This window comes from Pangasianodon hypophthalmus, chromosome 8, assembly GCF_027358585.1.
Source record: "Pangasianodon hypophthalmus isolate fPanHyp1 chromosome 8, fPanHyp1.pri, whole genome shotgun sequence".
NCBI lineage: Eukaryota > Metazoa > Chordata > Actinopteri > Siluriformes > Pangasiidae > Pangasianodon > Pangasianodon hypophthalmus.
Genome location: NC_069717.1, coordinates 28,386,977 through 28,459,065, shown reverse-complemented (window position 1 = coordinate 28,459,065; position 72,089 = coordinate 28,386,977). Strand labels below are relative to the sequence as shown.

General features: G+C 39.7%; 3 protein-coding genes across 4 annotated transcripts in view; 2 read left to right on the top strand and 1 right to left on the bottom strand.

Annotated features, from left to right (window-relative positions):
• Window positions 1-33,643: 33,643 nt before the first annotated feature.
• LOC113546093 (H-2 class II histocompatibility antigen, I-E alpha chain-like) lies at window positions 33,644-36,721 on the top strand. The gene is made up of 5 exons (XM_053236316.1): window positions 33,644-33,801; window positions 34,059-34,304; window positions 35,828-36,109; window positions 36,200-36,329; window positions 36,411-36,721. Exons 1-4 carry the CDS (start codon window positions 33,744-33,746, stop codon window positions 36,319-36,321), a joined length of 708 nt encoding a protein of 235 aa, XP_053092291.1. The 5' UTR covers window positions 33,644-33,743; the 3' UTR covers window positions 36,322-36,329; window positions 36,411-36,721.
• Window positions 36,722-38,749: 2,028 nt separating this feature from the next.
• On the top strand, window positions 38,750-47,259 carry LOC117597806 (HLA class II histocompatibility antigen, DR beta 4 chain). 2 transcript variants are annotated; one of them, XM_053236314.1, is made up of 7 exons: window positions 38,750-38,885; window positions 44,352-44,512; window positions 44,834-45,106; window positions 45,388-45,669; window positions 46,038-46,151; window positions 46,284-46,312; window positions 46,453-47,259. In XM_053236314.1, the coding sequence occupies exons 2-6, from the start codon at window positions 44,455-44,457 to the stop codon at window positions 46,304-46,306; spliced, it is 750 nt and encodes a 249-aa protein (XP_053092289.1). In that variant the 5' UTR covers window positions 38,750-38,885; window positions 44,352-44,454; the 3' UTR covers window positions 46,307-46,312; window positions 46,453-47,259. The 2 variants fall into 2 exon arrangements, with proteins under 2 accessions (XP_053092289.1, XP_053092290.1); XM_053236315.1 differs by lacking the exon at window positions 38,750-38,885 and having other exon boundaries at window positions 44,419-44,512; window positions 44,803-45,106.
• Window positions 47,260-64,763: 17,504 nt separating this feature from the next.
• glt1d1 (glycosyltransferase 1 domain containing 1) overlaps window positions 64,764-72,089 on the bottom strand; it is a 26,887-nt gene continuing 19,561 nt past the window's right edge. The window contains exons 9-12 of the mRNA XM_026945691.3: window positions 71,365-71,408; window positions 70,800-70,920; window positions 69,092-69,190; window positions 64,764-66,622 (exon numbers count right to left, since the gene is read on the bottom strand). Of these exons, the coding sequence (XP_026801492.3) occupies window positions 66,476-66,622; window positions 69,092-69,190; window positions 70,800-70,920; window positions 71,365-71,408 (411 nt within the window). The 3' untranslated portion in view covers window positions 64,764-66,475. The remainder of the gene's footprint in view (window positions 66,623-69,091; window positions 69,191-70,799; window positions 70,921-71,364; window positions 71,409-72,089) is intronic.

Genomic DNA, 72,089 nt, shown 5'->3' with positions numbered 1-72,089 from the left:
CATTTACCATTTAGGAATTACAGCCATTTTCAGCAAAGTACTTACAAAAACTCTGTCATTGTCCAAATACTTCTGGACCTAACTGTGTATATATATATATATATATATATATATATATATATACACACCTTCAGTGCTTGGCCACCTAATTATATATTATTTATTTATTTATTTGTTATTATTCTATGTTTTCTTCTTCTTCTGGCTAGGGTGTCTTTGGAAGCCCATAGAACCATCTGGTAAAAGGTTCTGTAATTTGACACACTGATTGGGGAGGGACTAAGGAACATTCTGACCAAATTTGGGCCAAGTATTGCCAATGCTCTAGCGCCACCATCGGGTGAAATTTGGGCCTAATTTGGAAGTACATTTATGGTCATAACTTTTGAACCATGTATCCTGGGTTGAGAATAGTTCAATGACGTCAATGACATCAATTGAAGTCACCCTATGACATCAATTTCTGCCTAATTAGATTTTCCGCCATCTTGGATTTTGTCAAAAACAGTTTTTTTCACTACTCCTCCTACAATTTTTGTCGAATCATCACCAAATTTGGCATATGTCTTCTGCAGAATAAGCCTCACAAAAGTTATCAAAAGAATTTTGAATAGTCCAAAGGGTTTGCCCATAATTGGCCAACAAATCTGATGGTGAAGCCACCAAACAGGAAGCGAAGCTGTATCTCAGCAACGACTTTGCGCACTGACATAAAACTTGGTAGACATCTTCAGGACCAGAACCTGAGGCTATGCAACACATTTCGTGATACCGCCACCTACTGGTCAAAAGTCACAATAACATGCCAAAAATGCTTACATCTAACTGCCATTTTTGCTACTGTGATGAATGTAAAATCAGCCTTATTATATTCACTCAAAATCATCCTTTGTCTTATGATTGTGTTGTATTAAAAACTATTGTGATTCTTTTATTTTGAATATATTAATTGTTAATTGCTCGATTTCACTGTATTGTCTTTTGATTTAATTATAATGACATGCATAGGTTTGGAGTTCATATTACACATGATTGGTGATGAAGCATACTGTTGCTTTACGAGACCCTTAACTCCCTTCTCTCAGTTCATGCCAAGCTGAGCTGGGATGAGGTTGTCTCGTGGCTCACAGAGCCAAAGGTAATAATGTTTCAAACTTTTATTTGATGTTTATGTTTAAAAAGTGGTCTTAGATGTGTCTTAACATAAGCTGCAATGTGGGATTACACCGATGTTCTGGTAATTTATTTTTTTATCAGAGTTTATATTACATGTGTGCTCGAGTGGCTCATTTACTGTTTATTCACAGACAGATACTGAAGTTAATGGGAGAAGCCACAAAATACATGTTTATAAACAGAAATTTCCCATTTGTGCAAGTATGTTGTGTAATCTTGATTACTGTCATTGTTCATATTATTTAAGCTGTCTTTCACAATAAGATATATGATTGCATACAAAATGCAGTTTGCACCAAGCTGAGCTGGGATGAGGTTGTCTCGTGGCCAAAGATACTGAAGTTAATGGAAGAAGCCACAAAATACATGTTTATAAACAGAAATTTCCCATTTGTGCAGAGAATAAAGAGCCGTTGACCAGCTACAGAAGTTTGGTGTGCATTTGTCCTTCACACACACACACACACACACACACACACACACACCTGACGTCCCATCACGTGGGACCCGTTACACTACTCCTCAAATTTTGTCCAGTCGTCACCACAGTTGGCTCAAATCATCTTGAGACCTGTGTGAACAAAAGTTATCAAAAGGAATTTTGATATTCAAACCCATTCTCCTGTAACGCTCTGGCAAATGTAAAAAAACAGGATGTGAGGGTGTATCTCAGCAATGCATCTATGTATCATAACAAAGCTTAATAAGTATCATCAGGACCATGCCCTGAATGTACCTGTGGTGGTACTGCAGCACAGGTTTTAACACACAAGCCCAAGTTCATGCATTTGTCGAAAATTCGAGTACGCCACCTGGGAGATTTTCACCCAAGAAATAGAGATAAATCCCAAAGTTTATTATTAGGTCACACAGGTTCGCTTCTCTTATATATATTAAAAAAAAAAAAAAAAGTAGTAGGCAGGAAATGTAGGTATCGTATAAAAATACAAAATTTATTCACAATGAATTCAACAAAATAGAAAAATTGCTTAAAATAGCCACAATCATAAAGTGCCACTCCTAGCAGCTCGCTCTCAAATGGCAGTTCAATAAACAAAAATAGACCAACCTACAGGGCTGAGGTTACCCACAGGAGTGATCACCAGCCCTATTTATCCAAAAACACACTTCCACACACCCCACCGTGCACTCACATCACACACCCAAACACTTCAAAAGTGTCCCACCGCAAACGTTGAAGCAGCCACCACCAAAGATCCTTCACCCATGGGACCCCAGCTCCTGAAAGAAAATCAAAAACAAAATAGATAAATCTTATAACAGAAACCAGTCAAATGAAATTACAGTATACAAATATTCAAAAGAAAAGGAAGAAAGAAAAAAAAACTCAATTCAAACTACGAGGAAGACAGGACTCGTAGGGAGCGACCGCGTAGTCTGTACGCCAGCTCCGATAATCAAATAGATGATCCTCCACCCCGAGATAAAACAAATAAATGAAAAACTAAAAATAAAAAGAAACCAGACAGCAGCAGCAATCCCCTTTTATTAGTTGCGAGGTAACAGCGTTCTTGCAGCGCCGCAGCAAAAGAACGACCGAGCTGCAACAATAATCGCCCAGAACGGAAGGGAGAATCCTGCGGCAAATACGAATAACAAAACACAAAACAGTGTTACTAATAATTACATGATCACCCGCTAAAATTCTCCACTCGTAACCACATGCAAGACACTTACCAACGAGGACAAATGTGCTTTATGATCCGTTCACAGGCCAGGATACACAGCCTTCATGTAACCCGCTGCTAAACTGAAGTACAGGGAACTGCACATTACTCAAACCGACCGCCAAACTGTCAAGCCCCAAGCGAAGCTAGATCTGTTTGCTACAAAACAGCTTTAACTCACATACCTGAAGGGAGGGCAGTCGTCAAATCCACTACTGAAGCAACCGAAGGAGACACGCACAGATGAAAAGACAAGCTAGGATGCAACAAACGAATCGTTAGTGCCACATGAACAGTAATTACAAAAAGGTCAGCGAGCTGCTATGTGCTAACAGCACATACCTGAAACCACCTTCAATAAACAGAAAGGGGAGGATCCGGACGTGACGCATAACAGGTTGCAACCAACCCGCTCTAAAATAGGAAGCACTCGTCACTGATTGGTGGTCGCAAGTGTCAATCACCACCACTTACCTCATTCATACTGTCACATACCCAAGAGGTTTTGTGACTGCGCCACCTTGTGGTCAAGAACTGTAACAACTTTTATTTTTTTCCTTATATCATTTGAAGGGTTTGTGATAAATTCACAGTTCATTTTTCCTATAATTCCCTGGAACTAAGAAGTGAATTGAAGACACACAAACATCTGAAATTCAAGTGTATTTCCTGTCAACCATCTTGGATTTTCTTAAAAGCTGTTTTTTTCACTACTCTTCCTAAAAACTTTTCTCCAATCATCACCAAGTTTAGCACACATCATCTTCAGAGTAAGCCTCACGAAAGTGATCAAAAGAATTTTGAATATTTCAAATGTTTTGTCCGTAATGAGCCAGTGAATCTGACGGTGAAGCTGCCAAACAGGAATTGAGGCTGTATCTCAGCAACGACTTTGCGCACTGACAAACAAGTTGGTAGGCATCTTTAGGACCATTACTGAGGCCATGCAACAAATTTCGTGCCAGAGCCACCTACTGGTCAAAAGTAATAATAACATGATAAAAAATGCTTATACCTAACTACCATTTTTGCTAATCCTCCTCCAATTTTGTCCAGTCTTCACCAAATTTGGCTCACATCATCTTGACAGCTATCTAAACAATGCTGCAGCAATGCCACCCTGCTGCCCATTTGTTCATCTAGACTCTTCCTCCTACAGACAGAGAATTCCACCACTGTCTGTGGTCAAAACATATACATCATGAGTGAAAAATGCTGCCTGCAGCTTTAATTCTTCTTCTTCTTCTTCTTCTGGCTAGGGTGTCTATGGGAGCCCATAGAACCGTCTGGTAAAAAGTTGTGAAATTTGGCACACTGATTGGGGAGGGTCTAAGGAACATTCTGACCCCATTTGGGCCAAGTGTTGCCAACGCTGTAGCGCCCACCATAGGGTCAATTTTGGAAGTATATTTATGGTCATAACTTTTGAACCGTGTGCCCAAAATTTAAAAGCCAGGCCTGTCTAGATTCCCTGGGTCACAAAACTTGGTAGGCATCTTCAGGACCATGACCTGAGGCTATGCAACACATTTTTTGCCAGTACCACCTACTGGTCAAAAGTAACAATAACATGCTAAAAAAATGCTTACATCTAACTGCCATTTTTGCTACTCCTTCTATAAATTTTGTCCAATCTTCACTAAATTTGGCTCACATCATGCCACCCTGCTGCCCATTTGGTCATCTAGACTTTTCCTTCTACAATCAGAGAATTCCACCATTGGTCAAAACATACACATCATGAGTGAAACTACAAATCACTCTTGAATCCTTTTGCCTAAAGTTATGGCTCTGCTTTCCTGTGATTGCTTAGGCAACAATTGTAGCATGTCTGTGAATGTGTGACTCACCAAGTCTGGGTGCGTGACCCCCGAAAATGCTGCTTGCAGCTTTAATGTTGTTTTTTTTTTTGTAATAAAAAATTACAAATGTGAATTCTTTATATATGATAGGATTATCTGATACACTTACAGCTCACTTCAAGTACTTATAGTTTATAAATTTACTTAACAAAATGGCATAATTATATAGAATATTGGCTTCCATAGATGTTTGACCAAAACATTAATGTCAGTAAAAAAAAGTTGATATTGTGCAATGAAAGCTCTAATTTCACATTTCTATTAAAATGTAAATTTACATTAATTTTAAGTGACTTTACATTGATGAGCCAAAACATTATGATTAATCACAGATGAAGAGAATAACACTGATTATCTCGTAACAACGACACACGTCAAGGTCTGGGACATATTAGACAGTAAGCAAATGCTCAGTTCTCGTAGCTGACATGTTGGATGTGAGAGAAACGGGCAGATGTGAAAACCTGAGTGACTTTGACAAGAGCTAAAACCTTATGGTCAGATGACTGGGTTGGAGTATCTCTGAAACGGCAAGGCTTGTGTGTTGCTCCCGCTCAGCGGTGGTGAGGTCTACTGACAGTGGTCTGACGAGGGACAAACCACAAACTGGCAACAGGGAGTTGTGTGCCTGAGGCTCATTGATGGAGAGAGCAACGAAGCCCATCCCGTCTGATCCAAACCAACAGGAGGGTTATTGTGGCACAGAAACCATTAATGATTGTTACAGGAGGAATGTGTCACAACACACAGTGCATCTCACCCTGCTGTGTATGGGTCTGTGTAGCTGCAGACCAGTCAGAGAGCCCATGCTAAACCCTGTCCACCATCACCTCCACTGGGCACGTGAGCATCGGAACTGAACCATAGAGAAATGAAAGAAGGTCATCTGGTTAGATCATCATGTTGTTATATCTTAGCATAATGCTAAAATGGTGCACAACTCATTTAAAACCAATGGGACTGATTTCAGCTTTTCAGCTGTCTAAAGCACATTATCTTACAGCATCGTCATTGTCATGCTCCTCTGGGATTTAATCAGTTTTTTCTTCCATCTTCCTCAAACCCACATTATAGACATCCCCATAGTGTACTTAAAGGAGAAGTGTTTCCTCACTCTTTAGACTGTGGTTGTGTTGCTCTCGAACTGCTTTGGGCCAGGTTTTTCAACATCATTTTCTCCTAGAAACCAATTATGTAATAATATCCCTGCCCTGTGATTGGCTCACATGTGGAAATGGTTTCAGTAAAGTAGTTTAGTGCTTACGGAAAACTGTAAAGGTACACTATTTCAGCGCATGTAAATAATCTTGAATTGGACGTAAAGTGTTCTGTTGCTGGAAATTTTAAATATAAAAACTTCATGCACCAACAAATAGCCACAATGTCATTTAAATAATCATTTAAATAATGAGCCTAATATTTCAATAGTTTGAATAGGATTATGTTAAGGGAACAAGAAATATTGTACTTTGTGATCCTCCTCCCATTAATATCTATGGAGAAAAGGGCAATAAGCCTTTATCAACTTTATGCAACCTTTACATGAGCTAATTTAGTAATCAGAGGTTCATATTTTCTACGTTTGTGATTCCCTCTGTCTTCATCTGACCTCATGTACATGAACACCTACAGCACGAACACAGCGACATCTAGTGGAGATACTGCAGCATCAGATACTGCAGCAAGCCTAAATCTACAGAATAGAAAATAGTAAAACCTCTTGTGTGGTCATTCCAAGTTGCCACAAATATTATATAAGAACAAAAGTGTGGAAATATACACTCTCCATCCACTTTATTAGGAAATATAAAGGTGTACACCTGCATATTCATGCAGTTATCTAATCAGCCAATCATGTGGAAGTCTATAGTAACTCAAATAATCACAAATAATCAATTGCTCACTGTGGTGAGCAGACAATCATCTCAGAACACACAACACATCGAACCTTGAGGTGGATGGGCTACAACAGCAGAAGACCACATCATGTTCCACTCCTGTCAGCCAAGAACAAGAATCTGAGTCGGGATCCTGAAAGAGATCCTGACTGATCAGGGCACATCTTTTATGTCATGAACACCATGCACCAGCATTTATCATCCGCAGACGGATGGGCTGGTGGAACGATTCAATCAAACGTTGAAAAACATGATTCCTAAGTTTGTTCTTGACAATGCGCAAAATTGGGATAAGTAGCTATAGCCCCTGTTATTTGCAGTGAGAGTGGTCCCGCAAGTCTCCACAGGGTTTTCCCCGTTCGAGTTATTGAATGGGTGGAAGCCTCACAGCGTGGTCAATATCATTCCGGGAAACCCGGGAGTAGGGACCTTCTAACAGTAAAAACGAAATTCAGTACGTTCTTGACCTGAGAGCAAACTTCCACACTTTAAAAGCCACATAACCCAGGAGAATTTGCTACAGGCACAAGAATGTCAATTCTGGCTGTATAACAGGGGTACTCAGCTACAAGAGTTTGCACCAGGAGATAAAGTGCTCATTTTACTACCCACGTCGAGATCTAATTTACATGCCAAGTGGCAAGGGCCGTTTGAGGTCAGACAACAGGTTGGGGACATCGACTATGAGGTAAGGCGAATGGATAGAGGCGGGACACAGCAGGTGTACCACCTTGACCTCCTTAAACTGTGGAGGGAGGTGGTTCCCGTGGCTTTGGTGATGGTTGTTCTGGAGAGGGAGGATTTAGGACTGGAGGTAAATCTAAAAATAGCGGCTCAATCCACCTTGGTCCCTTATGGAAACTACCACTCCCCGTCCCAAATCACGGATGTGGCTAAATTGCAAGCAGAGTTTTCCGACATGTTCTCGCCTCTCCCCGGTCACACTGATCTCATACAGCACCACATAGAGACAACCCCAGGGGTGGTAGTACGCAGCTGCCCCTATCGTCTGTCCGAACATAAAAAAAATTGGTCCGGGATGAACTCAAGGCTATGCTCAACATGGGCGTAATCGAGGAGTCCCACAGTGACTGGAGCAGCCCAGTGGTTTTGGTGCCCAAGGCTGATGGGACTGTCTGTTTTTATGTGGACTTTAGAAAAGTCAACACGGTGTCTAAATTTGACCCATCCCCAATGCCTCGCATTGACGAGCTGCTCGATTTTATTTTACACTGGATTTAACAAAGGGATATTGGCAGAACCCCTTGACTCCAATGTCTCATTGAAAAAAATGGCCTTTTCCACTCCATTTGGGTTACACCAATTCGAAACCCATCCTTTTGGGTTGTTCAAGGCCCCCGTGATGTTCCAGCGACTCATGGACTGATGTCACTAAAAAGGGGGCACCAGATCTGGTCCAGTGGATGGAGCTGTGCCAGCAGGCTTTCACTCAGGTAAAAGCTGCACTCTGTGGCGGACCACTCTTGCATTCTCCTAACTTCTCTCTCCCCTTTATTTTGCAGACTGATGCATCGGACAGGGGCTGGGAGTCGTGTTGTCCTAGGTGGTGGAGGGGGAGGAGCACCCTGTGCTGTACATCAGCCGCAAGCTCTCTGTGCGAGAGATGAAGTACTTCCTGTTGGGACGAGCCTTCACCCTCTGTTCTGTGCAGTAAAAGACCTTGGTGTGATTATTGACTCCAGTCTTTCTTTTGAAGCTCATGTAGATAATATAACTAGGATTGCTTTCTTTCATCTCAGAAATATTGCTAAAATAAGAAATATATTGTCACTACACGATGCAGAAAAATTAGTTCATGCTTTTGTTACCTCTAGGTTGGATTATTGTAATGCCTTACTGTCTGGATGTTCCAGTAGATGCATAAACAAGCTCCAGTTAGTCCAGAATGCAGCAGCGAGAGTCCTTACTAGAACCAGAAGATATGAGCACATCACCCCTATCTTATCCACACTGCACTGGCTCCCAATAAAATTTCGTATTGATTATAAAATACTACTATTGACCTATAAAGCACTAAATGGTTTCGCGCCACAGTATCTGAGCGAACTTTTGGTCTTTTATGATCCGTCACGCCTACTCAGATCAAAAGGTGCAGGCTATTTGTTGGTACCTCGAATAATGCGGGCTACAGCTGGGGGTAGAGCTTTCCCTTACAAAGCCCCACAGTTATGGAACAGCCTTCCACTTAGTGTTCGGGGCTCAGACACAGTCTCAGTGTTTAAGTCTAGGCTGAAAACATATTTGTTTAGTCAAGCCTTTTGTGAATAGTTTTCTTAGGTACAGGGGCAGGTCTGGAGGGTTTCACAGGCATAGAGTGTTGTGGTGAACTGGGATGTTTGGATGCTGTCGCCCCCCCACTCTCATACGTTCACTCAGGTTTGTCGACGGTGGAGTGGCTGGCTGCCTTATGTCCCAGGGTGCCCTCATGTCTGTGTTAGCTTTTGGCTCTCCCTTTTAGTTATGCTGTCATAGCTAGTCTTGCCGAAGACCCTGCTTGCACTCTGCATGCAAAGTACATCGTGCTTAACCATTAGAGGACAAAAGCTCAATTAACAATCTCTTCCTTTCTCTCCACCTCTCTCTCTCCCTCACTCTCTGTCGAGCTACACATGCTACTTCTGAGATGCCAGGGATGCCAGTGATCCTGACCCCTTCTGCTCCTCCTTGCTGCCTGACCCATCCTGATGCCCTACTTCTGGTTGGAGTTCTCATCGGTTGAGTTCGCTCGCTGCTGCTGGGGCCCCATATGGACTGCCTGAAGAACTGTTTGGATTGCTGGGGATGGTGCCACCTGGGGGCTGTGGAGATGGCTTGGGGATCACATATGGGGAGCTGTACTGTAATGGCTTGGGGCTGCGATTGCTGGAGTGGCTTTGGGGCTGCAGTTGCCACGAGCAGCTTCGTACTCAGGACTCCATCAGTGGACAGTGGATAGATTTTAACCAGCCGGACTTCTTGCAAAAACTGTGATGAATTTATTGGTTGCACAATTGCACTATTTGTCCATATAGTACACAATAGAAGGGATTTATTTATAATCGCACTATCCGTTGCACCCAGATGAGGATGGGTTCACTTTTGAGCCTGGTTCCTCTCAAGGTTTCTTCCTCATATCATCTCGGGGAGTTTTTCCTTGCCACCGTTGCCACTGGCTTGCTCATTAGGGATAAATTCACAGTGATAAATTCAAATATTTACAATATATTTTGTGAAGTTGTCACAGCATCTTTCAGTCTCTTTGGTTTTCCATCGGCTTTCCCTAGAAACTGATGATGTAATAAAATTCCTGCCCTGTAATTGGCTCACACATAGAAATGATTTTAGTAAAGTAGGGACTTCACTAAAGCACTGTGTTTAGTGGTTCTGGATTATTTTTAGTTCCCTAATGTCAGCCTTCTCTCTTAGCAAAAAAAGGGTACTATTCTGTACCTTTCCTTGGTGCTTATCTTTTGTAATTTGAATATATACTGTATCTTTCACCTGGTTGTAATTTGCTATATTAATGAGCAGTTAGATTTTTAATCTCTCATCCAAATGATATTGGTAATTATTTTGGAATCACTGATAAACCAGGGCACTGATAATTTAAATGAGGTAGAGTCAGATCTAATGCCATGCACACAGAAAGAACTGTAGACTAACAGTCACATTTTTCCTTGTTCATATTTTTGTCATGCTGAGCAAAAAGGTAAATTAATCCAAAAACCAAAAAGCACTTCTATCACAATATCTGCTTCAGTGGTATGGAGCAGTGTTTCTGTGATTTGTAAAACTTTGTTACTGTACAGAATATCTGAACCATTAAAAGGGATTTACACACTTAGATAAATTCATGATGGAAAAAAAAACATTACACTTTGCTGTAACGTCCAAGGAGAAAGAGTATCAGCGTTAGTCCATATGTATAACAGTACAATGCAGTACAGGCTTCAGACAGGTTTAGACATATTAGACTAAACCACACTGCTTCAGGAGCTAGAATTTAAGGAGAGCGCTGTCACGGAAAGTTTCTGTTCTTATTTTTTTATTTTTTGTTTCACATTGACAAATAATTCAGATCGCATTGTAATTGCAATACACAGCATAAAAGTATACAACAACATAAATACAGTTTAGACTAATATTGATGATATACGAATGCATCAAATTAATATAGTAGCCAAATATTGTGAATATATTGAGGCTAAATAGTCATAAATAAATAAATCCTAGTTGTGACTATCAAGTTAATATTTAATCATTCAAATTTTCATAAGTTAACAATATGTTTTTACCCACAAATTTTTAAATTATATTTTGTTTCCAGAGTACCAGAATGTGCACATGACAAAAAGATGTAGCCGTGATAAAACATCAAGGTCAAAAGTAATGTGTGGATTCAGTGTTCTGGGTTATTTTGTGCTCTCCACAAAAGAAAACATTCCCATGGTTAGAAGGATAAGCTGACCACACACTCATCTGGTACAGTTACAGCTCATTTTAAGGGGATGTAGTTCATAATTTTTATTACACTGAAATGTCATATTTATATATTGAATAGTGCCTATGAATGGCTTTCTATAGTTGCCCAAAACATAGTTTATACTTCTCTTCTATTGTTATACTGTGATAAAAAAGCAATAGTCACATGTAAATGGTCCCTTTCAAATGTAAGTATTGATCAATTTTAAGGGACTTAAAATTATTAACTCACTTATTACAGCACTTCATTAGACTGACTACGAATACACCCCTTTTATGTGGCTGGTTTGGATGCTGGTGAACATTCGCAATTGAGGCAAAATAACCTGACATTTAAGATTGCAGTAATCTAATACATGGGTGCCAAACTGATTATTGTGAAGTGAGCCAGACCAAAAAAATTTGTTTAAAGACCAATAACACATCAACACACGACAACTCTTCTTAAATGTGTTCATTTATCAGTATTTATCTGAAAGTTACATTTTGAGCACACAAGTGGACTGAACATATATCACCTACAATACACATGAACACACTTGAATTCATCATCAAAAAATATATACATTTTTACAAATTATGGTTTACCATACATACAGTGCTTGCATAGGTATTCATCCCCATTAACTCTTCCACAGTGTGTAGTGTTACAACCTGGAAATGAAATGGACTTAAATGGCATTTTATGTCACAAATTTACACAAAATAGGTCATAATATTGCAGTGTGGGGGAAAATTTATGTAGTCTGCAAAAGTATTTACAAATAAAAAAGTATACAAGGTGTGATTGCATACTGTAAGTATTCACTGCACATTGCTGTGAAACCTGGAAATTAGCTCTTTTAATGAGAGACATGTTTACAGTGTAAAATTTTTAGCTCGTTAATGAAGAATTATATCATTAGCGGTGTTTACAGCCCTGAGTTTATTGCTTTATTTTGCTCCTGAGTGGGACAACAGGGACTAGCTCTTTTTTTTCAGAATCTTTGAATTCAATTAAAATCCACAGGATAATTTTAATTTCAAACATGGCCTTCTCTCTCAGAAGAAGAGTACTAAACTATACCTTTCCTTGTTGCTGGAGTGGTACCTTTTGTACCTTTATTATATATCTTTCATATGGAAATGTGGATATAGTGTACCTTCATGAAAAGTACATAGTTAGACTGTAATTATCTTTAAAGCTTTAAGGGTACATTATATGCACTAAAAAAAAAAAAAAAAAAAAAACCTTTCATTATACACATTTAAATAACGTGCCTAATATTTCAATAGTTTGAATAAAATTATGTTTTTTTTATTTATTTTACACTTAAATGGCTTTCTGTCTACAAAAAGTTTGATAAATGCTGGTATAGAGAGTCTTAACCATTAAAAGGGAGTAAATGTTCCACTGCTTTACACACCTAGATGAACTCTACAGAGAAATAAATATTGTACTTTGTGATCCTATTCTCCCATTATGAGGCCAACAAAGATATGTTGTAATATCTGGAGAGAAAACATTCAACCAAGCAGCCTTTATCAAATTTATATAAGCTTTATATGAATAAAATTCATAGTCAGGAAGTCAGAGGTTCCTAGTTTCTCCATATTTTGTACATGTACATCACATACAGCACAAACACAGCAACATCTAGTGGCGATACTGAAGCATCAGTGTTCATTTCAAATGCATAACAGTACAGTACAGGCTTCAGACACAGTTTGAAAAAAAAAAAGCTCTCTCAGACTGTAAAATCAACAGCACGTACACTGCTGTTGTAATTTTAATTTATTAAGTGTTTTCTTGTATACATTTTGACATTTTTGAAAAAAACTCTTCTTTATCTGAAAATGAAGTTCATATATAACAAGCTACATATCATTAAACCAAGTACTCCTAAACGTTTTGCAGTCAGGGACACCTTTAACTATAAAATAAATACCACAAACCCACACCGAACATATTATTATTATTATTAATAATAATAATAATAATAATACGTTATAATTTCCAGTACTGTAACAAATAAAAAAACAACAACAACACAGACCCATTGGCTATGCTTCACAGACCGCTGGGCATACCTGTATCCCACTTTGAGTATTAAACTAATAAAGACCCTGAGCATGATGGCACAAAATTATTACAATTATGTAATGGAATAAAATACACTCAGGCTCCAGGGTTCCTGGTTGAATCCTTAACTTGGTTTACTGCCTGTGCAGAATTTTGAATGTTCTCCCAGTGTTCCCGGGATTCTCCCAGGATTCTCCTCAGATGAGTTTCTACATGGAGCACACCCATCGTCATGAAGTGACTCCAACATCTCAGCTGAGAAGATCATCGGGGTCTCTCTTCCCTCCATCAGAGACATTTACAACACACGCTGCATCCGCAAAGCCACCAGCATTGTGGATGACCCCACGCACCCCTTACACAATCTCTTTACCCTCCTGCCATCTGGCAAATGGTCTGCCATCAGACTCCTCAATACTCAGAGATTGGACTGACAACACACACACACACACACACTCAACTGAACATCATCCCACTCTCTTTGCAATTTTTGCACATTTATGTATTTACTACCTGTGCTTTTGCTGCTAAAATATTGTATATAATTTTTTGTCACTACTTACACTCTCTACCTGGCTGCTACCCCAATAACTGCTATGATAGTATTCAGCAGATATGCTTATACTATATATGTCATAGCATGTTATGATTACATTTACAGCAACTTATTATATTGTTACTCTTTTGCACTACTGTTATATCTGATACACTTTCTTACTAGAGCTGTTTACTAGTCGGCGCTGCACTGTCTCTTACTATGCCTATTGTCCTGTTTTGGTAGTCATTGTACTGTCTTGTGCTGTTTGCACATGTTTGCGCATGCACTTTATGTAAAAATGTGTAGTCTCTTGTAATTCTGTGTTGTTTTATGTAGCACCATGGTCCTGGAGGAACGTTGGTTCATTTTGCTGTGTACTAACTAGCTGTATTTGGTTGAAATGACAATAAAGCCACTTGACTTGACTTGCCGGTAATGCTGGCTCCAGTAGCTTGCCTGCTTCCGATTTTATGTCCAGTTTTATATCTTCATGTCCTCAGCTTGTGGTGCGGCTCAGATCATGTCAATGGTTGCAGCTGCGAGCTGCTAACGGTTTGACTATCCCATATGTTGTTTGCATAGAGCTTGATGTTGAGCTCTGTGACCAACTGATTCCTAAGTGTGGGGTGTTGGTCATCAAGGATCCTCCTGGTGGCTTGTGTGTCCAGGTTCCTGGAGTTCTAGGAATGAATGTCCTGAGTCGTTGTTACCGAGCTCAGGGCCAAGGGTTTGATGGTTAAGTTGGACAAATGTGCTTTCTTCCAGCAGGAAGTACACTATTTGGGTCATATAATCTCTGCTGATGGTGTCTCAACAGACCCAAGTAAGATCGAGGCGGTGGCACAGTGGACTTGTCCTACCAGTGTGCCAGAGTTGTGGACCTTTTTGGGCTTTGCAAGCTACTACCGCCGCTTCGTGGAGGGGTTCGCTAAGTTGGAGGCACCTCTGTATAGAGCGGTAGTGGAGTTGGCAGGCTCGAAAGGCAGGAAGCATGTGGAGCAAGATTTTGCCACTGCTTGGTCTGCACAGTGTGCCTTCGAGCAACTGAAGGGTAAACTTACCACAGCTCCAGTGCTTGCCTATGCGGATTTCTCCCTGCCTTTTGGAGGTGGATGGCAGCCATGGAGGGCTGGGGGCAGTCCTTTCTCAGGAACAAGAGGGTAAGGTGAGTCCTATTGCGTATGCTACCCGCAGCCTTAGACCCACTGAGCATAATATGTCCAACTATAGTTGCGTGAAGTTGGAATCTTTGGTGCTTAAGTGGGCTATGGCTGAGAAATTTAGGGAGTACTTATTGGGTCATAAATGTGTAGTATTCACAGATAATAATCCCCTTAGTTACTTGGCTATGGTGAAATCGGGGGCCATGGAACAGTGTTGGGCTGCCCAACTTGCAGGATTTGATTTTGAGTTCCGGTGTTGATCTGGCAGGAGTAATCGGGTCGAGCATGCTACCCATTTGGTGCAGCAGAGATGTTACTGGCCTGGTATGTCTGCCGACATTGCCTGTTGGTGCCAGGAGTGTGAGCGGTGTCAATGTGCTAAGGACACCCAACCCATTCCTCTTCGCTTGGTAGGAGGTCATCTGCCATCTGCAGTTGACTTCCACCAGGAAGGTCCGTCAGAGACAAGTGGAGGTATAGTTCGGAGAACAGGAAGAAGTACGGTTGGCAATCACTCTAATTTGCATCACGTACCATAAGCGGTGGGTGAGAGGTCCCAAGGGGTGGCCGCAGTTTCTAACCCAGTGTCGGGTACAGTATCTGTTTGGTTTCGGCCTCAGGACAGAGGAAGGTCATCGTCGGGGCACCGATGCAAAAGCTGGGGGTAGATTGTGGCAGAATGAGGTAATCCGTCATTGTGATATGAAATGGCAGTTGTGTCCAGCAATCAGTGGCAACTTTTGCCTATTTAAAGATGCTGGTGGATAACTAGGGTGCGTCATTTCTGCTGCCTGCGTACTTCTGGGTGTCCGACAGTATTTAAGGTACGGGTTGGCTTCATAGTCAGTAGCATTTTTAGCTAATAGTTTGTTTCATGCTAATTGTTCCCTAGCTTTGGGACTTTTTGTGCTTTTACCAGTGCATACATTCACCTTACTTCTCAGTAAGCCGGCGATTTGGGACACACACTGTGGATTGTACTGACTGAAAGGGGCATATTGTTGGGGTGAGGCCGTCCAATCGGCTGTTGGATGTGTTGATACGATTTGTGCAAGCTACATGGCTCTAACGGAGCGTGCACGAGGGTTACATGGGGCGGCGTGCTTCGCTGCTTCTTGCTGGGGTGGACGTGCTTCACTGCTTCTTGCTGGGACGGCATGCTTCTCTGCTTTTTGCTGGGGTGGACATGCTTTTCTGCTTCTTGCTGGGGTGGTGTGCTTCTCTGCTTCTTGCTGGGGCGGCATGCTTCGCTGCTTCTTGCTGGGGCGGTGTGCTTCTCTGCTTCTTGCTGAGGCGGCATGCTTTGCTGCTTCTTCCTGGGGCGGCGTGCTTCTCTGCTTCTTGCTGGGGCGGTATGCTTCTCTGCTTTTTGCTGGGGTGGACATGCTTACTTCTGCGGGTAAAATTTGCAGTTTCTGGGTTCTATCCGGAGGCTGCTTTCTGTTTCGTCTGGGTTTTGCACATCTTGTGCTCTGATTACTGTTTTGTGTGTGTGTGCTTCTTTTTTTCCTCTTATTATTTGTTTGGGGTGAGGCCATCTATTCAGAGGACGATGGCAGGAATATTTCTATCTCCTCTTGGTTGGTGGTGGTTTCTTCACTGAGTGCTTTGTTCATCACCATGTGTGTGTGTGGTGCTCAAGTGTATGGTGGGGAGTGTAGAGAGTGAGAGATCTTGCTCTGTCTTCCTTTCTGCCGGTAAGCCTCAGCTCTGAATGACTAATAGTTGATTGTTCTTACTTTATTCATATGTTTTTGTATGCAGTAACTGTGTGTACATCTTATTCACCTGTCATCTTTATCCCTTTTCTTAAAATTTTAAAGAGTAAGCCTTGGCATATGTTTTATGTGACTGGTATGTGAATGTATTGTTATTTTTAACACAAATTGTGCAATAAAATGTCTATTTTATTATTACCAAACCATACCTCTGGTTCTTCCTGCAGAATGGGTCTGTGTGCCTTGTTCAATATTTCTCTGGTTGAAATTCCCAGAGTGGCTTAGTCGGTATAACATAAATTATTCCTCCTTTCCCCCTTAGGGAAACATCTAGTTCACATTCACAGGTTTTCTATCGTTTTTTGGATTTTTTTTATTTGCTTTGTAATTTCTTTTTGTTTTTTCTCCTCCCCTATCTCGCCTTTCACCACATATTGTAATATCTTTATGCATTTTATTCCATACTAGAACTGTCCTTTATTGTTACTTAACTGTTGTACTGTCTTGCGCTGTTTGCACACGTTTGCAAATGTGCACTTTATGTAGCCCTGTGTAGGTCTTATTTAGTTCCATGTAGTCTCATGTAGCTCTGTGTTGTTTTATGTAGCACCATGGTCCTGGAAGAACGTTGTTTCATTTTACCGTACCAGCTGTATACGGTTGAAATGACAATAAAGCCACCTGACCTCCTGAAATGCACAGAGAAATATCTGACCCTAAGTGTGTGTAAATGATATGACTCATTCTGAATATATTTATATGTATTTCAGAAACTAAAGTGATGGAGATTTAGATGTTGTGTACCAATAATCCATATTAGTGAATATCAGTAAGTGTACGAAGTTAAATCTGGTTTTCAGTTTCACCAAATGCTATTTTTTACATTGAGCACTTTTCTGAATTTTCGGACACAAGCAATCAGGTGTTTAGTTCCTGTTGGTGTGAAATTCCTATTTCTGGCTTTAAAGTAACTTTTAGAGAAGGGTTTGTCTTTAAAAGTAACTTTTGGTCACCACCAGGTCACCTGCTATGCTCTGACCCAGATATGTGGCCATAAGGATTTGGCCCTTGTCAAAGGTCTTCACAAATGCATTCAACACTTCAACTATGACAACTAACTTTTCACTTACCATCTAATATATCCCAGACAGTGACATGTGCTGTTGTTATGAGATATTCAACATTATTTGCTTCCTCCGTGAGGGCCTTAATGCTCACTGGTGTAACTATGTATGTAAGAATTTTTACAAATTTGCTGTTATACTGTCTTAATCATGTAGGAGACCCAGTTTTGGAAAAAAAATTACATAAGTTTACATAAACATTAACATCTACCACAGTACAGCAGGTGATGTTGAGTGATCCAGTCTGGAAGCCACAGTGAAGAGAAATACGAGCAAGCATTGGAAGGCAAACAAAGCATTTTTTAAAATTAATCCAATATAATATACTCCACTGTATTTTGTCCTCTGCAGAATGTTCAAAGTTAAGGTCATATGTAAGGGACTATCTTGCATACATATTCATGTGGCTCTGAAAGTTGTCTTCCTTTTGCCTTTATCCTTTATTTATTCATGGTAGGACCTCTGAGTATTTTTTTTAACCATGTATGTACATATTTTGCTAAAGGCTGAGCTACCTGCTTGCTTTAAAGCCATATGGTGCACCTGTGTAATAACTTGTAGTGTCATCTTCATGTACTTTACCAATGATGTTGTAGCTCCACTGCAAAGAAGACATCCTAGCACATGAAAATATACTAAATATAGTCTAATCTATCAAGCATTTCCTATTATAAGATTACAAATATATAATTATTAAACCTATAATATAACCAAATATATAATTATTAAACCTATTTTTGGACATTTTTATTAATTTCAAGCTTGAAATAATCTGGTATATTGGCAGATTTATTGACATGTTTTTTAAGTCTCATCTCCTCTCTGTAGACTTCTTCACTGTTGTTTGTGATAAAGTAAGCAAAGTTTATAATGCTGTTTGAGCTGGGTCAAGCCACACAGTCATGTGTGAACAGGGAGTACAGCAAGGGGCTCAGCAACATGTGCTGAGAGTCACAGAGGAGGAGATGTTCTCACCTATCCACACATGTTGAGGTCTGCCAGTGAGTACGTCCAGAACCCAGCTGCATTGGGTGGACTTAGTCCTACATCCAGAAGCTTGTGTTTGGTTGCCAGTTTGGTTGGAATGGCCGTGTTAAACACTGAGCTGTAGTCCACAAATACATCCTCAGTAGATCTGTTTTGGTGGAAGGCAAACTGCAGTGGCTCCAGAGTTTCTGTGGGCTTGTTTTTAATGTGTCTCATCAGAACCAGCCTCATAAAGCACTTTGCTCCTATACAAATTGAGTTATATTTTAAGTAGATCTGTCATAGACATCTTTCTTTTTCTTTTTTTTTTTTTTAATTTTTTAAATTGAATTAAATTATTTAAAAGTTATTAAAGAGGTTGTAGGAGCCATTTTTTGTTTTTGGGTTCATGTAATCCTTTCACGCCACTAGAGGGCGCATAATATATTTAAGTAGTTCCAGTTTACACTGAAGTGAGGCAAAGAAAAGTCAAAAACTTTTTTGACCTTGACATGACGTGATTTGATTGTTTGGTAAGATGCGTTAAATGGACGATTTGTTTCTTTAGTTTGTTGGTTATTGGTTAATGAAATGGACAATAAATGGATTGGAATATCCAAGTTTATTGAAGCGTAAGGACGTTTCATTTTACCATTCATTCCATCTAACGAGTCAAAACCAAAGACCTAAAACAACATAATTGCGCCTACAGCTTCTTAGTCAAAAACGTTTGGCCGTAACGGGAGCTGGTTTTGCTTTTACATCAACGGACTGAATTGGATCAAATTGGAGGCTACAGGACAAGTCGTCTGATCTGCAGGAGGAAGTTCGATGGTTTGTAAATTGCGGCTGGATTTGAATTGCCGCCGTGGACGTGGATTTCACTGTGGATTATTGCTTTGAATTGCCGCTGTGGTCGTATTACAGAGGAGTTGCGTGAGAGCAGCGCACGTGGACGCCGCTGTTTCTTCATCCACGGACTTCACAAACGGTGCAACATTAAGGTATCAAACTGACCTGAAAGTTTACATGGCCATTTAAAAACAAGCTAAAAAAGTGTGCGCACACGGTTTAAACAAAGGGAGTGTTTATGGCTGATATTGTCCATGTTTACAATGTTTGCATTGATGTGTTAAACTTCTGTTTATGTATATGATGTGATCAAGCAGTAGGTGTTAATTAAGGCCTAAAATGACAGATGAAAGTGAAGCTTATGGTTCTAAATTGAATGACCATGACAAGGTTCATGCTCAAGATGCAGAGGGTGATGGTAAAGTTGACCAATCGGTTAAAAAACGTGAGGTTAAACGTACTAAAAAAGGGTCGTTGTTTAAACTTGATACGTTGCAAAAACTAAGAAAATCTAAGTTTGAAAGGGCAGCACAACTTAAAAGGATATTGAAAGAGCTTATGGTTACTAGCTACGTTTACATGGACACTAATAATCCAATCGTAATTGGACTAGAAGCACAGTCAGATCTATAAAGTCACATGTAAACACGTCAATCGGAATGAATTGGCCAAAACCGATTAAAATTTCATTCGGATCGTAAGGGGTGGTTTAAACCTTTTCTAATCCGATGGAGAGGACATGTAAACACTTCATCGGGTTGAAAATGAAACCAGATAGTTCTGCGCATGTGCAATGACGTACAAACACGTAATGACGTATGACGCACGGCTGTCAGCGGTATTGGGGCTCTGACCGTAGCCCTACCAGGTGCCATGTACCCCGCCACCACTGAGCATCGTGTCATAAATGACTGTCGTGTCATCCTAAAATTCTCCTTCCACTCCTCGTCTGTGAAGTGGTGCAAGACGACGTTGTCCCACCGGTCCTTGCTTCGGACCCTCATCCACAGACGCCTTGTTCTGGGCTCGGGAAGGGGCATTCTAATTGCTTGATAAATACACGCAGTACCGCACAAAACATCACGCGCTCGTCGTCTTCTAATTAGCAGCTGAAATAGGCAAATGTTAAGTCCGCTTTTTAAAATGAAAAAAAGAAGCAATGGCAAGAGAGTGGCTGCTAGTATCTGCGTGTTGGAACGGCTGGAAACGTGTAATCGTGCACTGTGCGCATGTCAGAAGATTGTGTCATGTAAACGTGCATATCAACCCGATTACTTTATTCAGCGTTCTTGTAAACACTGCGATCAGATTAATCAATCTGATTGATTTCATTCCGATTGAAACAAAAAGTGTCCATGTAAACGTGACTAATGTTGACTCTGAAAAGGAGGTTAAAAGTATGTTTGAAAAGTTTAAAACCCAATGCAAAGAGGCAACAGAAGCTCATGAGTCTTTACTTGTTTTATTACCCGACGAAGAGAGAGAGAAACATGAAACGTGGTTTAAAGCCAAATTGCTGTGGGTTGAGGAGGTGTCTGATATTGTCAAAAAGTGGCCGGTGCAACAACAAGAGGACAATCAGTGTGCTGCTGATAGCGAAATCAACCCTAAATTTGGGTGTGCAGTCGTACATCGAGCCGACACAGTAGGTCTGGCTCAACTAGATCCAAGTCATCTGTTCAACGAGTGCGCGTTCAGGTGGAGGCGGAAAGAGCCGCTACTGTCGCCCATGCTGAATCTTTGAAGGCAAAGCATGATATTGAGGATCAAGTGGAAAATTTGAGGAAACGGAAGGAACAAATGGATCTTGATGCTGAAATAGCAGCTTACACTGCCAAGTTAACTGTTCTCAAAGCGTTTGAGCAACAAACCACTGAGAGTATAATATCAGATGGGATGGAATCTTATGTCAACAAACGGGGAAAACCAAAATCAACCGATTCCTTTCTCAGTCCTGATTTAAATAAACTATCAAAGTTTACATCACACAGCTATGAAGGTTTACCTTTGCCACCAACCTTCCAGAGTGTGCAGCAGCAAGATGCCCAAGCTGGTATTCCAGTGCACAGAGAAACTGCAACACATAATATAGAGTCCAGTGGACCTGACATAGAAGCTCAGGTTTCTTCAACTGCAGGCGAGCATCCCATTTCAATGCTAAGTGTGCTTCAAAAGCAACAGCAAATAACTGAATTGCTAATACAACAACAAAAGGCTAGCCACCTACCACCACGTGAAATTCCAATATTTGGAGGAGATCCTTTGCAATTCAGTTCATTTATGAAAGCCTTTCAGTTTTGTGTGGAAGATAAGATAAACAACAAAGGAGACTGCTTATATTTTCTGGAAGGGTATACTGAAGGATACAATTTCCAAAAGAAATTGTTTGCAGCTGTATGAACATGACACTTGACAGAGAATACCTAACAGCTAAGGCTATGCTTAAGCATCATTTTGGAAATGATCATGTGATATCTGCTGTCTACATGGAAAAGATGTTTCAGTGGCCAGTGTTTAAGGGAGAAGACGTGACAGCTCTTCAAGATTATGCAGTCTTTCTGCAAGGTTGCTATAATGCGATGTCGGACAAAGAGTATTTACAAGAACTGGACATGCCAGCCAACATGAAACAGCGGTTTTAGAACTTCCATTTAAATTAAGCAAAAAGTAGAGAACTGCAGCGTGTGATCTGAAGTTAAAATCATTTCTGATCCAGTCTTTGGGTGCATTCAGAATGTAGAGATGGAAATGATCAATAAACAAAGTGACGTGGGCAAATGGAAACCACAACCTCAGTCAAAGCCCAAACTTAAACGAAACAGCTTTGCTGTTAGCATTTCTGGTGTTAACAGACCAACAGCTGACGAAGATAAGGCAAGAACTGAACATCCAAACTACCAATTTAAGAGTAATCCCAGTAACCCCATTACTTGTCTGTTTTGTTCACAAAGGCACTTTCTAGAACATTGTAAACAGTTTGAGCAGACAAAGCACAGAGAAAAGGTTAACTTTCTAAAGGGGAAAGCTATCTGCTTTGGTTGCCTACACATTGGACATCGAAGCAAAGAGTGTGAAAGGTGCTTGACTTGCAAAACCTGCAATCAAAAGCATCCCAGTGTTATGCACATACACTTCAAAGAGAAAGTTGATAAAGCTGTTAACACAAGCAGTAATCACCAGGTGGAACCAACTGTACCAACAGTAAACACACTCGTGTCAGCTCAGGCGTGTAATCATACAGGGGCCAGAAGTAACAGTGGCATTCTTCCTATCCTTCCAGTACGAGTTATGTCGGCAATGAGCAACAAAGTCATTCTGACTTATGCCTTTTTGGATACAGGCAGTACTTCTACATTCTGCACAGAGGGTTGATGAGGAAGTTGAATTTAAATGGACGAAAGACAAAAATCTCATTACTTACAATGAGTCCCAAATCAACAATCACAAGCTATGTTGTGAAGAATTTGGAGATTTCAGGCCTTACTGGCAAAGAATTCTATAGGCTACCAGAAGTCTACACACAAAGCAAGATGCCTGTGAGCCCAGCTAACATTACCAAAAAGGAGGACTTAGCTAAGTGGCCATATCTTGATGCTGTTCACATTCCATGCATTCAAGCGGATGTAGAGATATTGATTGGTACCAATGCCTCAAAATTGCTTGAGCCCTGGGAAGTTGTGAATAGTCATGGAGATGGACCTTATGCCATTCGAACCCTGTTGGGGTGGGTTATAAATGGTTCCATTGGCAACTGTGAAAGTAAATGCCATACTGCTACAGTAAACAGAATTGATGTAAAAAGATTGGAATTGCTATTGGAGAAGCAATATGAGCATCATTTCAATGAAAAGATGTCCGATGACAAGGAGGAAATGTCCAGAGAAGATGGAGTTCATGGAAATTATGGAAGAGTCCGTAAACATGAAGGACGGACACTACAGTTTGAAACTGCCTTTCAAAAGCAAAGATGCCTAACAAACACTGTATTGCCAAGCAGCGCCTCCTTGGAATACTGAAAAATTTGAAAAGAATGAAAAGTTTCAAGAAGAATACACAGACTTTATCAATAATATGATTGACCAGGGCTATGCTGAGAAAGTGCCAAAACAGCAACTTGAGCGACATGATGGTAAGGTTTGGTACATTCCCCACCATGGAGTGTACCACCCACACAAAGGCAAGCTGCGCATAGTTTTTGACTGTGGAGCAGAATTCAAGGGAACTTCTTTTAACAGTCGGTTACTACAAGGCCCTAACCTCACTAGCTCATTAATTGGAGTTCTTCTTAGGTTTAGACAGGAACCAGTTGCCTTTATGACTGATATTAAGGCAATGTTTTATTAGGTTAGAGTGACCGAAGAAGATAAAGACTTCCTTTGTTTCTTATGGTGGCCCAATGGTGACATAACGCAGGACGTCACTGAAGTCAGAATGACTGTTCACTTATTTGGAGCAGTTTTGTCACCAAGCTGCGCATGTTTTGCTGTAAGGAAAACTGCAGAAGACAATCGGCACAGTTTTGATTTATTGGTAATCAACACCGTCTACAAGAACTTTTATATGGATGATTGAAGAGCCTACCATCAGAGAAGGCTTTGTCATCAAGGTGGATTCCATCTAACACAGTGGGTCAGCAACAGCCGTGAGGTTTTGCAATCCATTCCAGAGCAGGACAGATCCAAAAATATCACTGAGCTTAACTTGGACCGGGATCAGCTGCCTTTAGAAAGGGCTCTAGGACTCCAATGGTGTGTTCAAATGGACACATTCAACTTCAAGGCTGTCTGTAAAGAACGAATGCACAGTAGACATGGGATTTTATCAGTAGTCAGCTCAGTCTATGATCCTCTAGGATACCTGTCACCACTGATACTACCCGTCAAGATCATTCTACAGGAATTATGCAGGACAAGTTATAATTGGGATGAAGAGATTCCCCCAGTTCTTGACCAACAATGGATCAAATGGGTTACTGATCTGGATCAGGTTTTGGACAGCCTGTGTCGAAAAGAGATATGGCTGTGTAACTTACCTCAGATTACAGAATAGTCATAACACTGTTCATGTCTCCTTTCTTCTTGGCAAATCCAGGGTGACACCTCTTAAACCCATTACCATTCCTCGGCTAGACCTAACTGCCGCTGCTCTAGCTGTTCGCATTGATAAAATGCTTAAAACAGAACTTCAGCTTGATTTGAAGGAATCATGTTTCTGGACTGATAGCACATCTGTCCTAAAATACATAAAGAATGAGAACAAAAGGTTTCTCACATTTGTGGCAAATAGGATATCTGTTATTAGAGAGGCTTTGGATGTGACACAATGGAAGTACATTCATATTTCTCAAAATCCAGCAAAAGGTGGTTGAATGGTCCAGAGTTTCTGTGGAAACCAGAAGAGGAGTGGTGAAACCACAGCATTGAGAGTATTTCTGATGAGGATCCAGAGGATAAAAGAGCTCACAACAAATATTATAGATGTGGAGAATGTCAATAATGCCACTCATAGACTAATCGTATACTTTTCTGAGTGGAAACGACTCAAAGTAGCAGTAGCGTGGTTACTGAAATTAAAGAGGGTCTTACTGGAACTGAGCCGCCAAAGAAAGCAGTTTATTGCTGCATCAGATGACCCAAACAAAGTAGAACAGAAGATGCAAGAAGTTAAAACTTCATTAGGAGGACAATTGTTGGTCTACTGATGACCTTCTTGAAGCAGAAAAGGCTATTATCCAGTTTTGTCAGCGAGAAAGGTTCAGTATGGAAATTGCTTCATTGCAATCTGGGAAATCAAAAATCAAAAGAGAGTGCTATTTATAAGCTAAACCCCATTTTTGAAAACTGGCTTTTGAGAGTTGGTGGGCGGCTATGCAAACTTGGAATGCCGGATGAAGTAAAACATCCTGTAATTCTCTCCAAAGATCAACATATTTCCAAGCTTGTCCTTAAGCACGTCCATGAACAGATTGGCCATGGTTTAAGAAACCATATTCTTTCCACATTAAGAAAAAGTACTGGATCACCCACACCAATGCAGCAGCCAGGAAAATCCTTTCACGTTGTGTCTTTTGCAGGAGACAGAAAGGGAAACTGGGTGAGCAAAGGATGGCTGAATTGCCTTTGGAAAGGTTAACTGTAGATCAACCTCTGTTTACCAACGTAGGTTTACTTCGGTCCAATTGAAGTAAAAAGAGGTCGCTCTCTCGTGAAGTGCTATGGTGTGATATTTACATGCATGGCCAGTAGAGCCGTCCATCTGGAGACTGCTTATTCCTTAGACACTGACACTTGCATCAATGCGTTGCGCAGATTCATATGCAGACGGGGACAAGTGTCTCATTTAAGATCTGACAATGGAACAAACTTCATTGGTGCAGAAAAATAATTGAGAAAAGCACTTGAGGAATTAAATCAAAGCAAGATCCAGAAAACCTTGGCGCACAAAGGCATCAAATGGAGCTTTAACCCACCTGTGGCTTCACACTATGGAGGTGCTAGGGAACGCATCATAAGAATAATAAGAAAAGTGTTATCCTCAGTTTTACATCAACAAACATTGGATGATGAAAGATTACATACTTTTTTGTGTGAAGTAGAGGCCATTCTAAATGATCAAACCATTACCAAGGTGTCTGAAGATCCAAACGATTTAAAGCCTCTCACTCCCAGCCATCTTCTTACTATGAAGACAAAACCATTCATGCCTTCTGGGCTGTTTAATGAAAAAGATCAGTATGTAAAAAGAAGATGGAGGCAGGTACAATACCTCTCAGTCCTCTTCTGGAAGAGGTTGATAAAATAGTACTTACCTCTACTACAAGAGAGACAAAAGTGGACTAAAGAAAGATGTAATTTACAACCAGGTGACATTGTTCTAATTGCAGACACTACAGCCCCTTGCAATTCTTGGATGCTTGGAAAGGTGCTACAAACCTTTTCAGATCAAAAGGGTTTAGTTAGATCTGCAAAAATCCAAACTAAAATGAGTGTCATAACAAGACCAATAACAAAACTTTGTCTTTTAGTAGAAATATAAAATGAGTTTTTGAAGAGTTCATAAAAGAGAACCACTTATGATTTATTTGTTGGGTTACTGTTCATGTAAAAAAAGAGGTGGAAAATATTGAATACTGAGGATAAATGAATTGGTATATGTATTTGATTATGACTCATGGCTCCTTATGTAAATGTGTTGATTGAATTTTTATTCCTTCCAGTCATATAACAATTAAGAGCCATTTTTTGTTTTTGGGTTCATGTAATCCTTTCACACCATTACAGGGCGCATAATGTATTTAAGTAGTCCAAGTTTACACTGAAGTGAGGCGAAGAAAGGTCAAACAAACTTTTTTGACCTTGACATGATGTGATTTGATTGTTTGGTAAGATGCGTTAAATGGACGATTTGTTTCTTTAGTTTGTTGGTTATTGGTTAATGAAATGGACAATAAATGGATTGGAATATCCAAGTTTATTGGAGCGTAAGGACGTTTCATTTTACCATTCATTCCATCTAACGAGTCAAAACCAAAGACCTAAAACAACATAATTGCACCTACAGAGGTTATAATTTTATACTGCCATAGACAGAGCGACATTAGCTGTAGTATATGTTGCAAAGAGAAGCACACAGAGATAATATCATTATTTTAATGTTTCACATGTTTTATTTATTTACCCAGTGTAAACTGATATTTACTTTGTTAGTGATATTTAGATATTACATGTCAGCACATCTTCACAGAGGAATAATTCATGTGGTGTGGCCATATTCACTATATGTGTGGGACGGTCTGTAAAAACTTGTTGAATGTTGATAAAATTTGAAATCTGGCTGAAATTGATTTTCCAGCAATGTACTTTCACATCTCTACTGTAAGAAACATTGAGTTAAAACATTAAAAAACTCTATTTTACCCAAATAATGTAGAAATGTTTTTATTTGTTATTTTCCAGCCGCGCTTGCAAAGTTACATGAGGTAAGGATCCAATTTAGTAAACACAAGAGAGTTGAACAGGCAAAGAAAGCAAAGAAGCCATAAAACTAGGAATCCTGCTCCCAGACTTTGCAGACCCAAGTTAATTACCGCTTGTTTACTGATTGCTGGATTTCAACTGTCCTGTGAACAATCAGCAACTGACAGGACATCCCTGACCAGAGGACGAACCCTCTCAGCCAAGAGGAACCTCTGTCAAACTTATTGATCTAGGCCGTTGGCCAAGACCAGATGGCTCACCCAACACGATGCTAAAACTGATAACTACAGGAAGGGGGGGGGACGGGACTCACCCAAGGACCCTCATGGAATGAGACCTTTGTTCTCCCCAGGAACACAAAGTTCACCACCCTTCATACATTCCACAGACTACATAAGGCTACTTTACATCTCCTGTAAGGACAATGACTTTTAAGATGATGCACCATAGTTTGGAAACTTATTGCCTCTTTTAATGTCATTCCACATATGTGTCTTGCTTATAGCCACCAGGTCATTATGATGCTTTTTGATCGTTTAACCGGGATCACAGTGTTTGTGAGTGTATCAATAACAGCAGGTATGTCGTGTTTGGTATGTGTGTGATCGCTATTGAATTTCCTAAGGGTTGGTATAATGTGAAGTTGAGTGCAATGTATTACATGCATGTTACCAAATTCCTGACCAAAGTTCTAACTTAACCTTGTGCAAACTTTGCAAAGCACATAACTCAGAGACCAGAATGTTAATTAGTGTCAGAGGAGGAGAATACAGTTTACACCCTGCCCCAAGATCCTGCTGATTGGAGCAAACACTTTGGGGTCAGCCCGACTGGAAAGGGTTAAAACCCCCTGACACAAAGGAAACACTGAGTCTCATCCAACACATCAAGAGTCCATCAACATCTTCAGGGAGTCTCTACCAACATTTTCAAGGAGTTCTCTTCAACTAACAGCTCAAGAGAGTCTCCATCCACATCTGAAAGAAGTCTCATCAACCAAGAGCTTTAGAAGTTCATCACGAGGAGATCACGCTTGCTCCGAGACTCCGCATCCAGACTGGTTCCTGCAAAGCCTCCAACTCTCGCCTTCGCACCGCTGTGAACCATTCATCAAAGTTTTGCAACCCGCCTACGAGACTCCTTCACTCTGTTTATCTTCCTCATTGGTCTTTCGAGACGCTACATAAGGCCAACCAGACCGCCGACCAGTCAACATCGCCGGAAACTCCTTCCAAACAACAATGCAACGAGGGAATCCTGGCAACACAAACGCAAGTATAGTACCTCCAGATTCTCGCTGAACTGGTGCATTTAATACAAGTTTAAAGCCCTTCTAAACGAAGCGAATGTTAAATTAAACTGCTAAGTTGATGGTTCGTTCAGGTCATGGTCTGAGAAACTGCTAGAAACTTGGAATTTCATTCACTCTCTTTTCAAAGCCATTTTCACCCCTGTTTACGTGTGTGTGTGTGTTTGTGTTAGATTAGTTTCTGTGTTTTAGAATAGTAATAAAGTCTCGTCTGATTTTTAAAGGCCAGTGTCTTGTCTCTGTGCTTCAAATTTATTGCCTTAAACTGCCGATCTTGTTACTGTGCACTTAATATAGTGTTTCACTATATTTAGGATATTATTGCCGGTGGCCACGGAGGTAATATCCCATACACAATTAATAAATACACTCGTTTCAACTTATCGCTGGATGAATAGTTGATCAGCTATTAAAATATTAAGTTTACAAATTTCCCCTTCTGAGCTGATCTGCTAATCTCCTACATGTTTTGGTGGAGAATACATCAGATTAACCTAAACAGCTAAATTCCTTACGCCGTGGCGATACAGAATTAATTCAGTTTGTGATCAGATGGCAGCTGTGTTGCTTTGTCACATCATCAAAACCAAAAGTGTACCTAATAATAAAACATTAATGAAAAGAAATTGATCCAACAGAACAGAAGTGAGTGAATGAATCAGTGATTATTTGCTCACTGATGATAGTGTGAACAGAGATGAGTGGAGTGAAGAGATGACAATGATGCTTGAGTTTAAACGCTGTGAGTGACTTTTACCTCAGGTGATGAGACAGAGCCTGATGTGGATGATGCAGAACTCATTTCACCTTGTAAACTAAAAAAGAAAAAAAAAAGAAAAAAAGGGTAATATTTTCCATCAGTAGATTAGGTTATAAATTTTAGGTGAATTCCAATCAGAAGCCAGTTGCTCAGTAGGCAGCATCTTAACTGAAAAGGAACGTCAGCAGGCAGCATGTTCAGGACAGCATTCAGAGTCATCATACAGCATCACCTGTAGAGCGCTGCACACGTGACGCTTGTTTCTTTATTATACCACGGTTGGTTCCGCTCCACTAATTTGATTGGTTGATTGGCATTCCAACAGTGCTTATATTTAGTATAACCACTCTGCTTGTCTGTGTTCGCTACGTAAAATTCCACTTCCTAGTTCAAAACTGTTACTATAGTAGAGTTAGTGACATCATCAGCGGACATGACAAACAATACATTTTCATGAATATAACTTTTGACTTAAAATATGAATCTCATCAGATGAAGATGGAGAAGGGGAGGACAATTTCACCAGAAGCACCTTTAATGGGAATAATGGTTTCTATATTATACCAGGTGGTAGCTAGGTTGGGCTATAAAATGAATGTAGTTTCTTCAGGAGCTATTTCTGCTAGCGGAGCAAAACTAAACAGAACATTTGGCCATATTGTGTCTGAAATGTCAGTTACTACTACACTATACAGTTACTATGTCAGTTACAATATTAATTTCTTGTTTACAGAACTGTTGTATGAAAGTAATATTGCAGCTGGGATTAGCTACAGCACTCAGCCTGCGGTCTCGTACCTACAGCCGAATCACAGCCATGTTGATATTCAGTAAAACTGCACTCTAGTGAGTGCGATGTTGTTTATTTACTGCTCACTGATTTAGAAAGGATCCCGAACTAGCAGCAGCTATTTTCACGGCACTTTACACTCCTTCAGGAACTGATCAAGGACTAAAAACAAACTGCTTCTAAAAGAGATGAGTATCTGACGTTTTTATATACTCAAACTAAAGGAACAAATTCATTAAATTCAGAAAAGCATGATTTAAAGAGTCAAAGAAACAGAAAGACATACGGAAATTCAATAAATTATCTATTCATTTATAATTTCTCAATTAAAAATTTCTCCTAAAAATCATAGGGCTCTTCATTCTGCAGCTTTCAGTCTTCTTTCCTCTTTGCTCTTCTCCTCCTCAGGACAACCGTAAGAAAGAACCGTGACCAGATGAGTTGTTCTGATGAGCACGCTTCTCTGATAAATCATGAACATACAGCTGGATATTATTCTTCTTGATCATTTATTAGATTTTATCAGTCTTATTATTCTATAGATTTGATTATTCACTAAGAAGTAACATTATAATAAGTATGTAATATTTCTCAATAAAAATCCTGTTAAGTTGTCTGACAGAGTCTGAGTCAGAAGTCAGTAATAAGTGTAAAGTTAGTTAAAGGCCAGGGGAAACAGGAGTTAACTTACCTGCAGCGTCTTCAAGCTACAGCAGAGTAATAAACTGTTTGCAAGCAAAGCCGCTGAAACTAAACACCACCTACCTCATGACAAATAAAATAAAACCCAACCACTGTTTAGTAAATATCTGCTAGCTCACTAACTATTAATTAACCGCAAATGCTAGCTTCATAAATAGAGGCAGTGTTAGCTCGCTAATTTTAGCAATGGCCCGACTTCTGACAAACTACAAACCATCACAAATAACTCTTACATATTATATCTGTTGGAGTGACAGCAGGTTCTGCCATGTTTGTCACAATTTTCTGAACTCCAGCCTGGTGCACTGATTTATGGGATTTGCCTTGTCTGAGAAGGAGACATGCATTGATGCCTTCTGACTGAGACGGTCCTTTTCTCAGGAGCACACAGATGCTGCACCAAGAATGCTGCCCACGTAGGATGCTGTCCTCTGATTGGAACGCATTTCCGGATGTGAATTTAAACCTCCTCAGTCTACATCCCCACACAGATCATTGCCTTTGTTTTATCCTGTGTAAATTTCTCTGTGTGCTGATTTCTTCTGTGTATGACTCTCTGCCTCTTGTTGACCTTGTTTGTGCTTTGCCCTTTGTGTTTGATTGTTTCATTTGTATATATCTTGTACATAACACACACAAATAACCAGCACTTGTAAAAAGCACATTGTAAACCATGGTTAATAGGAATTTGCACTGTTTATGTTTAATCCGTTTTCTCTTGGTTTTGGGTTAGCTAGGGAGCGAGGGACGGAAGTGTATTTTTGTTTCTTTCTTTTGGATTAGGTTAGTTAGTTCACTTTGTGTGTAGTTAGTGGGAGTTTTGTATATTATTTGACCTGGCCGGCTTCTGAAGCTTTGGCCACCTTGAAAATAAAAAAGAGTGAGAATAAAATACAAAGCAAACACTTTATATGCTAATGTGTGCTGACAACATTTAAAAACACGCACAGTGAAAGAATTAAAACATTGTGAGCACAAAACGATCTGTTTTGTCTTCAGTGAAGAGGTAAAAAGCAGCCACAGCTAGATCATTAACTCTGCTTGGAGAAGAGAGAGAACGCTATAAATCAGGGCTAAAATCACAGCAATTTTAATTTCCTGAAGAGTATTCAATTTTATAGTATTAATTTTTTAAAGGTAAAAAAAACATTATAGAAATATGGGAGAAATCACACTGATAAAGCAAGATACTTGTTTATGGTGGATTTACTTTTATCTTCTATTCAGTATATAAATCATATAATACAAAAGGTATGAGAAAAGAGGCCACAAGAGCCTCAGCGACTGTCACATGAAAAAAGGATGAATGACTCGGACCAGAAGACCCAGCTGAGTGGAGAATTAATCATTTCTGTTTCTCATAATTTGTCCTTGGCTGCATTATCATTTTTTCCCTTAGTCGGACTATGATAAAAGTTTGCGTAATTAGACAGAATTTGGTGGTTGAAACTTTAAAGAGATAGTTCACCCAAAAATGAACATTCTGTCATCAACTACATCAATTACAGCATCCCTCTCTCTCTGCTGTAAACAGTGCGGCGCTTCCGGGTCCGGTTGTATCGCGAGAACGTCCGCTCTCACGTCCACACTACACGCAGGCATCATGAGTCTCTTGTGAACGTGCGTCAGAGATCTGTGCGAAAGTGAAGATATTTTGTGAATAAAGACTTAATTTTAGTTTTTTGCTCACACAAAGCATTTGTATTGCTTTATAAGGAAGTGGTAGCTCAGTGGTTAAGACATTGGACTTCTGATCGGAAGGTTGAGAGTTCAAATCCCAGCACCACCAAGCTGCCACTGCTGGGCCCTTGAGCAAGGCCCTCAACTGCTCAGTTGTATAAATGAGATAACTGTAAGTTGCTCTGGATAAGGGCATCTGCCAAATGCCGTAAATGTAAATGTCATAAAATTGGGATTAAACCTCCAGAGTCCCATGGATTACTGTTACGATGCCTTTATGAACTTTTTGGGGCTTGAAAGTTTTGGTTACATGGGCTGTCAGTGGAGGGACAGAAACCTCCCAGGTTGCATTAAAAATATCTTCATTTGTGTTCCAAAGATGAATAAAAGACTTATGGGTTTGGAGCCACATGAGGGGGAGTAACTGATGACAGAAGTTTCATTTTTGGGTGAACTTTCCCTTTAACATTTTAATTTAATTCTGCTCAAATGAAGGAAGTGACTTGAGTAACGATTCAAAGATCCAGGGCAGTAAAATGATGTCTTGTGAGGGGAGCAGGCTCAGTGTCCCTGCTTTAAATCCGAACAACACTTCACTTCAAAATAAGAGTCTTACGCTCGGACAACAGGGAACTGCATTTTCAAGGCAGCTGATCACAAACAAAATGAAGCAAATAACAGACATCACTTTTCCATTCTGAATGGCGTAAAGAAAAGAACATGGGACATTGGAGAAACGTGCTCATGCTTCCGTGTGTGTCGCAGAAGTGTGCAGTGTGAGGAAGTGTGAAACTCAGTGGAGTGTCTGGCTGCACACAACTGACTGTGTGAGAGAGAAATGATGTGATTGGAGGATTTATTTCTCCTGTACTCTTCACTCGGCTCTATTTCTCTCTCTGTTCAGTGTGTGTGTGTTCAGTGTGTGTGTGTGTTCAGAGACAAGTGCCTTCATCTGAGCTGCTGAGTTACTGCTACTGAGTTCATCCTACACTTCAGGATGAAATTATTTCTCCTCTTTTTCACACTGATGTGTGTGAAGGACACTGAAGCACAGAGTAAGTCACATACAGTTTATTTATAGGAGTTTATTTATGTGCTGGAAAGATTTTTTTTTTTCAGTGATAATTAAATCAGTATTATAAAGTGGTAATGTTGGTATTTTGGTTTAGAGCTGGATTTAAATCAGACATCGCTTCAGGTCATTAAAAAAAGTTATTGGTTTTATAGATTATAATTACATTTAATCTGACTGTAATAACCTGCTGTTACAGTTTGAACATGTTGCTGTGTGTGTGTGTGTGAACTTCTCCAGTTAAACTCCACCATGTGCAAATGGCCGCATGCTCAGACTCGGATAAGGAGTTTATGTTAGGGGCCGATGAAGAGGAGACGTTTTATGCAGATTTTGTGAAGAAGCAGATGGTGAATGTGCTGCCTCCGTTCGCTGATCCGGGTGAGTTACCCGGAGGATACGAGACCGCCAAGACTCAGATCGGCGTCTGCCAAGCAAACTTAAAGGTGTTTATAAAAGACTTTAAAGACCAGCCCGTGGCACAGGGTGAGTAACTCAGTGTATAAAATGTAAAAAAAATTTACATCTCAGGCTAAAAAAAAAACATTTTCCAGCATGAAGATGTTAGATTTGTTTTAGATTTTAAGTTACTGAGCATTACGCTGTCAGTAAGCTATAATAAAAACTGCAGCCTGTAAACCTGTATTTATTATATCCTACTGCAAATCACTGTAATCTCTCAGTTCACACTACACAACTGTTCTATTACTAGTATTAGTAGTATCTAGTATTTTCATTTTGTTTATTATTCTGCTAAAACATCCCAGAATGCATCACATCACAGCAGTTGTTTGCTTTGCCCCGAAACATGAATTATTTATTAAATTAGATTTATATTGCAGAAATGAGCAAAGAATTTAAGCTCATTTTAAACAGAGAGTAACAGTTGAAGTGTTGTTTATAAATCTGAATAAATTATTTTACCATTGCTTTTATTTATATTACCACACACACACACATACACACACACACGTGCAACAGATGTCCCATGTATGCATTATAGTGCTAAAAGTAGATGATTTTATTAGTGGCTTGCTAGATGATGAGATGGTCTGAGGCAGTAGCACATTACTAAGTGGTGAACACAACCAGAGGGTTGATTTGTAAATAGTCATAGTGCATGGGCCTCCTCTGGCATTCGATTATAATCTTTGAATGAATGTTGAGTGAAGCATAATTCATTACAGCACCTTAATTACATTACATTGTAATAAAGCTGCTGTCCTCAAGATTCTTGTTTAAATGCACAGCTTAGATCCCAGAGCTATTGGTTATTAGAAGGCACAGACAGCCAGGAGAAATAAAAAACACACCACAGTCTCAGTGTGATAATAGTGCACATATGTACTTTATTGTCAGGAGTGGGACTCGAACTCTGGGGTGAGAAACTGATGCTTTACCCTTGCGCCACACGGGCTCGGGGGCTAGGGGGAGCACTAGCAAAGTGGTGGACCCAAATGCAGAAAACCAGAGCACAGTTCAGGGTGAAAAGTTAGAAGCTTTATTTAAAAAGGCAATCTTCAAAATGCCAGATAGAGCCAGAGGAGAGTTCCAAAAAATCCAAAAGTAAATCCAAGCAGGTTTAATGGGAAACAAAAACACAAAATACCAAAGGAACAAAAATCTCAAGAGTCCAAAAATCCATTAGTCATAGCAAGGTCAAAACTGGATAACAAACAAAAATACAAAAGTCTCAAGAATATCAAAAAACCAGAGTAATTCCAGAAGGTTGAGTTGGCAAAAAACAAAACAAGATACCATACCCAAAAACAGGCAGCTTGTAGATAAATCCAAAACAGAAAATGACTAGGGCTTGGTCATCGCTAGAGAAACACTGAGCAAAGAACTGAGGAACAGGGCAACATAAATACACACACGGGAACCCAGGCACATGTGAAAACAATCAACTTAATTACAGACACCAAAAAAAAGGAACTAACAAAAACACTCAAGGGGGACCTCTAGTGGTCAGGACAACCATAATACTGACACTTTATATTACTGTCCAGATGCCCCACAAAGCTCCATCTATCCTAGTGATGATATACAGCTGGGAGCCCAGAACACACTCATCTGCCACTTCACACGATTCTTCCCTCCACCTGTCCGTGTGCGCTGGACCAAAAACAACATGGATGTGACGGACAAATCCACACTCAGCCAGTACTACCTGAATAAGGACAACACCTACAACCAGTTCTCCCACCTGCCCTTCACTCCACAGGAAGGAGACGTTTACACCTGCACGGTGGAGCACAAGGCCCTGCAGATACCCGACACCAAGACATGGGGTGAGACAGAGTGTTTAACTACCACTTCAGTCTTTTATTAGTACAGAAATAACCCTGCATGTGTGTGTGTGTGTGTGTGTGTGTGTGTAGAGGTGGATGTGGAGCTTCCCAGTGTGGGTCCGGCTGTGTTTTGTGGAGTGGGTCTGGCTGTAGGACTGCTCGGAGTCGCTACTGGAACTTTCTTCCTCGTTAAAGGAAACCAGTGCAACTGAAGCTTCAGGTAACAGCTATTAATAAACATTACATTTATAATATTTAATACGCTGTATATCTCTGACACACACCTGTTTCTGTGTTTCAGCCAGAAGTAAAGAGATCACAGAAGGTTTAGATTCCTACCAAGAAGTCTCATTTTGATTTTTTTCACCAAAGAAACTGTACATCCACTAGAGTTTAATTCATCTGTTAAAGCATTTAAGGTTTTTTTATATATAAAGTTTTTAATCTGTTCCACTGTACACCTGTGTGTTAGATTTCTAAACTCACTGCACAAATCTGTAAGTCTTTCTTTTCCAATGTATATAATGTCTAATTAATGTTAGAAGAGAGAATGCACATGAAAAGGAATGAGTGCTTGCAAAGAATAAAAGAAATAAACTTTATTCACATGAATGATCACATGATTTGTGCTTCCACACAGATGCTACATGCAGTAGCTAGTTGCATCAGTAGAGCATAATCTCTGTATTAGCCTAGTTTGAACATAAATAGCCACAACCCTTACAGAAAATCACAGACACTTGACATGTAATACGTTTTTCAGATGTGATCATGTGAATGTGATCACAAGAGAAAAGCATAAGGTCCATTTCACCTTGTTTTGCTCTTAAATTGCACGTGACAAAGTGAAAAAAGTATGATCACATTTAAAAAAAGAAAATTGAAACTGCTTCCCCTAGAAGTGAAAAAATCAACATGTGAAAATAAACAAATGAAAACAGAAACACATGCACTACACGTAAAAAAAAAAAAAAAAAGTGCAAATCATAAAGTGTCTAAAAAACCTTGTCTAAATTTTCCCTGTGATTCTTCACATGTGATGTGACTTGTGTACTGGTAGGTTAAAGTTTATGGATAACTAAAAAATAAATGGTGGCACCAGCTTCCCTGTGTCTCGATCGTGGATGTAGTAATTCCTCATGTCAGATGATGTTTCTACACAGTGCATAATGTTTCAATAAGTCTGTGCTCATGATAGCCTCAGATTCCTGTTCTTGGCTGACAGGAGTGGAACCTGATGTGGTCTTCTGCTGTTGTTGCTCATCCACCTCAGGGTTTGATGTGTTGTGCATGCTCAGATGCTTTTCTGCTCACCACAGTTGTAAAGAGTGATTATTTGAGTTACTATAGACTTCCTGGCAGCTCGAACCAGTTTGGCCATTTTCCTCTGATCTCTCTCATCAACAAGGCATTTCCACACACAGAACTGTCGCTCACTCAATGGTTTTTGTTTTTCACACCATTCTGTTTAAACTCTAGAGACTGTTGTGTGTGAATTTCCAGCAGATCAGCAGCTTCTGAAAAACTCAAACCAGCTCATCTGGCATCAACAACCATGCCATGGTTAAAGTCACAGAGATCACACTTTTTCCTCATTCTGATGTTTGATGTGAACATTAACTGAAGCTCTTGACTTGTATCTGCATGATTTTATGCATTGTGCTGCTGCCACATGATTGGCTGATTAGATAACTGCATGAACGCTCAGGTGTACCTATTAAAGTGGACAGTGAGTGTATATTCTATGTATTCGGTCAGGTCTCGCCAACTTAGTTTTCATTGATTGATCTCTGATTTATGACTGAGTAGAAGTTTTGCATATGAGAAAATTACATTTCATACGTAGCACTTTTGTACAAACAAGCGTTCTGTCTCTCAGTGCCTTTTCTTTTCCCTGCTTGTCTTGTTTGTAAATTACTCAACGCATCCTGAAGCAGAATTAACTTATATTTAAATCAGCACATTTTTTTGCAACATTCTATAATGTTAAAGTTCAAACTCTGCTGCACTAGAGCTGAAATCTGGTCCACAGGATTTTACTGTAAATATGATAACAGGGCCAGTTGTACTGGAGGCGACATGTAAGCAGGACTCCATGTTAGATTCTTCTTCATGCTAATATTTCAACTGGTTTATTTAAAAATGTGTAGCAAAGATGTTTGTGTTAGCATGCACATCTGGAGAGTGAGACATTTATATGCATATTTATATGGGATTTCTTATAAATGCAGAAAGAAACTGTTTATTTAAAAATGTCACGTTAATAAAAGGAAAGGCAAAACCGTCAAGTGAGTCTTTTCACTTACTTTGATCGCTACACTGGTGTCACAAGTGAACGGATCCAGTTGGTCTACGGGATTGCTGACATTGTCGTCCCTGCAGCACGAGGCAGAAGCAGGCTCGAGAAAAGGGTAAATCCGAGCCGGACACCAGCCGAGTGTTTCGGGAGGCCCTGGGCGCTTCGGCGTGGGTTTCCGATCGATTTGCAGCAGATGAAGGCTGTCTGGAGCTACACAGGGCTCGTGTGAAGGAGGCTATGAGGAGGACGGCTGCAGACGCCGGGCTTTCGCTGCAGGATCCGAGTGTCACCGAGAACCGCCGAAGTTTCGCGGGGACAACCAACAAACATGGCGGCGCCCACGGAACCGCGCTGTCTTCGGATGCGAACGGACATAGCGACGCGCACGGAACCGCGCTGTCTTCGGATGTAAACAAATATGGCGGCGCCCATGGAGCCGCGCTGCCGAGGTGACTGTTAAAACGCCCAAATTCTCAGGTAAAGTTGATTGGGAAGCTTTTCATGCACAGTTTGAACTGTTAGCTCGTGCTGGGAACTGGTCGGAGGACCGCAAAGCTCTTGAATTGGCTATGTGCCTTACAGTTGATGCTCTGAACTGTTTGTTACTGCTTAGCCCTGAAGATAGACATGATTATAAGGCACTTGTCGGGGCACTGAGACGACGTTTTGGTCAATTTGAACAGCCAGGGCTCCTGCGTTCTGAGCTGAGTAATAGACACAGGCAGCCAGGAGAGCAGCTGAGAGCCCTGGCAAATGACATTGAACATTTGACTCGGCGGGCATATGCCCACATGCCACCATCTGTTCAAGGGGAGCTTGCGAGAGATCAATTCATCCAGGCCCTTACTCCTGTGGAGCTTCGAAGGCAGACACAGCTTGCCCAGCGTACAGCGCCCCTGCAACCTGACCAGCGACTTCGTGCTCGACCAAGGGTTTGTTGGGGTTGCGGGCAGGTTGGACATTTAGTTCGACAGTGCGGGAAACAGGGAAGCAGGATGGGGTCCGCATGATTGGGGATGTGCGGACCCGCAATGCTCATCCCCACCATGAGTCATTGTCTGCAGAAGTCTCAAGAGATGGACTAAGGGAAGACGATCTTGGACTGTTGGGGGAGGGAGATTGGGGGCCAAACGAGTCTGTGGTTGTGGTGGGACAAACATGTGTTAGTGATTTTTGTCATGTACCTATTTTGGTGGAGGGGGATCCGTGTTTAGCATTGGTGGATACGGGATCGACTGTCACAGTGATAAGACCAGATGTAGTTCCAGCGAATGCCAAGTTGGAGCCCACCACTGTCCGACTACGCACAGTGACTGGTGAACTAGCGCCAATGAAGGGTAAAGGAGAGGTGGGGCTGACTCTAGGTGGAAAGACATTGCGCCATTCGGTGTGGGTGGCTACAGTCCAGGACTCCTGTATTCTTGGTCTGGACTTGCTTAAAAGTGCAGGTTGCCAGTTAGACTTAAGGGATGGCCTGCTCCGTTTTGAAGGGGGTCCTGCGGTTGTCATGTCCACTGAAAATAATGCTGATCTGTCTTTTACAGGTCTGTTAGTTGCAGCAGCTGCTCCTGGGGACTCTATGTTGGAGCGCCACACATTGCATTTGCAATCCTGCCCAAGCGCTGACGCCAAGCCACCTCAGGTAGATGATTCTCCCACTCCCTTAACCCACACCCCAACTGACCTTTGCCCGTGGGTGGCCACACAGCCCTATTCAGAGCCAGTCTCGAGTCTCCCTGGGAGGTATGGACAGGAGAGTGGTGCTTTGTTTCCACCTCTTGGAGAGAGGGAAGGGTTGGGGGCTTTGAGGGAGATGTGGCTGAAGAATCAGGAGGGCTTGGATGAGAGTCAGCAAGAGCAGTTTTGGGATTTGTTGGTTGATTTCCAACATTGTTTCGTATTTGGGGATGGGGAACACATCTGGTGCAGCACGAAATTGAGACAGGAGATGCCATGCCCATTAGGTTGTGGCCTCGGAGGCTCCCTTTTGCCCGCCAGGACGCTGCTGATAAGGCCTTGTTGGACATGCAGCGAGCGGGTATTATTGAGCCGTCTGAGAGTGCATGGGCCGCACCCGTGGTCATGGTGCCTAAGAAGGGGGGGTCAGTGGAGATTTTGTGTTGACTATAGGCGCCTTAATGAGGTCACCAGGAAGGACTCATATCCCATCCCTCGGGTGGATGAGTCACTGGACCTCGTAGCTGGGTCATCATGGTTCACTTCCCTGGACCTGCGCACTGGCTATTGGCAGGTGCCACTTGCTCCCGATGCCAGAACAAAAACCGCTTTTGTACAAGTAGGGGGTTATGGCAGTTCAGGGTGCTCTGCTTCGGCCTCTGCAATGCGCCAGCTACCTTTGCTAGGTTAATGTACAGGGTGTTATCAGGTATTCCACGGTCAGAGTGTCTGGTGTACCTGGATGACATCCTGGAGGCCTCTCAGCCGTGTGCTGGGTTGCGTGAGCGAGTCTGGCTTGAAGCTGCACCCAGAGAAATGTAATTTTTTTAGGAGGGAGGTGACGTTCTTGGGGCACAAGCTCGGGGGGCAGGGGATTGGCACAATGGAAGAGAAGGTGCAGGCAGTGAGCGAGTGGCCCACTCCTACAACTTTGCAGCAGCTCAAAAGTTTTTTAGGGTTAGCCTCATATTACCGGAGGTTTGTGCAGGGTTTTTCTACCATCGCAGACCTGCTTTTCAACCTGCTGAAGAAGGACAAATCCTTCACGTGGACTGAGGAGTGTCAAAACTCTTTTGCTGCCCTGAAACAGGCTCTGGTCACAGCCCCTATATTGGCTCCCCCTCATCCGGCTCTTCCCTTCATTCTGGAAACAGACGCCAGCAGTGTGGGTATGGGAGCTGTTCTCTCTCAGGTGGGAACTGGGGGAGAAAGGGTCGTGGCCTACTACAGCAAAGCGTTCAACAAATCCGAACGCAGATACTGTGTCACCAGAACGGAACTTGCTGCTGTGCTTTTTGCAGTTCGACACTTTAAGTATTACCTGTGCGGGCTACCTTTCACTGTACGCACTGATCATTCAGCTCTCCAGTGGCTAATGTCATTCAAAGAGCCGGAGGGCCAGTTGGCACGCTGGATTGAGGAACTTCAGACGTACAACATGAACGTAGTACACCGTGCAGGGTCAGAGCGTCTACGTTTGCGTGCCCTTTCTCGTCGGCCTTGCTCAGCCGACGGGTGTCGGTACTGTGACAAGAGGGAGACCAGGGACAGAGAGCTGGAGAACCCGGATGCCAGTGGTGCTTCCTTGGGTTGTAAGCATGGCGATACACCAGTGTGTTTGGCGGTTGAGACAGTGGGTATAGAGGACTGGAGGCAGCTGCAAGAGGAAGATGCAGACCTGCAGCCAGTAATCCAGTGGGTCCAAGCTCAGCAGTGACCTCCGTGGGAGGAAGTGGCCATTGTCTCACTGTCCATAAAAAACTTATGGGCCAAATTTAAGGACCTGCGCTTGCGAGATGGGGTGTTGCAGAGGGAGTGGAAGGACCCCGCCACTGGGGAGGGGAGGTGGCAGGTGGTGGTGCCCCGGACGCTGCGTGAGGGGGTTATCAGGGCTGCCCATGGAACAGTGGGTTCTGGTCACATTGGGGTTTCGAAAACACTCAAACGTGTCAGACAGAGTTTTTATTGGGGGCTCGTGAGAAGAGATGTGGAGGATTTTTGTCGGCGGTGTGATGATTGCACTGCCCGCAAGGGGCCACCTGGCCGGTCCCTTGCTCCCCTTCAGCAGTTCCCCGTAGGGGGCCCAATGGAGAGGGTGGGGGTGGACATATTAGGTCCTTTTCCACGTTCAGTGAGGGGTAACAGGTTTGTGCTGATGGCTATGGATTATTTCACTAAATGGCCAGAAGCTTATGCACTGCCTGACCAAGAAGCCGAGACAGTGGTAGATGCATTGGTAGATGGCATGTTCTGCAGGTTCGGGGTTGCAGAATCCATACACAGTGACCAAGGCCGGAACTTCAAGTCACGTGTCTTCTCAGTAATGTGCGACAAATTGGGGATCCACAAAACAAGAACCACCCCTTTGCACCCCCAAAGCGATGGCCTCGTAGAGAGGTTTAATAGGACCCTCGCAGAACAGCTAGCCATTGTGACTGCTAAGCATCAACGAGATTGGGACAGGCACTTGCCATTTATTCTAATGGCATGCCGATCTGCTGTGCAGGACTCAACCTCTTGTACCCCCGCCCTTTTGATGTTGGGGCGAGAGATTAGAACACCAGGAGAAATGGCTTTCAGGAGGCCACCTGATGCACCTGCTGTGCCCCCGGGCCCTGAGTATGCTAGGAAGCTTCAGGACACATTGGAAGTCGCTCATAATTTTGCACAAAATTATGACCTGAAAACAAAAGGGCGACATTTCGTAGCGGGGGAGTTGGTGTGGGTGTACAGCCCTTAGAGAAAGAAGGGGAGGTGCCCTAAGCTAGACTCCCAGTGGATCGGGCCATGCAGTGTACTAGAAAGAATTGGAGAAGTTGTTTACCGGGTTCAGTTGCCTCCAAGGGGTAGGAAGGTGGCCGTGCATCGGGATAGATTGGCACCTTACAGAGGAGGTGCCGTTGCAGCCCTGGCACCGGCCTCCTCTATGGTTATACCTACCCCAGAGGGCGAGGCAGGATTGCAGCCGAGCACTGCCAGTCCTCTGGCGGTATCCCCTGCAGCCACACTGGTTCTTCAGGTGCAACCTTTGCATTCGGATAGCCTTGTTACAGTAACACAGGAGGGGCAGCCGCGGCCTCGGAGAGTTAGGAGGCTGCCGGGACGGTTCCGGGACTTTGTTCGTTCCCTCGGGGTCGAGGAACTTTGTGAAGGGAGGGCAGTGTAGCAAGTCTGAGAAGTGTGTTATGTTCTGTCAGGTGTGATTTAAGCCACGTATGGTCTGTTCATGTGTTATGTGTTCTTTTTGAATAGGGGCTTTTAGGGGTGGGTGTTCTTCTGAAGAACGAGTCTGCGCACTCGGGGGGAGGGAGAGTTTTTTTGGGGAAAAAGTTGTGAAGAAGAAAAAAAAGAAAAGAAGTGTTTTTTTCAGTCTTTGAGTCGGAGCCCAAGCTTGGGTTTTTCACGAGCGCTCACGTTAATAAAAGGAAAGGCAAAACTGTCAAGTGAGTCTTTTCACTTACTTTGATCGCTACAATATTAACAAAATACTAAATTAACACACCTGGAGAAACGAAGAAGAAAAAAAATTTTTATATGTATTTATAATGCTGCTCTAACACCAGAAGTGGAGAAAAAAGGCAACATAAATTCAAATATACTCAACAAAAACACGTTATAATGCAAAACTCTGCCTAATAAATGTAACTGTTTTTTTTTTTTTTTTCATTATTATACACGTCGTGTATAAGCAGAGAGGAGAGTAGCTGCTGTGAAAACATAATGTTTGATGGTTGTTATGCAGGAACTCGTATAATAAAAATTAGCAAGAACATGAAGGAAATACCAGAAATGTAAAAAATGTAGAAACTATGTAGAGGCTGAACTATTTATAATACCTACTGCACCTCCTGTACATAAGTCATCCATTCCCCTGTACATATCACCCTCATAGCTATATATCCTTATTTGTAATTTATTGTAAATATGCCACTTATGCACTTCTGGTTAGATGCTAACTGCATTTCATTGGCTTAGTACATGTACTTTGAACAATGACAATAAAGTTGAATCTAATCTAATCTAATCTAAACTCATAATTTCTGAATATAAACATGTATCCTAAGGTAGCTAATAAACATTTTTATTGTCATTTCAGTGCAGTTTACACTCATGAGACATGTTGTATTATTGTTACTGATCAGTGTTAACAAAAATTTAAGAATAAAAAATAAGTTTTAAACAGTGAACTCACTGAAACCCGACAGCTGAACAGTATTGGTTTGAATTCTGCCTGGTAACATGTGACTGTGTGTGTGTGTGGTGCAGGATTGGTGTGTGTGTGTGTGTGTGTGTGTGTGTAGAGTAGAGTAGAGTAGAGCTGTTACACTCACTCTTTGCTCAGTGAGAGATCAGACTCAGAGGAACAGAGATGTCCAAGCTGCTGAAGATTCTCCTCTTCCTCCTGCCTGCAGTCCTGCACACAGCCAGTGAGTCTTTTATTACCTGCTGCTGGTTTAGTTAGTTTGGTTTCTTAAAAAAATAAAACAAAAATAAAATAATGTACAACTCTGTTGTGTTTAAAAAAGAAAACAAACAAACGAAAAGAAACGTGTTTAGAAGGTTACTGTTTTTGTCAGAAGAATATTACAGAACCGGAGATTTCTTTATTTGTTTGTTTGTTTTGGTTAAAGGCAGGTTAAAGCGCAGAATTAGTGTTTAAAATAAAACATTAAAGAATCTATTAAAGATAAAGCTGTATGTGTCTGTGTTTCAGCAGGGATTAAACACCTGTGCTGTTCTTCTCTCAGATGGACATTCACTGGCACAGCCATTTTGGTGCTACTGGAGCAAAGCTGATCTGAGTGACATGGAGCTCATAGTGCCTGCAATCTTCAATAAGATTAACTACGCTGAGTATAACAGCACTCTGGGGAAGTTTGTGGGATACACTGAGTTAGGCATCTACAACGCAGAGAGATTTAACAATGACCCTACACAGCTGGCAGGACTAAAAGACTCAGTGGAAACTGTCTGTAAGCCTAATGCTGGGATTTACTACAGCGCCATCCTGAGTAAAACAGGTGAGATCACTCACTAAACTAAAACCCTTTATTAGCTAATATTCCAGTATTTCCTCATTCTGCAACACAGTAATCTTTATTTTACAGGAGTTTAGTTACATATTAATATACATATATAATACACACCGAGCTGCTCTTCTGTAGCTTATTAGCTATACCTAATTAAACTGATTACCTATTAGATACCTTATTATTATTATTATTATTATTATTATTATTATTAGTTTATAATGAATGACTGTAAGTTTTAAGTAAATGTTGTTGTGGGTTTAATTGTGCAGTTGAGCCCCAGGTTAAAGTGAAGTTGGTAAAGAAGTCAGATGGCACTCACCCGGCCAGACTGATGTGCAGCGCTTACAGATTTTACCCTCCACAAATCACGGTGACCTGGATGAGGAACGGTATAAAGGTCGAGGGTGACGTGACGTCCACTGAGGAGATGGCTGATGGAGATTGGTACTATCAGATCCACTCACATCTGGAGTACATGCCTGAATCTGGAGAGCAGATCTCCTGTGTGGTGCAACACGCCAGCTTCCAAAAACCCATGGAATATAAGTGGGGTGAGTCTGATCACTACAGTCAGATCTAAATGTCTGAGTCCATGAACTGAGCTTACGTCATTAAATCTGAATACAAAACTGAGAAATCCTGTTTCTCTCAGATGAAAACTAACTGCTTTCATCTTTCATCAAATAAAACCTCATGCTAATTCAACTAGCTTTCAGTCACCAACAATAAACAACAAGTTAAAAAAATATAATCAAATAAAATAATTAGGTTTTTTCTTCATAACAGAAAATAAAAGCAGTTCTCAATACTGTTGGTCCATACTGTATAAAATGCTGTTGTTATTCCATAACCTCTAGTGCAGCTATTAAAAATGCTGATTTGGTTGTGTAATATATGTAAAAACTCCTTTATGTCTCAGATCCCTCCATGTCTGAACCTGATAAGAGTAAGATTGCTATAGGGGCTTCGGGGCTGGTGTTGGGGATCGTGCTTTCAGCTGCTGGATTCATCTACTACAAGAAGAAAGCCTCAGGTCAGTGACTTAACCAGAATGAATACAGAAAATCTAAACATTCTCATTAAAATTAAATGTTATTAATAATTAATAATAAAACTCGCTACCTGATATTCATCCATCTGCTTTATTTCTGCTTTCTGTTCACAGGACGGATCCTGGTCCCGACATAAACTCAGGTAAAGCTTGAATTTGACACGTTGGTTTGCATTTCCCGTATTGGAGAGAGTTTATTTACCCATAATGCTCACTGTTTGGCTACAGTTATGCTAAAATGTTATCATTTTTATGCTCACACACGTGATCTTAATTTCTACAGGTCTTTGAGCAGAGAAACACTGGAGTGTTTGCTGAAGTGGCTTTATCTGTTAAACATCTGCTTTATTCCTAACAGTTAGCACTTACTGAGAAATGAGACATTAATATGTGCATCTGCATCTGAATTATCCTTTACCTTCATGTAAGACCAGCTTTATGTAGGATTTTGATGAAACTGATGTTGAATAGCTTAATTATAGGCTTTATAATAGTTCTTGAGTAGAAATCTGACAAACTGAGCTTAGATACTACATCCAGCTTTCAAAAAATGTACAAATGAAGGGCTTATAAAGCATCTGAAAGTTGTTAAAGAATGAATTATTTTCATTATTAAATCATTAGCGCTCCCTACAGTCTGCTTTAACCTGGATCACTTTCTCAGTTTTAATGATGCTGTTTATCATTTCATACTAACTATCTGTAAATTTCTGTTTTTTTATCATCAGTCACTAAAATTTAATTTTAATTGTAAGAACTGGATTTATTTTTGATTCTGTATGTATGCTGACTCTTAATAAACTTTTGGTTGTAAAAGAAATTGATGTAAAAATAGACATAAAATCTTTATATAAATATAATTAGACAGATTTATAACACTTTGTATCAGTTAGCTAATGAAATAAACACAGTTCTTATTAGTAAACTTTTAATCCTGCTGTATTTCTGAGGAGTAATTACTTTTAGATTATGGATTATGAACTTATTTCAAGCTTAAGTGGAGAATTTGAGTTTGGGGTGGGGAACTTCATTTCCACTGGAAAAAAGAAGCAATGCATAAATAATAATAAAATGATTTTAAAAATGAAAATTTAAGTGTGATGAATAATTTTGACTTTATACGTCGGTGCTTTTATTCAGGAGAGTCAATTAGTTTATTCTAAAATATTTCATTTAGCTTAGACAACATTTTTGACCTACAAAACCAGAAAGTACACACAGTGATTTGATTTACTTTCTCTCTTGTATAACCGTATGTTCATAATTTTGTTAGAAACTTTTAATCAAAGTAATCTATGAGTGAGGAATAATATAAATGAAGCATAGAAGTGAACAGCTGAGGGTTAAGTGTCATATTTACAGGCCCAACTGTGACGTCCTGAAGAAATCCTCAGCTCCTTACTAAGGTGAAGATCAGACATTGATGTGCTAAAATCAAAAATAAATAACCATGCTAATTTGGTAACAGTGCTCAGTAATCTTTTTTTTTTTTTTTAACAAATCTAATAATGCCTAATAAAGCTCTAATATCATTTTTTCTTAATGCTTAAACTTGACTAAACAATGACCTACTCTATGTTTATTCATTAGCACATTAAAAGTCATTGATTTAATTTATTTGTAATTTGTGATGTCCTTAACTTTCACAAGAATAAGGTGGGATACAAGTATAGCTGTTATTTTATGGACATTTTATGGTCATCCACTTAAAATTGTTATTATTTCATTTTTTCCCTCTACGACTTCTACCCTAATATATCTATGATGTGCAAACAATTAGGATTATTATATTTCTATTTTGTACATTATATATGGCTACAGTACTTTCTGGATTATAATGGGCCTATAACTCATATACATCACATTATATATTTACATACATCTAAATATTTTTCTTTTTTTTTTACTTCTTGTATTCTACACAGTACAGCAGTCGTAATATGTTAAATCACCAGGTACTTAAGTGTTGGAGCTTTATAAAGCATTATTAGAGTGTATAAGTGAAAGAAAACACACTACCACATATACACAACAGATACATATTTGTAACGCAATTGTGGTATTGTGTAAATGTCCTACTTCTTTAAAAAAAAAAAAAAAAAAAAAACATACTGTACCAGAAAAACATGAGCATTTACAATTACCGAACTCAAAAGAAATGTTTTTCAAATTCCACAGGCCTCCAGACTGATGACACTTAAAGTCGTTAAAGCTTAAACTTTACCATCAGAAGTTTAATTTCTTTTCTGCAACATTTATTTAATATTGGATTGTGATTTAACAGATCTGTGACGGTCTGAATCTGAAATTTCACATGAGCTGTGATAAATGCACTGTGTACTTTATTTGTGAGTGTCTTCATGCAATATTACTCTGATTTATATTAGACACCTCTCTGTGGTGAAATACAGTGCTGTAAGAAAAGAGTCAGTTGAGCACAGTGACATGCTTTTACTTTACTTACTGCTGAAGTAGCTCATTCTTTTTCACTTGTAGACATTTTACATAATTAGCTTATCATTGCCTGGCTGAATGCACTCATTTTTTGTGTTTTCAATTCATTCTGATTACACAGAATTTAAATATTTTTCTTTCTTTTGCATTAGAAGATCAATAATTTCTATTCAGTTCTAAATGGAAAGGGTTTTTTTTTCTGCAAGCATAAATCATTTGCTTATTCCAGATTATAGAATACAGACTAGATTGTAATTTTTTTTAATTGAAATCTTCTTTTTCTTTCGGCTTTTCCCTTCAGGGGTTGCCACAGCGAATCATCACTCTCCACCTATCCCTATCTTCTGCATCCTCAACACTTGCACCCACTAGCTTCATATCCTCATTTATTACCTCCATATATCTCCTCTTTGGCCTTCCTCTTTGCCTCCTGCCTGGCAGCTCCATGTCCAACATTCGCCTACCAATATACTCACTCTCCCTCCTCTGAACATGTCCAAACCATCGTAATCTGGCCTCCCTAACTTTGTCCCCCAAACGTCCAACATGAGCTGTCCCTCTGATGTACTCGTTCCTAATCCTGTCCAACCTTGTCACTCCCAAAGAGAACCTCAACATCTTCAGCTCTGCTACCTCCAGCTCTGACTCCTGTCTCTTCCTCAGTGCCACTGTCTCTAAACCATACAGCATGGCCGGTCTCACCACTGTCTTGTACACCTTCCCCTTGATTCTCGCTGATATTTTTCTATCACACAGAACTCCCGACACCTTTCTCCACCCATTCCAACCTGCCTGCACTCGCTTCTTTACCTCTTTCCCACACTCTCCATTACTCTGGACTGTTGACCCCAAGTACTTAAACTCCTGTACCTTCTTTACCTCTTCACCCTGTAATCATACTGTTCCACTTCCCTCCCTTTCATTCACACACATGTACTCAGTCTTACTATGACTGACTTTCATTCCTCTTCTCTCCAGTGCAAACCTCCACCTCTCCAGGTTTTCCTCCACCTGCTCCCTGCTCTCACTACAGATCACAATGTCATCCGCAAACATCATTGTGTAAGGAGACTCCTGTCTGACCTCCTCTGACAACTGGTCCATCATCATAGCAAACAGGAAGGGGCTCAGAGCCGATCCCTGATGCAGTCCCACCTCCACTTTGAACTCCTCTGTCTGACCTACAGCACACCTCACCACTGTTCTGCTCCTCTCATACATGTCCTGCACCACTCTGACATACTTCTCTGCTACTCCTGACTTCCTCATACAGTACCACAGCTCTTCACTTGGCACCCTGTCATACGCCTTCTCCAAGTCTACAAACACACAGTGCAACTCCCTCTGACCATCCCTATACTTCTCCATCAAAATTCTCAGAGCAAAAATTTCATCTGTTGTGCTCTTTCTGGGCATGAAGACATACTGCTATTAGAAATAAATTTATGGCATTCAAATGCAGTTACTTGCACTATGCTATAATTAGCATGTAGGTATTCAGCAGACGTTCAGGTAATTTGCGGAAATGGTGACATTGTTAAATCACTTTTACAAGAGTGGTGAATAACATTGATTATCTTGTTACAGTGTCACCTGTCAAGGGGTGGGATATATTAGGCAGCAAGTGAACAATCAGTTTTGGAAGTTGATGTGTTGGAAGCAGGAAAATGGGCAAGCATAAGGATCTTAGTGACTTTGACAAGGCCCAAATTGTGATAGCTAGACAACTGGGTCATTGCATCCCCAAAACAGCAGGTGTTGTGTTGTGTTCCTGATATGCAGTGTTTAGTTCCTACCAAAAGTGGTCCAAGGAAGGACAACCGGTGAACCAGAGACAGGGTCATGAGTGCCCAAGGCTCACTGATGCGTGTGAGGAGCAACGGCTAGCCCATGTGGTCCAATCTCACAGAAGAGCTACTGTAGCACAAACTCCTGAAAAAGTTAATGTTGGCTCTGATAGAAAGATGTCAGAACACACAGTGCATCACAGCTTGCTGCGTATGGGGCTGTGTAGCCGGTCAGAGAGCCTATGCTGACCCCTATCCACCTACAATCAGCATGTGAGCATCAGAACTAGACAATGGATGAAGGTGGCCTGGTCTGATGAATCACATTTTCTTTTACATCATGTGGAAGGCTGGGTGTGTGTGCGTCGCTTACCTGGGGGAGAGATGGCAGCAGCATGCACTATGGGAAGAACGCAAGCTGGCGGAGGCAGTGTGATGGTCTGGGCAATGTTCTGCTGGGAAACCTTGGGTCCTGGCATTCATGTGAAACATTGTTGCAGACCAAGTACACCCCTTCATGGCAATGGTATTCCCTAATGGCAGTGGCCTCTTTCAGCAGGATAATGCACCCTGCCACACTGCAAAAATTGTCCAGGAATGGTTTTAGGGACATGACCAAGTGTTCACAGCATTGACTTGGCCTCCAAATTCCCCAGATCTCAATCTGATCGAGCATCTGTGGGATGTACTGGACAAACAAGTCCGATCAATGGAGGTCCCACCTTGCAACTTACAGGACTTAAAGGATCTGCTGCTAACGTCTTAGTGCCAGATACCACAGCACACCTTCAGAGGTCTTGTGGAGTTTTGTGGATTCTGACGCACAACTCTTATAAATCAGAGCTTAATAACATTCATTTAATATATGGTACCAACATACAGTAGCACATACAGTAACCTGATACCATATTAAATTATAGAAATGCTAACTTTTTCATGTAATATATACTTCAAAGAAGGTAAGTCAACACCTATATAACAGTCCTCTTGGAAACTATGGGATATATGCCTACATCTGTCTCATATTATTAAAACTTTATTGTTAAAAAGGCTGTATTTAGAGCTGTGTAACTTCCAGAAGAAAAGTCATATGTAGCAGTAATACGGTGCATATATGTATCTAGATTAACAGCTAACAACAGTGACAATACTGAAAATACATAAATCTTATCTTTCCTTGTAGTGCAGTGAGTATAAATATACAGTGCCTTAAATTAAAAAAAAAATCAATATAATGTATACAATTATGTATACAATTAGGTTTTCACCCTCATTGCTGTGAAACCCCTAAATTAGTTCTGGTACAATGAGTTATTATAGAGTTGACCTGTGTGCAAATACAGTGTCACGTGAACTCAGTATAAATACACCTGTTCCTGGAAGAACCCAGAGTTTCTTACATACCTAAACAAACAGTAGCATGAGAACCAGTGAGCTTTTGGTTTATTACAAGTCCATGACCAATTCTGGAAAAGTTTCAGTCAGGGTTTGGTTATAAAAAGTATCCCAAACCTTGGACATCAATCAGAGCCACATTAGATCCATTATTAAAAAAAAGCGGCAAGAAAAAAGCCATCAATTAAAAAAAAAATCCATAACGAATTCCTCAGAAAACTTGTGGATAAAGGTTCTCTGTTCTGATAAGATTAAAATTAAACTTGTTTGCTACATTTGGCAGAAACTCTACACTGCTTGTCAGCATGAGAGCAGCATGGTGGTGGTAATGCCATGTTGTGGGGATGTGTTTTATCAGCAGAGACCAGGTAACTGGTCAGGCTTGAGGAATGGAGCCAAAGCTACACTGGAGTGGTTCAAAACCAAGAAGTTGAACATATTTGGTGGGCCCACTCAAAGCCCAGGCCTCAGTCTGACTGAGAATCTGTGAGAAAAGACATGAAAATATTTTGCTCTTTTAAACATTAGATATATTATATATACCAAATGGTAAAACACAACAAAATGTGGAAAAGTTCAAGGGGGGTCAATACCTATGCACAACACTGTACAAAGGTGACTGGTGTCACATGACTTATATATAAGTCATATATATATACACTGCTCAAAAAAAATTAAAGGAACACTTTTTAATCAGAGTATAGCATCAAGTCGATTAAACTCCTGGGATATTGATCTGGTCAGATAAGTAGCAGAGGGGGTTGTTAATCAGTTTCAGCTGCTTCAGTGTTAGTGAAATTAACAACAGGTGCACTAGATGGGCAACAATGAGACGACCCCCAAAACAGGAATGGTTTTACAGGTGGAGGCCACTGACATTTTTTTCCCTGCTCATCTTTTCTGACTGTTTTTCACTAGTTTTGCATGTGGCTAGGGTCAGGGTCACTACTGGTTGCATGAGGCGATACCTGGACCCTACAGAGGTTGCACAGACAGTCCAACTCCTCCAGGAAGGCACATCAATATGTGCCATTGCCAGAAGGTTTGCAGTGTCTCCCAGCACAGTCTCAAGAGCATGGAGGAGATTCCAGGAGACAGGCAGTTACTCTAGGAGAGCTGGACAGGGCCATAAAAAGTCCTTAACCCATCAGCAGGATCGGTATCTGCTCCTTTGTGCAAGGAGGAACAGGATGAGCACTGCCAGAGCCCTACAAAATGACCTCCAGCAGGGCACTGATGTGAATGTCTCTGACCAAACAATCAGAAACAGACTTCATGAGGGTGGCCTGAGGGCCCGACGTCCTCTAGTGGGCCCTGTGCTCACTGCCCGGCACCATGGCGCTCGATTGGCATTTGCCATTGAACACCAGAATTGGCAGGTCCGCCACTGGCGCTCTGTGCTTTTCACAGATGAGAGCAGGTTCACTCTGAGCACATGTGACAGACGTGAAAGGGTCTGGAGAAGCCATGGAAAACGTTATGCTGCCTGTAACATCATTCAGCATGACCGGTTTGGTGGTGGGTCAGTGATGGTCTGGGGAGGCATATCCATAGAGGGACACACAGACCTCTACAGGCTAGACAATGGCACCCTGACTGCCATTAGGTATCGGGTTGAAATCCTTGGACCCATTGTCAGACCCTACGCTGGTGCAGTGGGTCCTGGCTTCCTCCTGGTGCACCACAATGCCCGGCCTCATGTGGCGAGAGTATGCAGGCAGTTCCTGGAGGATGAAGGAATTGATACTATTGAATGGCCCCCACGCTCACCTGACCTAAATCCAATAGAACACCTCTGGGACATTATGTTTCGGTCCATCCGACGCCGTCAGGTTGCACCTCAGACTGTCCAGGAGCTCAGTGATGCCCTGGTCCAGATCTGGGAGGAAATACCCCAGGACACCATCCGTCGTCTCATTAGGAGCATGCCCCGACATTGTCAGGCATTCATACAAGCACGTGGGGGTCATACAAACTATTGAGTACCATTTTGAGTTGCTGCAATGAAATTTCAGCAAAATGGACTAGCCTGCTGCATCATTTTTTCACTTTGATTTTCAGGGTATCTTTGAAGTCAGCCCTCTGGAGGTTGATAATTTTCATTTCCATCAACAATGTGGCATCCTTTCGTTCCTAACACACTACCCAGTCCATATCAGTATAGATATCCAGCATGATATTTTTCCCATTGAGATCTGATGTGTTTTCAAAGTGTTCCTTTAATTTTTTTGAGCAGTGTATATGTGTATATGTACTGTATATGTATGTCACATTTCTGGTCACATTACAGCTTTACACACAGTGACCAGTCTATTAGGAACTATATTAGGTGTGTGTGTATGTATATATATATATATATATATATATATATATATATATATATATATATATATATATATATATATATATATATATATATATATATATATATATATATATATATACACACACACACACCTAACATAGTTCCTAATAGACTGGTCACTGTGTGTAAAGCTGTAATGTGACCAGAAATTAAGCAAAATGACAGAGATAAAATACTATGGTTCAGCATTTTCCCGTTCGATGCGCATGTATGAACAATTTGGTTGTGTGTTACCTAGCCAGCTGCACTGTACTATACACACTGTATTGTATATATTATTACATTACATTAATTAACTCAACAATATGAATAAATTCTTTTTATGTAAAATGTTTCTGACTGTTATTTTTTGAAAGTAACTTAATGAAAGAACACTGTATGCCCTGTGATGATCCTTTTACATTATTATGTTTCATATCAGATCTTTCTAAATTCTTTTTCCCCAGATACTGATAATGTAATAATATTACTCTCTTGTGACTGGTTAGATTTACATCAATAACAGGGACTTTCCAGTCTGATTTGGTTTTTGTGCTGTTAAGTTTTTGCCAAAGTTTCAAAACTAGAGCTATATTTGGCATCACGATTGTTATGTACGCTTGAGAGTATAGCACTCACACTCATCAGTTCAGAATGGTTGTGCATTCACTTTATTTAAGCTGTTTGTGATGATAAAGTATCACAGATATCAGATATGCACAGAAGCACCTTGCTTTCATGCAAGAAAAAAAAATTCTCATCAGCATCCTGTTAGTATGAGAAAAGCATCCAATCACAGAGTGTTTTCTTGTAGTTACAAGATGTTTTCTTCTAATAATGTGATGCTTTTGTCATAATAACATTATTATTTTTTCATAATAACATGATTACTTTTCCTGTGTGAATAAGGAATAATGTGATGCTTTTCTGACAACAATGAGATTTTTTCTTGTAATAGCAAGATGCTTTTCTGGTCAGGGTTGATAGCAAGCTGGATGGTGCCACATTCTGGGTAATCCGTAAAGAAAACCTGTTCCAGTCTGCAAGTGACAATAGCGTGGAGCTTCACCTTCTGAATGGCTCAGACCTCAATCTGATTTAGAATATGTGGCGAGACTTGAAAACAGCTGTTCAACAACAATGATCTCCATCCAATTTGACAGAGCTTGAGAATTTTGCCAAGAAGAACAGGCCAAAATAAGAGGATCCAGATGTGCAAAGCTAAAAGAGACATATTGCAGAAGACTTGTACTGTATATGTAATTGGAGACAAGGTGGCTCTACCAAGTACTGACTTAGCAAATTTCTACTTTTTTTGTTCAATTAAACTTCATGTCACCATAAAAATCAGTATTTTGCACCTTAAATATAGGACATATTGTGCAAATAAAATGGTAAAATGATACAAAATGTGGAAAAGTTCAAAGGGGGTGAATACTTATGCAAGGCACTGAAAGATGCTACATGCATTGGATCATCGTTTACATTTAAATATGTTTCTACACATATGTAATAGAGTGGCCAGTGTGAGTACATCTGTAATGCTCTGACCAGAAATTAGGAAAATTGTGTAGATACATTACTGGAACCTGAGAGTGTAGTTCAGCATTTTCCTGTTAATTGAGCGTGTGTAAACATGTTGGCTATGTGTTACGTGTTGGTTATGCCAGCAGTGTCATGCTATACTGTATATATTATATGGCCAAAAGTTTGCGGACACCTGACCATTACACCCATATGTGCTTGTTGAACATCCCATTCCAGATTTATTCCCCTTTGCGGTTATAATAAGCTCCACTCTTCTGGGAAGCTTTCCACTGGATTTTGGAGCATGGCTGTGGGGATTTGTGTTCGTTCAGCTACAAGAGCATTAGTGAGGTCAGGCGCTGATGTTGGATGAGCAGGTCTGGAGAACCTATTTGGGGTTCCAGTTCATCCCAAAGGTGATCAGTTGGCTTGAGGTCAGGGTTTTGTGCAGGACACTCAAGTTTTTCCAGACCAACCTTGGCAAACCATGTCTTCATGGAGCTCACTTTGTGCACAGGGACATTGTCATGCTGGAACAGGTTTGGGCCTCTTAGTTCCAGTGAAGAGAAATCATAATGCTACAGCATACAAAATCATTCTAGACAATAATGTGCCCCTAACTTTGTGGCAACAGTTTAGAAAAAGCCCACATATGGGTGTGATGATCAAGTGTCCATAAACTTTTGTCCATATAGTGTATATTATATGGGTGTGAAGGCAATGCCAATCTGTATCTGTATCTGTTCAGTGCACAAAATATTTGTATCTGTTTTTATTCATATTTAAATGAAAGTGGGGGTGCTCTTTGCAGAACATGAACACGAACAGAACTGGTCTTAGGAAATATAAAATGAACACTGAAAGAAAAGGCGGAAGTGAAAGTTATTTTGACTCACTTCTATGCCAGTAAACAATGTTTAGCAGTGTAACAGCACTTGAATCTAGAGACAAATTACAGAAAAAGGTGAATTAGGTGTGAATTAGGTGTGAGGTGCGAAGAAAATCTTGTGCCATAAAAATTGAAAAGAAAAGAAAATCTACACTGTTCCCAGGTGATCATGCACACTGAGCGCATCATACAGGGAAACTGTTATATTTAAATCTCTTTTTACCAGAGGCCAAAAAAACTGAATTTTCACCTGTTTTGGGGTGCCCATATTCAGCACTGAGTTTATTTGTGACGTCACACTCCACAGTAATGGTTAATGGCTCATATGAAAGTAGAAGCTCAGGGGCTTTAAGACCTTGCAGTCTTTCTTTTAAGTATTTTTTATTTTTTTTACCTAGCCTACTAGTTTTAAATGTTATAATTTTATTGCGTCATTATACGTTATTACATACGTTATTATTATGTGATGTATACGGTGTTTTACTATCAAAAACGTGCTGCGTGTTTTATCTCTGTATCTTGTTTGCCCAGTTGGGGGCTTTCCAATAGCCCTGCTCACCAGCAGCTAAACACAGAGTCACAATACTCTACACACAGAAACCCAACAGTGTTCTGACTAATCTTATAACAGACTTTCGGCGATAAAATTATTAGTTTTATTTGTTTTAATTTATGGATTCGTGTTGACTCACTCTCTTTAATTTTCATATTCTTTAATTAATGCCAATGATATAAAATGACTGTTTTTCTCAATAGAACTCATAGTCTGTGACCCAGTGAACTAGCATGAGGATGTGTTTTTGGTAGACACTCCAAAGCATTTCTATAAGTCGCTCTGGATAAGGGAGTCGCAAAATGCTGTTAAATCATTAATTAAATGATTATTTTTGTGGCGAGACCCTCACAGATATGCAGCTCGGTGCACAGCGCAGCATGCTTTTTTTTTTTTAGTTTCATGACCAGGGTTGGCAGCTTTTGCATATAAAATCTACGTATTGCAGATACTGAATATACTTGAAATCAGAAATACACATCACTGTTTCTAAATCACTTTCTCCAGATACTGATGATGTAATAATATTCCCCCCCCTGTGACTGGCTCACACGGTGAAGTTGGGTTCAACAACAGGGACTTTCCAGTCCGGTGGTGGTTATGGTTTCGTTTACTTCTTGCCAGTGTTTCAAAACTAGAGCTACTGTTTGGCGTCATGTTTGGTATGAGCGCTTGGAAATTTAGCCACGCAAACTGATCCTAAATGGTTGCACAATCACTTTATTCAAGCTGTTTATGGTTATAATGTGTCACAGATGTGATATGTATAGAAGTGCTTAGCTGCAATGCAGAAAAAATAATCCCCATCAGCATCTTGTTAGTATGAGAAAAGCATCTCGTTATTAGCGTCTTGTGGAAAGATGCTTTTTTTGTAATAACAATGCTTTTCTAGCAACAATATATTTAGCACTTTTTTATAATAACAAAATGTTTTTCTCATAATAATGTGATGCTTTTCTCATAGTAAATTTATACATTTCTTGTAAAAAGTTATGCTTTTCTTGTAAGAAGTTATGCTTTTCACATAAGAACGCTAAAACATTATGCTTTTCTCGTAAAAATGTTATGCTTTTCTCATAAGAACGTTATGCTTTTCTCATAATAACGAGATGTTTTCTTATAATAACATAATGCTTTTCAGTGCTAGAAGTCTTCCAGTTACAGGCTGGAATCAACCTGATGGAAACCTCAGTGATCAGGTGTTTGCCTGTAAATGAATTTTTTGACGTCTGAACACATAGCAGGATGACATTTTAAAAGTACTCAGTGGAACATAAAAAGAGGAAATGTGTTATTTTTTAAAAAAGGGGTTTAATTGGTCATATTTTTCTATAAAGGATCAAAGTGAACTTCCCTTTTGAAAGTAGAAACAAAGCTGCTCAGGTAACCTTGATATTGGCTGCTCCCCAGGCTTCTGTGTGGCTTTAAACAGAACTGGGATTGACCCTTGTTGGGGGAAAAAAATCTGTCTGTGTGGTTCTGCTTCTGATGGAGCAGTAATGTTTTCCTAAGGCAAAGTTCTGAAACAGATAATTATTGTCATCTTACTTCATCAACACTGATGAAAATCGAACCTAAAAAGATCATCCCATGTTCTCCAGAAAATAGATGTGTGTAAAAGTGGGATTGAGGTAACGAGACAGCCACTTAAATGAACATTTCATTTGATCTTTATTACATCATTTAATTATCAACACTTTTATTTCACTTCAGGTCAAAACATAACTCTGAGAATAAAATAGAGAATAAAATGAAACCGTCATGAATACAGTGTACTTATTCATATAATAATACATTTATTTCTCACAAACACACACAAACAAATGCATGTGAGCAGGCTGACGCAGTCGTGTAACCGCGCACGCACACGCACACACACACACACACACACACACACACACACACAGAGGTATTGTGGTGTATATGTATATACTGCCACCTAGTGCTTTCTAAACAGGCAATGCACTGCAGAAATGCAGCTCCATACAGGAACAGTGAATCTGCTGCTCAACTAGTGTACATGTAACACCATCTGGTGGAAAAATATCAGTGTTAAGGATCTGGCACACACACACACACAGCAAAACACACAGTTGTTATTAATTTCTTGGCATTTCAGGGCATGTATGTGAATTGCAGCGTGCCATGGAGAGAGACAGGATATATGGGGAGCTCAGTGTGATGGTTAGTGTGGGCGATATAACAACTGTAGCCTGTAGTTCCCTGCAGGGGTCAACACACAGGAAGGCAGCAAACAGAGCGGTAAACAGTCTGGGAAACCTGGGAACACAGTACATGGAATTTACAAACTCAAAAAAGGGAACTGGGACTTATGGATATAAAGCATGACATGACTACAAAAATACTCAGGCTCAACATGGTATAAATAAGAAAACTAATCAAGACTAACACAAAACAGGTGGACACAATCAGATAACAAACCAATAACAGAACTGTGGGGGAGAGAGGATTAGAACAAAAACCAAAACAAACAGGAGTGTATGGTGCTGAGAAGAGGGAATCCTTGACTTTCTCAAGGTTTGTTTGTGTCTGTAACAGTGGTTCTAAAACTAAATAGAGGAGCATCAGAAATGCTTTACTTCCCAAACTTGTGTAGAATTGCTGCGTACCTGGTTCCTAGCTAAGTACCAATAGCAATGTCGCCTGCATTTCGCAACCATGACCTCATGTGTGTAGGCTATAAAAGGGTCATGCTTACACTCTGGTCATTCGTGGCCTGGTGGTTTCCCAGTCATTTAGAGAAGCACAGTTACACACATAATCCTCCATTCTATTTCCTTACATCTTTGCAATGTAAAAATCACACCAATTTCACGTGTGATTATGAGTATTTCATATGCGCTATGCGAGTAATGTGAAAAGAAAATCACTTGTGAATATTAATGAATCATGTGCTCTGTGTGAGGGGGCTTAGTGGTTAGCATGTTTGCCTCACACCTCCAGTGTTGGGGGTTCGAATCCCACCTCCACCCTGTGTGCGTGGAGTTTGCATGTTGTCCCTGTTCTTCGGGGGTTTCCTCCTGGTACCCCGGTTTCCTCACCCAGACATGTGTTGTAGGCTGATTAGCATCTCTAAATTGTCTGTAGTGTGTGAATGGGTGTGTGAATGTGGGTGTGATTATGCCCTGTGATGGGTTGGCACCCCATCCAGGGTGTCCCCCGCCTTGTTCCCCGAGTCCCCAGGGATAGGCTCCAGGCTCCCCGTGACCCTGTGTAGGATAAGCAGTACAGAAAATGGATGGATGGATGCTCTGTGTGTGTCCCAACCAATGAGCACACAGCTATTCTACACTGTTCTACACAAGTAAACCGCTCTGGTAGAACCACTGTTACAGGCACAAACCTTGTGAATATCACAGATTCCCCACATAGCAGCAAACACCATATGCTTGTGTTTGTTTTGGTTTTTACTAATCCTGTTTCTGCCCCTGTCCTGTCACTGGTCTGTTATCTGATTGTGTCCACCTATTTTGTGTTAAACCTGTTTATACCCTGTTGAGCCTGAGCATTTTTGTGAAGTCATGTCATGCTTTATGTGCATACGTTTCAGAATTCATAGATTCCATGTACTGTGTTTCCAGGTTTTGAGACTGTTTGCCTCTCTTTTGGTCACAGATTATTCGTTTGTTGCTCCTTTCCTGCATGTTGACCCCTGCTGTGAACTGTGACTACAATTGTTGGATTGCCCAAACTAAACATCATGCCGAGCATCCACACGTCCCGTTTCTCTCCATGGTCAGATGGTGTTAAGTGATACCTATAGTAGTTGAAGGTTTGTTACAGCATTGTTAACTCTTTATGTTCTACTTATATTTTTGAGCAACAGATTCTCTGTTCCTGTATGGAGCTGCAGCTGTTTATTATTTTTGAAGTGTATAGTCTGCTAGGAGCACTAGGTGGCAGTATTTACATATACATATACATGTAAATGGAAAAACCACATATATTTCATGATACATTTTTCATGTGATTATGTGAGTAATCTGGAAAAAGTGATTTGTGAAAATTAATGAATCATGTGCCCTATGTGTGTCCCAACCACTATTAACTACTATTACTATCCAGCACAATCCTCACTGTAGTTATTTTATTTATTATTTTTATTTTCTAAAATTTTTAATGAAACAGTGTAACAGTATTATCTCAAGCATTTTGTTCATCTGGGGCAGGTCATCTAACAACAACAACAACAATAATAATAATAATAATAATAATAATAATAATGGTGATGATGATGATGATGATGATTATCAGTTTTATTTCCCCATTTTGTGTAACTCACTGCAACAGTATCTTGAAGGTTGAATCAAGTTAAACACATTTATTTGTACTGGTTTTATTAATAATGGAAGTTTTGCAGATGAAAAACAATAGACTGAAAAAAGTTTTGGTTCAGGCACAGAATGTACATAAAAGCACACAAACAGACTCTCAGGTCTGCATTGAATATGTACAGTGTGCCACCTAGTGGTCATAAAAATTAAAAACACTTTAAAATGGAACAACAAGAAGAAAAATAATTTCATTTTCAAAAGCAGTTATGATGCATAAAAAAGCTCATCTGTAAAACAGCTGTTTAAGAAGGTGATCTGCCAAATTCTTAAAACATGTAAATAATGTAAAATAAATGTAAATAATCATGCCTGATGTTATCAAATATGATTTAGAGCTGAGCTTTTTTATACATTATGTTGCCTTTGACTTTTTTATGCCTGTGTACATTATATTCAGAAATTTGATATTTATATTCAAATTTGTGTAGCTCTTCATAAAACTGAAACTTTGACCTATTTGAACTCTTTGTGCTTCTGAAAGGAGGAATATATCATATCAGTTCATTTTTTATTTCACTTCAGTCCACACAGGGGTTGAAACACAGAAATGGTTCCTCCATTATCATACTACAACAGACTTACAGGTGTGAAATTCTCCATAAAGTAAATCCTCCACTGACTGTTAAATGCATAAAACCCAAATAAAAATAAACACCATCTTTAATGCTAAATGCCCCTAAAACACAAACACAAATATCCACCTCACTGCTAGTACCCCAAATCCAAAAAGAAATACCCCTCACTACTGAATTCCCCAAAACCAAACATAAATACCCCAAACATGAATATCCCAAACCTATGATCAAATACAGCCCTCATGGTTAATGCCCCATGCCCAAAAACAAATACCCCTCACTGCTAAATATCCTACACCCAAATTATAACTACCTCCTCACTGCTAAATGCCCCAAACCCAAAAATCAATACACACCAAACATAAAAATAAATACCTCCACCGTCATAAGAACATGTAAGAAACCCTGTTTTGCACGTGTGAATATAAACCTTCACATTTAACCTCCAAACGTTTGTATAATCTGTCTTCTCTTTCCTGCGTTCAACAACCAAGTAATGTTCTATCCCAGAAACCCGAAATATTTATATTTTACAAAGTTTATTTTAAAATATTAAACATACTTTCTCTATGTGTCAGTGAATTCTGGTATAAAATACTATTCATGAAAATGAGTCCAAATTTCGTTCCTGTGCTCTGGTATCCTTCTAATGAGGGAAATGGAAGAGCCAATAACTGCACCTTATTTTATAACATCTTGTATTATTATTGGCTTTAAATGATTCATAGATGTCAATCTAGACATCATCTCTGTAATGGATATATGATGTATGAAAATAAAAATCCTCTTCATCATCATTCGTGTTCATTTGAGGAGCCAAACACAAGTGTTAGACACCCGTGACTCTGTCTCCTGTTCACCGGTTGTCCTTCCTTGGACCACTTTTGGTAGGTACTAACCACTGCACACCAGGAACACCCCACAAGACCTGCTGTTTTGGAGAAGCTCTGACCCAGTCGTCTAACAATTTGGCCCTTGTCAAAGTCGCTCAGATCCTTACGCTTGCCCATTTTTCCTGCTTCCAACACATCAACTTTGGGAACTAACTGTTCACTTGCTGCTTAATATATCCCACCCCTTGACAGGTGCCATTGTAACGAGATAATCAATGTTATTCACTTCACCTGTCAGTGGGTTTAATGTTAAGGCTGATCCGTGTATATTTTTAATAATAAAAATAAAAATGAGTCATTTTACAGAACATTATGTACATGATCATGTATGGAAATTAAAATAAATTCTACAATAATGCAGATTATCCCCAATCTGTTTGGATTTGAGGATATTAGTGAAGAAAGAGCCTTTTATGCAAGTATAAATACCATTAAAGAGAACAAATGAGGGAAAAGGTGAATGCTTTTGTGGTTTGAATGTAAAGCAGGACATTATGCTCTGGTTATTTTAAGTGCTAAAAAATCTGCTCAATTTAAAGAGTATCATGGGAGGAATTTTGTTCAGGGGACAGGAATGATGACGATGCAATAATAATAATAATAAGAAGAAGAAGAACACGAAGAAGAAGAAACACCTTGATTAAGCCAGGTCACTGAGATAAAGTTAGCTTGATGTTTGATAGTGAAACTTAGGGACCAGATATAAAGGTTGTAAATATACTATATTTGAAGATATTAGTCAAGACATATGTGATATACTGTACATGTACACTCATCATCTACTTTAATTGTGTAGGCTGTTGGTGATTATTTCAAAAACTGCTGATCTTCTCCGAATTTCACACACAACAGTAGAGTTTACTGTAGAGTTAACTCTGTAGAGTTTACAGCGGGTGGAAACAATTTATTGTTGAGAGCGGTCAGAGGATAATGGCCAGACTGGTTCTCCTCAAAAAGCAGGAAGACTAACTGAACGTAATAATCACTCTTCACAACCGTGGTGAGCAGAAAAGCATCTCAGAACGCACAACATGTCAAACCTTGATGTGGGTGGGCTACAACAGCAGAAGACCACATCGGGTTCCACTCCCGGCAGCCAAGAACAGGAATCTGAGGTATCACTGGACACCAAAACTGGAAAAAGACGAGGTGATGTTTTTCCAATCTTCAGCTGTCCAGCTTCAAATTCTAAATCTTAAAAAAAAATGTATATGAAATATTTATTGTATTGTCACCAAAGTCCAGATGTTGTTCACCTTTACACAGTACTCATGTGAAAAGGTATTAATCTCTTCATCTTGTTCAAATGCATCACTTTATAGATGACCCCTAACTAAAAAAATATCAACAGAACTTTTTCTCAGTAGAGAAATTCACACTGAAAGTGTTTCTGAAGCTTTAACTACAATTTATCATCTGTATCAAGGGCTTCTTACAAAAAAAGATAAAAGTCTATTTTAACAAGTCTTTAAATCCATGGAAGCTTTTTAAACATTTAAGATAATAAGTGAATTATGTTTTGAAAATCTTTTAAAATGTAGCTGCAAAGTTTTACATCACCTGCACTGTCTTACTTACACTGTGTAAGCTGTATAATGGCAGCTAGTATAATAAATAAATAAATAGATCATTTCTGCTAAGTACTGATTTTATAGACAAAAATCATCAACCTTTATTAAATTATGAATTAATATATTTGAGGAGCTTTCAGTGATAAGATATGGAACTTATAAAACAACACTAATAAATGAAAACTATCTTGTTTTTGAAAGACCACCTACACATTTTATTGTGTATATCAAAGCAGTGAAGCCTCATTTTTATTTAAAACATTCTTTATTTTTATCATGCGGTACATTCAGAAGACATACATGAAGTGATTGCATTCAGAAGAATAATGAATAAATATATTTTTAAAAACATTTCTTTGAGCATTTACAGCATTTACATTATCAACTGTGAAACATTTCAAAACCTGCTGTATGTAAAGATTATTCCTAAAAACAAACTCAAACCCACAGTCTGAGGATTACTAAGCTTCGACTACAGTACTTATGTAGTTCAGAATTCCTATAAAGCCTTCTATACGGTTTATATAGATTTATAATTCTGTAAACAGTACATCATTTAAAACAGTAAAACACCAGCCCTGTAAACCGGTTGTCATGGAAATCAGAAGTTTTCAGACACTCCTTCATTCCTATTTAGTACCTAATTATCTTATCACCATAATCACCTATCTTTTATATTAAACACTTTTTACATTAATCACATTAATTATTACATTTAAAGATATATTTTATTCATTATTTATTGTCATTTAATACCAACCTCAAACTGCATAATTAGAAATAAATAACAGGTACTAAGACACTAAGACCTGGTTCTTCGGCTGTCCCTCTGGGTAGAACCCTATAAAAGTCTTTACCTACCAGAAAGGTTTCCTTTTTTGAAGCTAAGAACCATTAATTATCCAGTGAACACTTAAAGAACCATTTTTCTAAAAGGAGAACTATCCTGACAGGTTCTTGTTATTAAGAAGAAAATAATGAGCAATAATTTGGAGTTTGTGCTGCACATTTACCCAGTAAATACATACACTCTTAAAAAAAGGGTTCTTCAAGGGTCCTTTAAAGTGGCATTGGACAATTAAGGGTTTTAGATGTTCATAAAAGGGTTTCAGATGGAAGAAAATGCCTTTGTTGTAGGGTTCTACAGTTAAGGGTTCCCCCAAAGCACAGAAGAGAATATGTACTGTCTACAGACCTCTTATTAGTTTCTAATATCTAATTTCAAATTTGAGTTTGGTATTAAATGACAGAAAAAATATAGAATAAAATATATATTTAAATGCAACAATTATTATAATTAATACATGTGATAATATTATAAAGCGCTAAGTTAGCCGATCTTGATATACTAATTCGGTAATTAATATGTAAATGATATGTTATATAAGAGATTTTAACCACTAAATCTCTGAAAATGTAATATTAGCACTAAGTCGTGCATAATTATGTCTTGTTTGCATTAGCTCAATGATGTAATTGATCATCTTTGTATTTTTTAGCTGCTCAGGATAAAATGGACCCTGGTGTTCACTTTAAAAAGTTTTCCTCCATCGTACAGACACTCGTTAAGCTCGTTTTAGAGCTCTGGAATGTCAAAAATGTTCCTATAAGACAAAGCACCTGAAATAGCAAAACTATTAGCGAAGATGACTTTCCTGTTACGTAAACATAAATTGAAAATCTTTTCCTACTGCAAGGAAACCAAGCATTTATAAAAACCCATTCAATTTGAATTTCCTTATCATAATTTTTCCTAAAAATGAAACGTTTTTGTTGCAGCAGTGATTATTACTAATAGATTAAAACATCGCTCCTGTAACTGTAAACCTAAATGTATGCAATGTTTTATTCCCTTGGGTTCAAGTTGAAAATGATCTCATCCGTATAAAAGCCATCAGGTGTTGAGAAGGTTCACAAGAAGAACATTTGAGCAAACTGGAAAACAGTGAAGCTGCTCTGAGCCTTACTGCAGTTTTTCCACCAGCTGCTGGTACGTCGTTCTCTCTTTCATAGAGTCGTGTCTCTCCATAACGTAGCGTTTACCGTTGGTTCTCAGGTTCTCCTGCAGTTCCTCATCACTCAGCAGTCTCTTGGACAGAAGCACAAACTCCTACAGAAGAACAGGAGATGCTCTAAATATTACAGTTACTCTGTATTACCATGAGAGCGCGACTACAATACGTTTCAACATCCGAATGAGAGCTCGATCGTTCATGGAGAGACAGATCCTTTATTTTAGCTGTGTTTGAAACCCTCTGATGAAACTGAAGGCTGAAAATTCTTCACATTCTCATAATTTCAGCCAAATGTTTACACAGTACAACTGTAGCCTTCTAACCACTAACCTCAGGCACACTGGACCTGGATCTTTTAGTAAAGTCGTGTGTGAATGTTTTCATAGGCCACGCCTCATGTGCATATGTTAATAAATCAATCAGTTATAAATTACCGAGCACGTTCATGGCACAGCTGGTTTACATTTAGCCACACCCACAACACTCCATACAAGGCGAAGCTCACAGAGAGCTAAAAATGACAAAATGACAACTAAATGGTGACGGAGTGCCTCCTAAGCCTTCCAACACTGAGGGAAGGAGTCTCCAGTGTCAGTGTTTCTCAACAGTCAGTAGGTTTTTGTCTTATTAACTTTTAGAGAGAGAAAAAACAGATAGTGAGGGAACGACTGTTTATAGCTGCTATAATGTAAGTGAGAACAGGAACTAACTTGTTCTATGGACATTTAAATGTTAAATGTTAAATATGTTATTCCTAGCACAGTGTTAATTGCTGTCATCTCTTAATGACGCCTGATGATGATTCAGGAACTCCTCTATGTGTTGTGTTTTTTTAAATTCCTAATAAGAACAAGAATGAATATCCATTCACAAAACTGTAATTTTTTGTATTATAGAGTTATACATAATTTCATCATAGAGCTTTTAATATTATGATAATCATAGTGAGATTTGGACCTGATTATATTACTCAAAGGTATTTCTGGTTTTTTTTTTAAGTGGCTGTTATAAATTTGAATGATTTTTTATAGCAAGTTCATGGGAAGGTGGAAATGCTACTCAAGCTCTGATGCTAGCTGCATTAGCACAAATCTTGCTAATGCTATTAAGTCCTCCTTGCTCTTCATCACTACAGAGATATCAGAGACTCCTCTCTGTGGGAAAGTGACACATTTCTTTCCTTATAATATTCCTGTAATGTTGTACACCCTTTTCGTTTTATACACATCTCTTTTGGCTGACTTTTTTCTTCATACTGTACACAGCAGACCTTTTCTTTCCGTGTATGTGTGTGTGTGTGTGTGTGTGTGTTTCCCTTTAAGATATTTTGAAGCTCTCCGTCACTCCCCTGCTGGTTATTCTTATCCATGAATACAGAGGTAGATATCTGTCTCTGTGTGTGAAGCTAATATTCATCCACGGTCTCGTGAGAGAATCTGGGTTTCCCAGCATGCCGTAGCGTAAGACTCGCGCTATCGCTCTGATCTCAGCAGGACATGAGAAACCGCGAGAACATCAGAGTCTAATTCACAATGAAACGATTCTCTTATTGCATATAATAAGTCTCTTTCTACGAGACGCTGCAGGATCAAAACTCAAGCTGTAGATGAATCATTCATATCACTACACACACACGCACACACACACACACACACATATACACACACACACACACACAGAGGGAATATTTCACTACCCAAATCATATCTGCTCAAGTCCATAAAAGGCAAAGTTCACAGAGAGCTGAAAATGACAAAATGGTGACTAAACGGTGAAAGAGCACCTCCTAAGCATGGCGTGTACGAAATCTTCCAGTAACGCAGCTCGGCCACTGCAGCGCATCAGCTACCAAAGTCACACACTAACTCTTCCTCCTTTTACAGGGTGCCATTACTTTGGTCTTACTTGAATGGCTAGTATTATTTGTCTCTATTTATGGATTTGTTTTGGAATTGCTTAATTATAAGCTATTAATATGAAATTTCACAAAATGTCCATTAAGTTGCTGTGTAATTGAAATAAAAGTGATTTAAACTTGACAGCGTAATCCGTATATACAATCACAGTAACTCATCCATTTCAATCCAGTCAACTGTGTTCAATTTCTACGTACATTTACACAAACTCAGGAGGATATGAACATTTTTCCCAACTGGATTCTCATGAACAGCCCATTTCTTGTGTAATGAGAACAATGTTACAGACATGGACCAGATATACAGAGCGCTTTTTAAAAATCATTTGAAAACCATGAAATTCATCATTTTCAGCTCTGGCTCGTGGGAATAAAGCTAATCTCTGACTAAGTGCTCCATATTACAGAGGACTGAGGATCCAGAGTGTGTACAAATGTGTGCATAAACACCTGTGCATTTATTTTTATAGTTAAGTATTCATGCAGAAATTAAAAAAAAATCTAAGAATAATATTTTCCAGAATGTTGTCAGTTCTGCAATGCCTCAAGATACATTAGTTGTTTTTTAATTATCAAATACAACATGAACACATAATCTGCTTTCTGTGCTGAATAAGATTAATGACAAAGCGACATTTCTAAATCTCACCTCGGGGGACGAGTAGAGCAGGCCGCTGTGCTCGTGTTGGACAATCGCAGCGTTCCCGGGAATATCCCTCGCTAACACTGGCGCATTCAAATCCATGGCCTGATAAATAAACACACACACACACACACACACACGCATTACGTGTTACCATGGATATGTGAACCTGTAATAATCAGATAACTCCAATTCAAGGGTACAGAAGAAACATGCATATAATTAGTACTTTAATCCCTAGACATTTTCTCCAGTGTTTGCTGTAGATAAACTAGATTACTGCAGAACACACTGATAAGACCGGGATTAGCAGAAAAATGTCACGCCTGTAAGGCAAAGCAGGATTTTTTTAATTATTAATATTTTTGCATGTATGAGATTAGATTACTGATTTGATCCTGATAAGTCTTAAGGCTTCAGTGGTTTTATTGAGAAATAAAATTAAAAAAGACATTTTTCACATAATAAAGTAAAATATTACATTATATACAGTTTATTACATTAGACATGAAGTGGAAAAAAATGTAAGGAATCATTTAATAACAATAATAGATTATTAGTTGAGAATTTTATTACATTACCAACAATTTTTAAAAATATTTTTTCTATATTTGCTTTATTACATTGTTTTGCTTATTATATTATATTATATTATATTATATTATATTATATTATATTATATTATATTATATTATATTATATTATATTATATTATATTATATTATATTATATCATATCATATCATATCATACAGTTCTTATATTACAGACAAATTTGAAGGAGCATCGGCCAAGATTTATTTTCTGTTAAAATGTGAGTAATTTCTGATTTAAAAAAAAATATATATATAAAGCTGGATATTATAAATATAAAGCAGGAGAAGTTACACAAGAAATAAAAAAAATTCTTGTGTAAATCCACGAGTGTAAATCTGGCAGGAATTTTTTTATTTGTTTCAGCTATGAACTACTTTACACACTTCTGTATGTGAAAATATTGAGAACAAAGATAAAAAGCTAGCAATTATCATGATATGAAGTTTTTTTACCTTCTCATCATGGCTTGTGTGCCAAGAATCACAACACGGCTCAAACCCATGACCTGCTGCACTAATTACACAAATCTACTAACATATGCAAAAGAAATTAAGATGTATAAAATATGGTATTTAAACCATAATTAGTAATAAAGACTTAAAAATAAACAATTGCCCTCTAGCAGCTTGTGAATCTTCTACACAAAAGCAGTGTAAGTATTTATACGTATATATAATAGTAAAATTTCTCATATTAGTGTTTTTATAGTACGCCTGCTACTCGGTTAGCAGTTACGGTATTTTGCTATTGATTGTGGTAAATTTTCTTTAGGTTATTGTAGTCATTTTTGCTAAACTTGTTACTTCAACATAATATTTTTTCTCTTTTTTTGAAAACATTAAAATTTCGCTAAACATTTAAATAGAAATGTTTTGAAAACGACAGCCTGGCTAGTGGAAATTATAGCTACTGAATTATAGCTATGTTGCTACTGAATTTCATGGTTGTGTCTCATCCCTCTGGAGCGAAAATAGTAAAAGATTGAAAAAGAAAATATATTAAAACTAATGAAATCTCAAGAATGAGCCTAGGAAGAAATCATGGATCTAATCTTGTAGTTAAAAAAAAAAGTCCATCCCATTGCGTATGTTATTCAACACTGACGTGAAGATACACACCTCTAAGATGGCGGCGGACATGCCTTCAGAAACGGACGAGTTGACCACGGCGAATGATTTCCTCATGGCGGCGTGGAGTTCCTCCTGACTCCTCTCTGCTGCTAAAAATACTCCAGCAGACCTACGAACACAAACACACAAGTTTGTTGAGGAAAGTTCTGGAAAGAAGCAACACAGCAGACTGTAGAAAGTTACAGCAGCACATCCTGGCCTCTCAGGATTCAAAATAATAATAATAAAAAAAATGTTTCTTATCACTTTCCCACACAATCTTGCAATTCATTCTGGGTTAAGATGCTAGTCCGATAGCGTGACATCCTCCATGCATTATAGCGAGCTTGTTTACAATTTCACTTTGGCTAAAAACGAGTGTATACAGAGATAAGTTAGCACACTCCAAGACCAATTTCATGTGAGGGCCAAAAGCTGCAAAAAAGAAAAAAAAAACCTATAAAACTCAAAGCATGAAGACAATTTCTTGCGTACTTTGTTAGAGATAAAGAGTTGAGCTTCTGAAGAAAGTCTAAGAAGAGGAGTGGAAAGATGAAAGAGGAGGGAGCTTTACCTCTTCACACACTCTTCAACCTCTGAGCTAAGTACAGGGTCGATCTGTAAAACAAAAGAGAGAAAAACTAAAGTGAGTAAAACAAAAAGTACCACTTTTCTGCTGTCAAAAAGCAGAAAAAGCAGAAAAATCTTATCTTTCACTGGATAAACATGGGCCATGTTTGCTCTTTTAGGAAAGTTCACAAATATTGTGTTGTTCAGTTTGTGTTTTCTGAACATTGAACACAGCTATACTAAAGCTCTGACACTGGAGACTCCTTCCATGAATGTTAAATAAACATCTCCTTACAGAAAACTTCACCATATCAACAATTACACACGTTTTTTTATCCGTTTACGTGGAGCGTCTGCTGTACAAGTCCCTGTGAATGAGCTGTTACTATCGAAACAGTAACGTATCAGAACAAGCGCATGAATATAAACCTCTGATCTGCAGCTGCAGTACTGTTATAGAAAATTAATCAACAAATTCTGACCAATCAGAATCCAGAGTTCAACAGCACTGTGGTGCAATGTGTTATGAGAAGTGGAAGTGTAGAACTATCCATGGTTGCTTGGAGTTTAGAAGGCTAAATATCATTTACTGTAACTATTTCTAGAAATATGAAAAATGTACTGAGCAATAGAGACCTTAAACTCTAAATCATAGCAACTATTTCATTATCAGTTTGCTTCTTCTTACCTTTACAGCATCATTAGATCAGTGTTAGAAAATTTCAAAAT

Excerpts from the sequence above, each read along its gene's own strand:
- LOC113546093 (XM_053236316.1), top strand. The coding sequence starts at position 33,744 with ATGAAATTATTTCTCCTCTTTTTCACACTGATGTGTGTGAAGGACACT. Across the intron at positions 33,802-34,058 it reads GAAGGACACTGAAGCACAGA|TTAAACTCCACCATGTGCAA; the intron begins GTAAGTCACATA and ends GAACTTCTCCAG. Across the intron at positions 34,305-35,827 it reads AGACCAGCCCGTGGCACAGG|ATGCCCCACAAAGCTCCATC; the intron begins GTGAGTAACTCA and ends ATTACTGTCCAG.
- LOC117597806 (XM_053236314.1), top strand. The coding sequence starts at position 44,455 with ATGTCCAAGCTGCTGAAGATTCTCCTCTTCCTCCTGCCTGCAGTCCTG. Across the intron at positions 44,513-44,833 it reads TGCAGTCCTGCACACAGCCA|ATGGACATTCACTGGCACAG; the intron begins GTGAGTCTTTTA and ends TTCTTCTCTCAG. Across the intron at positions 46,152-46,283 it reads CTACAAGAAGAAAGCCTCAG|GACGGATCCTGGTCCCGACA; the intron begins GTCAGTGACTTA and ends TTCTGTTCACAG.